General features: G+C 39.4%; 1 protein-coding gene across 1 annotated transcript; it reads right to left on the reverse strand.

The window, feature by feature from the left end:
- Positions 1-27,530: 27,530 nt before the first annotated feature.
- LOC110881127 (peroxidase P7) lies at positions 27,531-29,174 on the reverse strand. The gene is made up of 3 exons (XM_022129488.2): positions 28,962-29,174; positions 28,412-28,606; positions 27,531-28,189 (listed from the first exon to the last, which is right to left on the reverse strand). The coding sequence occupies exons 1-3, from the start codon at positions 29,172-29,174 to the stop codon at positions 27,632-27,634; spliced, it is 966 nt and encodes a 321-aa protein (XP_021985180.1). The 3' UTR covers positions 27,531-27,631.
- Between the last annotated feature and the right edge of the window lie 42,915 nt (positions 29,175-72,089).

The following is a 72,089-nucleotide window of genomic DNA, read 5'->3' on the forward strand; positions in this document are numbered from 1 at the left end:
TCAAGCTTCAACGTTCCACGACTCATATCCTCAACTGCAGTTGATGTTACAGGAGCAACTAATCCTGTGTGTTTTCTTCATAATGCGAGAAATGGTAAGGGTTTATAGTTAGCATAGTACGTTTATAGGGACCACCGAATCGGCTTATCAAGCGTTGTAGGGGTGAGTGTAGCAAGCGGTGCGGCCTGGAGCATCTCTACGAGGCGCGGGTATATCCTGACAGGAAATGTTAGGCATGGCGCAACGGGCGTCGATCTTCACAAGGGGAAACGAACCTCTTCACAAATGAGGGGGGGCTGCCTGATGCAGGTAGTTATAAGGGGTGCAATGTCTGGTAGTCTAAAAAGAAACAGGATCGTGATCACGTAAAGGTGTAGGTTCAGCGGGCGCAACATCAAACTGACCCAAAGGGTGTAGTAGCTGGCTTGGGTGCAGGCTCCGGGCCATGTGACGGTGTGGCGAGCATCAGTGGTGAGTGTGGGAACAAAAAGTGCATCCATAGGAACTGAAACAGGGGCTGAAACCGGAGTCACATGAAACTCGAAAGGTGGGTACCCATTGTCATCGACTATCCACCCACTTCGGGTGTGCGCGTATCGAGGATCAACTTGGGTCGTAAGAGGCGCATGATTGAACTGTACAGGCACAGGGTCGGGAAAAGGGGCAATAATAGGATCAGCAGGAATGTCAGCAATGTGAGGGGCATCAACATGGGCATCAACAGCATGCTCATCCTCCAACAGTGGAGCAACAATAGGATGATCATCGATAGTTACATCATTAATCGAGGATCAGCAGCGGGTACGTCAACATGAATAGGGTCATGCTCAAATACGGGGTCTGGAGCAACCACTGGCTTGGGGGCTACGGCAGGCTCGGGGTCATCAAACGCCATTTTAAATCAAATGCATGGTCAATGGAACCAACTGGACCGACTGGGCCAACCGGGTCCTCCATAGGCTGATCTAGTGGTATAAACTCGATCTCCTGGTCGAATTCTGGGGAAAAGACAGGATCGGAATCCTCCTCAACATCGTGGTCGAAAGCAAAGCTAGGAACAGGGGCAATAGAGGATGCTTTATCTGGGTCTGAACCGTGAGAAAAGTGCTGCGCACTCTGAGTGTGTGAAGGTGCGGAGGCCACAGACTCGAAAGAGTCTGGGACCGGTGAGTGAGCAGGTGACTCCTCAGCGGGAGCATCTGCGAGCAACAAAAGATCACCAGCAGCTAGAAGGGCCTCTCCCTGAACATCATCCTTTAGGGCTCGTCATCAAACAGATCGACGTCGTCATCAGCGTCGGCGTCGAGAAGTATATCGTAAGCAGGATAAACGGCCAAAGGTATGGGGGCAGGGATCTCTACGAGTGGTATGTCCACGGCCAAAGGTCCATCAGCGGCTCGGCGGCAGCACCGGGTAGCGAGAAGAGCTGGAAATCATCCTCATCCGTGCTGGTGGTATCCGAAGTGTGCACCTCACTTTCTGTCATAATCTCATCGTCCGACATGATTGCTAAAGGGTCCAAGGTGTCCGTCACTTCAGTATCTGAAGAGGAGGCCATGCCGTCTTGTAACACAAACACACATCCATGCACAAATAATCATTCACATAGTCAAATAAACACATTAGTCACCTATTAATCAAATAATTCTCCTAGTCCCACTAGCCTCCCAGTCTCCTAGACCGATATTCCTAGTCCCACTAGCCAAATTTTCCCAGCCTCTCAGACTGCTCTTCCTAGTCTCACTAGCCATCTACCTCGATCTCGTAGACCGAGCCTCGGCCTCTCAGACCGAGCCTCAGCCTCCCAGACTGAGCCTATAAATAATAAATAAAATGTGCTCAACATTTGTTTGTAAAAATGTTTTGGATCTAGATTTAAGTGGTATGCAGTAAAAATGTTTTCGTGAGAGCCCTAGTGATCATAGTCCAGACTCGAGAAGGAATCCTAGTTTGCTATGATCAGAGCTCTGATACCAAGCTGTCACACCCTGGCTTTGCGGAAGCGTGGTTAATTTGGTGTGACTTCTTAATACCATAGCTTAATCATAACAAGGCTATATGATAATAAAACCATGCAAGATCATCCATTGATTTAAGTTTCAAAATAAAAGTACCACAACATTGTTTTTAAAGTACCGACACATGCAACGGAAATTACAACCTAATAACATAAAAACATTGTTCAGAACTCAGAACCACAAACATAAGCAAACGTAGTTTAAGAGCGGTGGCTCGTCCAGGCAAGAACCACGATCCCTAAACTTGGATGACCTTATTTCTATTATGCAGCGTGAAAACGTATCATACCATGCCACGTCCTTAATTACCTGAAATACATGTAAGTTGGAAAAATCAACAAAATTGTTGAGCAAGTTCATGTGTAGTGAGTAAGTAAAACCTTTGTCAGTATAAAATCCTGGTATGTAGCAAATAAGGAAAAAGAGATCACCAATGGTTTGCAAGGCCATTGATATGTGTGAAGTGCAAGTAGTAAGACTCAAACCTAGCAGATTTCGCGATGGGTACACAGTCACCACCTGGTCCATTAGGCGGGCTCAGGGGTTGGGCTCGCTACACCCAGATAGATCTACCGCTACTGTCCCTCGGTCCTACCCTGAGGATTAATGGCCTCAAGTTTTCGCCTACCCACTCACATGATCTAAGTAGTAAACCTCCTTACGCTAACCATACCATGTATAAAGTACTTGTAATCATAGTAACATGTATTTCACCCCCGCAGTTTAGAAAACTGAAAACAGTTATGAGAAAAGGGGGACATGAACTCACAGTGGTGCGTCTCTACCAAGTATATCTTCTGATCAAGCAGCTGTGCGACGGCCTACACGTACTAACTCTATTAGACGGACGGCCGTGCCTTAGCTTCATGGTTTAAGTTTTTGGGAAATAGTTAGACAACTATTTCGTGTTTACATTTAGTAAATACTTGGTAATTATTTTCCTTCCCAAGGATGGGGGATTTAATACATGTGCGTTTGTGAAATTCGAAATATATTACTAAGTCTCACTTAAAATATATTTTATTCCTAACTCCAAAATATAAGTATTTTTCTCAAAAATATTATATTTTTATTTCACAAAATTTTCCCAAAATAATACCTTGATAAAAATACGCTTTCATAAATATTTTCTTAAAATGCGTAAGTTACGTTTTAACGATCGAGTGGTAATAATAATGACCGGTGTAACTTATATATTTATCGTAGAAGCGTTCGTATTATTTTGGAGTCGTTAACACGGTAGTATTATTTTTACCCTAAAAATAATATTAGTATCTTCACAAAATAATCATAAACACATAACAAGTGTCGTTATGAAAAACATATACTAAATATATATATTTACCAAGTTTTATTTTTGTGAAATCCCACCTCCGATATTTTGTAAATAAAGACGTGGCGAAACTTATATGTGAAAACAAGTTAAAAACGCATTTCTAACACTTGTAGTGAAAATATTTCTAGGTGTTAGGTTTTTGGAAAAATTTCGCCAGAGTTTCCCCTGTAACTGGAGGTGGCCACGCTTTCAAGCGTATCATTTTCTTTTATAATTCAAATCAACAACTTTCTCATTTAACCAAAACAATATCCAAAGCATCAAACTAGCAAATAAATATGTAAATCGTATAAATTTCATGAACTTGCGTTTTATCCAAGAATATAAAGTAAATCCCATTACTTTTAGTGGATCCTTATATAAATCAATCCGGTTTCATAAAAGCCTCGCTTTTAAAGAAATTCCATCTTTACAACTTCTTGTCAACTTTTACAAAAATAGTTATTTTGTCGAAACTTTGTGTTACACAAGTGTTTACACCCTTGTGTGTTTAAAAATCATCCTTGTTAGTGTAAGATCCGGTTTTAGAAAATAAGATTTCTTTGACACCCGGTCCTTTGAAAATACCGCTTGTAGATCTGTAGATCTACCAGTTTTAAACACTCTTTCATAAGTAAAATCGTTTTTACACAAGTTCAAGTTTCTTGCGTGGTAGAGTTTCATCACTTAACCCTTGTACACTTAGACAAGCTCTATGTCATGATCCATGATCATGACCAATCCGGGTTAAACAATGATCCGAGCTACCACAACATAGATCGGCCTCAAATAACTACACAAAACCAATACTACAAGATTTACACATCATTCAAGCTTTTAACCATCATTACTTGCATTTTTAGTAGACTTTTATACTTCATCTTGTAAGATTACGAGTTTTAACCGTTACATATCATTTTAACCATCTTAAAATAGTTCGAGAAGGTGATTCAAGCAACTTACTACTAGCTCGAGGCTAGGGAAGAATATAGACGCAAAATGAGTGGATAAAAGCAATAAGGTGAGGTCCTTCGCCTTCCGAATGCACCAAGCCTCCTCGTATACGATCCTTAACACTTGAATGATCTTGGGATGGCTTGAACAAAACTCGAAAATTTGATGGGTGGTGAAGGGGGGTTCGGCCGAGAGTTATTTAGAGAGAGAGAGAGAGTTGTTTTGTTGAGTTTGAGAGTGGAAAGAATGATAGTCCAAGTCTTGATCTTCTAGGCTAATCATATGTTTATTATCCAAGGGTTTAAGTGCTAGCTTGATATAGAACATGGAGATTAAAATAATCAAGTGAAGGACAATGTGTGTCCCCCCTCTTGGGGACGGTTTGGTTGGGGGGGGGGGGGTAGCTAGTTCAAATCCAACCATTAGTTAGATATTAGTTAGGTTAAGTTAAGTTAGTTTAGGGATTAACCCGGTTACTAGTGCGTTGTGCATTACAGTGGGTGTTAGGGTATTCAGGGACCCTAACTGGCTCAGAAAAAAAGAATAATGTTAATGGCAATATTTTTGTGTTCCGGGTAAAGTCCGGTTGTTCGGTTGGATAGTAATCCGTTAAAGCGCTTAACAAAGCTTTAAAGTGTCGTTATTATCAATTTTATTGACACAACTTATTCCTGACGCTTTGGAAAGTGTCTAGTAATATCTTTCTCATGTTTTGGCACTTTATTAGTTAGCCAAAAGCTGAATTGTTAATTAAAGTGCTGAATTTTGTACTTAGAGTTCGTTTTAGGCACATCCTGTCACTGTAACTTATTCCTATAGACGCAGTTCTACAACCCTTGTATCTCTCCACTCTCTACTAGTGTAGTAAAATATTTCTTGCTCATACAGGCCTTAGAGGCAGTATCTGCCTGGTGCTAGTTATGACAACACGTTCAATAGGTTATCCGTTCACAGTGCTACTGTGCTTTTGGTGCATCAAGGTTGTCACTAAGGTGCTGTAAGCAAAACATGGAGTGACAGCAAGTAAAGTATGATGTAAATAAGTACATGTATCAGCATTCAAGTAGCAGTTTATCCATAACTTCAAGCAAGCACAGTAATTAAGCAATAATCAATTATTAATTAAGTCGTACGGAAACCTGGTTTAGTGAGGGTTGTCACATATTGCAGGATTTGGATGATGCAAGGAATCTAGTAGGGTTGCCTAGAAACGCGATTAAACTCTAATACTTGTTGTTCTGTATTTTATTTTCAAACATGTTGTAATTTTGTTTCCAATCTTTGTATGAGACTAGCAATCATTGAAATGAAACCTAATTACTTGAATACTTGTTGTATTTTATTTATTTCAAACTTTTGGTATTTATAGTTCAAGCAATGTAAAAAGTAACTATTAAATATTTGTCACAATTAGCGTTATGAAGTCTCTTACAATCTATTTCGTCTCATCGCGATGTTTCCGCCATCGGTTGGGGTGTTGCAGATTGGTATCAGAGCTATAGAGAATTAGGTAGAATTGCCATGTTCGACCTAGTCTATAGTCTAAGTACCAAAACTTGACCATTCCTTATTCTTGCTTAATATGTAATTTTTTCTATTTGCTTCTACCTCTTCTTTTGTCTAAATATACAGTGTGTCTTTTCTAAAACATTTCACACAATACATACTTGAAGATACTCATATCCAACAATCGAAATGACTCACCAGAATAGGGGTGATTCCCGCCTTTGGTGACGAATTTCAATCCACCTTACATGTTATTTTGCATGAAATTACACCATCAAGTCAGGAGTGATATCCGTATCTTGATAGGAATTTCCATTTCATACTCTAGTGGTTCCTTATTGACGAGACGAGATTTTATCTTGTTTCGTTCAATAAACCACATTTATGGGACGAAATTGTCAAGCTAGGATTGATATCCACACCTTGATGACTGGTTCCGCCCTACGATTTTCACTCTCGCCAAAGTTTCGTATTTTCAATCAAATTAGGGACATGTACTAACTAGAAGGGTAAAATACTGTTAATCGCCTGGCGACGAGAGTATTATACCTATTAGGCAAAAGCATGTCTCCCTAATTCGGAAGGACTTGTGATTCACTTTGGATTAGTCGAAGTTTCTAAACCCGAAGCACTCCAATACTTAACTTTTATTCAATTTAATACTTGTTACCTAATCATCGTTTTACACAATAAATTAATACACGCATACTAATACGTTATACTTGATTCGGGATTACTGGACATTCTTTATGTGATGAATTGGTCATTAGCTTCGTAAGAAGCCACACCTTAACGTATATAGTGCTTGTGAAGCACTATAGGAGTAGCGCACCGCCACATGGATTTGTGGTTACGTTAAGTTAAACTTTTACGGTCTTTATAGCAACGAAATGATGACATGTGCTATAGAGATGATACTAGCGGACACGTTGGTTCGATTTGTTCGAGCCTCACCTTAACATATATAGTGCTTGTGAAGCACTATAGGAGTAGCGCACCGCCTCATGGACTTGGGGTCATGTTAAGTTAAACTTTTACGGATCTTTTCATAGCAACGAAATGATGACATGTGCTATGATTAGATGACGCTTGCGTTAAACGTTGGGTTGACATTTTGTCATTAACTTCGGATGAAGCCTCACCTTAACATATATAGCGCTTGTGTAGCGCTATAGGAGTAACGCCCGCTGCATGGACTTGAGGTCATGTTAAGACATTCATACATACTTGCGGACACGATGGTTTGACCAGTGAGATCACATGCCAGTAATGTGTTAATTTAGTTAACTAAATATCTCGTGTGGCTATACAAAGACTTTAATCATACTCATACTCTATACTCTCTCATACTTAAATACAATCATGCTTGCATACTTAAATTCATATGCGCTATCATTCATACTCGTAATACGATAATGTACCCTGACCCATACACTACTAGTACAAACTCTGCGGATCATGCACAAACCAAAATAATCACGGATGCATACATGATTATATTGGTAGGCACATGAAAACCATAGTAAGTTCTACTGTGTATCATAACACGGAACGTAACATGACATCGAATAGCGAAACGGACGTAATATGGTATGAACATGGTGGATACGCCGCTGGTACTTCCTATATATAAGTGTTCTTACCACATTACCAAACTTTCATGAATACGTGCCATGAGAAGTTCGGTGTTTCCCCTATTATATTGAATACAAGCTTTGATCACCCACAACCTATTTCTTGGTTATACCCAAACACACTTCAAGAATGCCATCTTTCCCAAGGTCTTCCTCTTGAATAAATTTCGGGACGAAATTTTCTAAAGTAGGGGAGACTGTAACGCCTCGTATTTCCGAATTTCCATGTTTTTAGAAAATTCGTATTCACTTTCTATTTTAATATCTGCAGTCGAAATCGAAAAAACGGATTTAAAACGACGAATACCGACACCACTTTTACATATTTATAAATCTAAGATTTTATTTTACGTCACATTACGAAGTTCGGGTTTGAAAGCGGGTTCGTAGAAGTTAGTGGGCCACTTAAAACACGAGATTGGGCTTGTGGGCCTTGGGCCCAAGCCCAAGCCCACTTGAAATAAACCCTATGTATATAAAGAAGTGAAACCCTAGTAGTGTCACTTTAATCGGCCGCTCACAATTGTCATCCCTCCCAAATCCATTTCACTGCAATTTCAAGAGTATACACATGAACCCCAACATCTCTAAATCAAACCTACACACACATGAAGACCCTTTCAACTCTCAAAATCTATACCATAGGAACAATAACCACTTCTCCTCCCTTTCAATTCAAACCGGCAAACCACAAGGTAGCCCTGATGACCGACGGCCGGACAACCAGCGACACCGACGTCGACACCTGCCGACGTTCTACCCGCAACTCCCCTCTTCTCTGATTCCTCTAAACCGGCGACCGAATGAAGGAGGCGCCGCTGCGCACGGCGGCAGCGGTGGTGACTCGGAACGATAACAACACCCCCCCTGTACTCTCGTTTTTCTGGCATATGACAGCAGCGAAGGCTTTTGCGGCGGCGATAGGAATGCTCGACGACAAAAGTGGTTGCCGGAGCCATGGCAGCTCCGTTTCGGGTTGGTTCAAGCTTCATTTCAAGTCTCGAAGTTCAGTCGCATATCAGGTTCAGGTCCAGGTTAAGCGGCTCAGTTAGAGGGCGAACCAGGTTCAGTGGCGGCGCCGGTGGCCGTCTTGTTTTAGTTCAGGTTCGAGTTTATGTTCGGATAACCGTTTTGTTCGTTCTCTTGGATTTTCTCCACCTTTACTCATGCATAATTTCAAGGAATTCTTATACGCAACCAATGTGAGCATACTTGATCCCTTTTTACGCTTTATTACCTTTGGGATGCAATACATGTACTTTGAATCAAATGCACAAACATACTAGAATTTTTGTACAAATAATCTTTATATATGCTCATACGTGTTATACTTGCAATCATACGTGTTGTACTTACATTCATACGTGTTTAAATTCATATGTTCATACTTAGTTATTGCCATGAAAAATCTATTTAAAACATTTTTATACTTATACTCAAACTTGTATGCTCGCCAATAACATTTGTATTGATCTATGCTTTAACATGTATTGCAGGATTTGGATGATGCAAGGAATCTAGTAGGGTTGCCTAGAAACGCGACTAAACTCTAATACTTGTTATTCTGTATTTTATTTTCAAACATGTTGTAATTTTGTTTCCAATCTTTCTATGAGACTATGTAGGATCGTTTTACCGACCAAACGAGTCGTTCAGAAGAGTTTTTGCTCAATACGAAAGGCGGAAACAGTCGTATCGAGTTCAATTCAGCTAGATATTAACTTTAAACTGTCTCTTGATTGATTTGACAATGACTTACAGCGAGTCGACACTTCAGCAGCAGTTTGGCACTGAAACCGGAAAGTTACAAATGACTTAGACACTTGAGTATTTATAGGCTGCCTAATTTCGTGTGGAATTACTCACGCGAAATCACATTCAAGCGAAATTAGATTTCCTTTGGAATTACCACCTAATTTCGTACGGAATTACCAATTGGTAATTTCGTGCGAAATTACCTCTCAACCTATATTTGACATATTTCTCGTACTACGTGCCCTGATCTATCTGTTCTAATACAAGACTTGATATAAGACGAAGTCGACAGACGTATGCACCAACAGACTCCCCCTCGGATGTTGACGAGTCTCCATTGTCGAGTCTTCAATCTTCAGTCTTTATCAGTCCTCTCGAACTCTTTTTGAAATATCTAACAATGTAAAGCATCCACAGTCTCTCTCTTCTCTTCATCTCTAGAATCTCGATCTAGCTCTTTCTTCACTATCAACCCAAGATTCGTAGCTGGCTCTTACATTCTCTTGTTCAGATCTTTTGATTCCTTAAGTTCATCAGCATCATCAGCTTGCATGATATTTTAACTTCAAGATCAGAACCTGGCTCTTTTCATCTACAGACTCCCCATATCAACAAGTTGGGATCAGGATCATGACCTGACTCTCATCTTTCTCAGGATCAGAAACCTGGCTAATTGTCATCCTTCAAACCTGCACACATCTCTACCTCACAATAAATTTCACAAATTTAAAATTTGACAAATTTATACATCACTTGCAGGTATTAAACAATCATGCAATCATTTTACAATGTTACTCTCTGATGAATCACTTGTAGAAATAGAATGATTTAACATTTATAAATTTCTGATGACCACTTGCAGGTAAACCATTCAAAATTTTTCTCATTATACACAAACTCACCCTCAAATTAATGTTCATCATGTTTAGCAATTGGAATTTTGAAAATCAGCTTTTCAATTATCAGTTGTCGAAAATCTTTTTGAATTTTCAAAATTTTATGCTAAAACACACTAATACCTTTTTGAAATTTTGATTTTAAAGAAATGCAGTAAAGAAATATTTACAGACACTATTTTGTGAGTTTGTGTAAGAGGATCATATCAGTTTATGAGACAAATCACTAACACCGTTAAGCTTTAGACATTTTAAGTTCTAAACAATTCACTTAGATTGTCAGTATACTGATCCACTTAAATTTTCACACAAAGTTCAAATGTTTTGAGATACGAGATTAGTGTTTTAAGTACTTAAACTTATTTGCGTGTCCCACCTCAGAATATACTCCCGTATCCATATTTCTATATTCAGTCTTACAGGTGAATGTACACTAATGATATCTTTAAACGGGTGAATGCGAGACCGTGAGAGCTCAGGCTATTGCTTCCGCAAAATCAGAGAGATGACGGTTCGACTTTTGGATTGTCCCGTTTGGGGATCTTATCTTCAACTGCCATTGATACATATCTTTCGATATTTTTCAATTTTTTAGCAGAGGTCTGGCTTTAAAGTTTAAAGCTTTTGCAAAGTATTATACGAGGACTAGGCTATTGCTCCCGCAAAATCAGAAGTCCTGGTATAATACCCCAGATATCACCACGCACAAAGACCTGGTATGTCAGAAATAGAAAATCTTTCAAACAAGATTTCGGGGGTTACCCATATATCCGAGAGATGTTCCCCACGAGATATGTAAGTAATTGATATTTATGTTTATATCTCGAAAACAATCTACTAAATGAGTAAAAACCTACTGACACATCCTCAGTGAGATCGTTTATCACATTAAACATTCCATATCTTTAGCGTGTTGTGATAGTCCACTGATGTACTATCATTTCCTCTTCTTACAACATAACTCATTTTTGAATTTTTCAAATGTTTTCGACTTTTTCTGGTTTTATCATGTTTTTGGAATTTTCAAATTTTCTAATGTTTTTGGATTTTCTGAAATTTCTTACTCCCCCTAAAATTTAAAAACATTTTAAAGAAAACTTTGAAAATAAACTGTACAAATAAATTGACAACTGAGTTTCAAGCTTCAATTCGCCATTCACTTGGCATAAACAATCAGAACTTCCCCTGACAACAAACTATTTTCCCATTATGATTTCAAAACACTTAAGTTCGTTTTAATCAAAATGGTTTTTCCGAAAAATAAGTTTTGTTGATTTTATCACTTGTAGGTTGGGGTTCAATTCATCACATTGTTTTCAACCACTTGTAGGAAATCAAGCACAACTTAATGTCCCTGATTAACCACTTAAAGATCGAAATATCACAGTTACCAACCTGTGAATTTCTCAAGAAAGATGCCGATTCCTACTCCCCAATTACCAACCTGGGAGTTCCGGCAAGTCAGGTTTTTTCAGTTAAAGAGATCCTCCCAAGCCTGACAGACCTTGGGAGATTCCGAGTTACCAACACTCGGTTTCTTTCCTTTCATCTTCTTTTCATAAAATTCCTTTACCCCTTTTGACTTTTTGTGACAACTCGAGTTTCCAAGATTCCAATTTCGCATTTATTGCACGTTCATTGTTTGTTTAATTGTTTATTTGCACAATTGGTTTGCTTTGTAATTGTATACGTTTTGATACAATAAAGTGTATTGCAATTGTGCATGGTTATGTGTTACTTGTGAAAGACTTGACAAATACTTGAATGTGGTGATGAAACTATAATAGATAATACTCAAGGGTGTTAAGTGCTAATAGTGAAACTCTAATCATTCTTAACCCTAATCCCTTTCACTAATCATCACCAAAGAAACAAAGCACGCACTTTCATACTCTCTGATCCTCTCTGGCAATCATCACCTTCATCATTGGCACAAGCTCTACATCACTCTTGATTTCCTCTCTTTGTCTAGAATCAATCTAAGGTAATTGTTTGATGATTGTTTGTTACTATCAATTCTTGATTTTGTGTTTCATGTAAACCCTAGTTCTTCATATGATAGTCTGTGTTTAATTGATTCTGATTTATTGTGAAATGGGTATGGTTGTTGTGGAATCATTTGCTTGATGATTAAGATACAAGATATGTTAGAATGATCGATTGATAATTGATTATTGCACTGTGAAAATGTATGAAATTAGGGTTTTGGACCGAAGAACGTAACTGTGATTGTAGAGAATGTAACTGTTACAATTGTTACAATGGAATTGAAAATTTCATGAATTATGTTTGTCCGACCTTTGAATGTTATGCTTAATGTCCGAACTTTTGATGTTTGTAATAGTTCGATCTTTGTAAATTATCATATGGTCCAACCTTTGTGGTTAGATGATAGTCCGAATTTTGATTATGAAGCCTTGGCCCGAATTTTAACAAGTAAACATGGGTCCGACTTTTTGGCCAAGATGGTTGTCCGAGTTTTAAAGGCTCAAAGCCTTGTCCGAGTTTTAAAAGAGTGCTTTGGTCCGAGTTTTGTTGTATCAACCCTTGTCCGACTTTTGGAGAGGAAATGGAAAGTCAGAGTTTTTGCAAGCCTTGTCCGAGTTTTAAGGGGCATGGCCCTGTCCGAATTTTTAAGGGGGGACACCCCTGGTCCGACTTTCACACTAGGTTAGGGAATGTCAGGGTTTTTTCAATGTTGTCCGACCTTGTGAAGGCCCCCACCCCCTGTCCGAGTTTTTAGGTAAGGAAGCCCCCCCCCCCCCCCAATGCTTCCTTGTCCGAGTTTTGAAGGGAGAAAACCCTAGAGTCCGAATTTCTGGTCCTGGAATGTTGTCTGATCTTTTGCTTGTGTTGTTGTGTCCAACCTCTGTGATTTAAACATGATGTTACCCTGATTGTATGACTAAAAGTCCTAATTTCACTATATGATGTATGATGTCTGACTTTTGATGATACAAGACTTTCAATTGAGATGCATAGACTGAAGTTCATATGAGGTGTATGTTCTGTATATGACTGTATGCTATTGAATGAAATTACATGATCTTGTATGTGTGAATAATCTCATCATATCATTCTGTACACAACTATCACACGGATCACAACTGATATCAAAGACTCGTAAACCCTAATTGAATGTAAACACTTATCTCGGATTTATGTGCAATGTACCTTAGGTTGTGAGTAACGGACTTAAACATTAATTAACCCTAGAAGCAATAACATACCGAGCAAACCAAGGTGAGTTCACACTCTTACTAAGGCATGGGATTCCCAGGGCTTGGGAATGGGATTGAAAGATGAGATTGAATAGATTCGTACTTACACGGTTACTAGACTACCTACCATCGTCCTCGGTTGTGCAGGACACATACGTAAAACCTACGTATACTTGTACTACTCACTGTCCTCAGGTTGCGAAGGACACTCACGTAAAACCTACGTGAACTTATACTCACTACTGCCTCGGTTGTGTCAGGAACTTACGTAAAACCTACGTAAACCCCCGCGTACCCCTGTCCTTGGTTTGTGAAGGACACTTACGTAAATCCTACGTAAACCTTGTACGTACTACTGTTCTCAGGATAAGAAGAACACTCATGGTTACAAATAGTCTAGTGGATATACAACATGGGAAGCCCCCACCAATAGAACATACTATCGGCCCAGTAGAGCCACATGTTACAAACGAACTTACTATTACGCATTTACTTTCTGTGAACTCGCTCAACTAGTTGTTGATCCTCTGTTACATGCCTTGCAGGTCGTTAGGTATATGGAGCTTGCACAGGGAGGAGCTGGTCGTTGTGGGCACGGATCGTGAATGTTTCATTAAACACTTTATGACATTTAATACTTTATTATGTTGGGTTTTATTTATACGCTTCCGCTAAACAGTGATAACATACTTGTGTTTTGAACACCTTTCATATTGGTGGTTGAATGGCATTTACTTTTACTTATTAATTACATGTTCAATATGATTGGTGGCTTGATCCTGGTCAGTCACGCTCCCAAGCGGTGATACTCCGCAGGTGGATTTTGGGGGTGTGACAGATTGGTATCAGAGCCATTGGTTATAGAGAACTTGGTTTTAATATGGGGAAAACGTTTTTATTAAAACCAGACTATAACCAGTACAGTGCTCAACGATCCACAACGACGCCTCGCTCCACGTGCAAGACTCAACATCCTAGGTAATAAGGTTTATGTTTATTGCCTACATGCTAGAATTGCATAGAACTTTGCTCGTAGTATGCTTAGATTACATTACTCACTGTTTGTTATTGCTTGAGAACACTTGTGTGTTTACACTCTTCTGTCATCGCACTATTCGCGAACCTTTCTCACTTATGTTTCCTTTGATGTGAAGATCAATGGCCGGACGTATTAACTTGACACAAGCCCAGTTGACGGCTCTTATCAATGAACAAGTTGCTACGACACTTGCAGCTGCAAACGCAGGAGGTATACCCTGTAGTCGTAACTCATCCTAGGATCTTTAGATCCTACATTCCTAAACCAACTCTTATGTTTAACCATATACTGTTTTTACACATTAGGTCAACCCGTTCAGCAACCTGTGTGTACTTTCAAGAACTTCATGGATTGTCGTCCTAGCACGTTCAGTGGCACAGAGGGGGCGGTTGGACTCCTCCACTGGTTCGAAAAACTTGAGTCTGTGTTCGAAATGTGTGAATGCCATGAGGCCCGCAGGGTGAAGTACGCCACTGGCACACTTGAAGGAATTGCGCTAACTTGGTAGAACGCGCAAGTTCAGATTTTAGGGTTGGCAGCTCCTAACGCCACCCCTTGGAATGATTTCAAGGAACTGATCAAAAGGGAATACTGCACACGGGAAGACATCCACAAGCTGGAAGATGAGTTTTACCATTTGAAAATGACTGGGTTAGAAATTGAAGCTTATACTAAAAGGTCAAACGAGCTGGCCGTGCTGTGTCCAACTATGGTGGACCCTCCAATTAAGCGTATTGAGTTGTATCTCAAGGGGTTAGCGCCAGAGATTCAGAGCCATGTGACATCGGCTAATCTTGACAATATCTAGGCTATTCAACGCCTCGCTCATCGCATCACAGATCAGGCAGTGGAACAGAACAAGCTGCCCAAACGTATCAGCGCTACTGCCACCGCTACCACTACTGCTACACTTGCTACTCCCAGTGACAACAAGAGAAAATGGGATGGGGATTCCAGCAAGGGATCAGCTTCAGTTCAGTCACAGGTTCAGCAGCGAAAGACTGACAGTTATCAGAGTCCCAGTCAGCACTCCTCAGGCAGCCACAGGCAGGGTGGATATCGAGGGAACCTTCCAAAGTGCAACAACTGTAACAGACACCACAGTGGCCAATGTAACAAGGGTCGCTGTCAAAGATGCCTCAAGATGGGTCATGAGGCCAAGGATTGTAGGAGCCCTCGGCCTGCGAATCAGAATCAGCAGCAGCCACAAGCACAACAGAATCAGCAACAGGGCAACAAGGGATGTTTCCATTGTGGTGCAGAAGGTCACTTCAAAAGGCACTGTCCCCAGCTAAACAGGAACCAGAACAACAACAACAACAATAACAACAATCAGGGAAATGGCAACAACAACAACGGTGGGAACAACAACGGCAATGAAGCAAGGGGTCGTGCATTTGTGTTAGGGTAGGGTGATGCCAGAAATGATCCCAACGTAGTTATGGGTAAGTTTCTTCTTGACGACTTTTATGTTACTGTATTGTTCGATTCGGGTGCGGATACAAGTTATGTGTCTTTGAAAGTTAGCCAAATGTTAAAACGTGCACCAACTCCCCTAAACACCAAACATGTTGTAGAGTTAGCTAATGGTAAAAGTCTAGAGGCCACACATATAGTTCAGGATTGTAATCTTATCCTCGCTGGTCAGACTTTCTCCATCGACCTCATTCCTATAGTACTGGGTAGTTTTGACATCGTCATTGGCATGGATTGGTTGTCCAAGCAGCAAGAAGAGATCCTATGTAAGGAGAAGATCATTCGTATTCCCCGCACTGGTAAAGAACCTCTCGAAGTTCAAGGCGACAAGAGTGGTGCTGTGGTTGGCATCATCTCTTTCCTGAAGGCTCAGAAATGTTTACGAAAGGGTCACACTGCCATTTTGGCACTTGTTACTGATGCATCGACGAAAGAGAAAAGAATAGAGGATATCCCAGTGGTACACGATTTTCCTCAAGTGTTTCCTGAAGATTTACCTGGTCTACCGCCTCATCGCCAGGTCGAGTTTCAAATCGAGCTAGCTCCAGGAGCAGCACCTATAGCTCGCGCACCGTATCGTCTAGCTCCAACTGAACTGGAAGAACTGTCTAAGCAACTACAAGAGCTCTTGGATAAGGGCTTCATTCGTCCAAGCTCTTCGCCTTGGGGAGCTCCAGTACTATTTGTGAAAAAGAAGGATGGCACTTTCAGAATGTGCATAGACTACCGCGAACTGAACAAGGTCACAGTGAAGAACCGTTATCCTCTTCCTCGTATTGACGACTTATTCGACCAGTTGCAAGGGTCGAGCTACTAATCCAAGATCGACCTGAGGTCAGGTTACCATCAGCTGAGAGTCCGGGATGAGGACGTCTCTAAGACAGCATTCAGAACTCGCTACGGCCATTACGAGTTTCTAGTCATGCCATTTGGGCTTACGAACGCGCCTGCAGTCTTCATGGATCTTATGAACAGGGTGTGCAAACCCTATCTAGACAAGTTCGTCATCGTCTTCATCGACGACATTCTGATCTACTCCAAGAGTCAGGAGGAACACGAGCAGCACTTACGTCTTATCTTGGAACTACTTCGAAAAGAACAACTGTACGCCAAGTTTTCAAAATGCGACTTCAGGCTTCGTGAAGTCCACTTCTTAGGCCATGTGGTGAACAGGGATGGGATTCATGTCGATCCATCCAAGGTAGATTCGATCAGGAACTGGCCTGCACCGCGTACACCAACGGAAATACGCCAATTCTTGGGTTTGGCGGGTTATTACAGACGATTCATCAAAGACATCTCAAAGATCGCACAGTCGCTTACAATGCTGACACAGAAAGGTGTTACCTATCGTTGGGGTAATACACAAGAAACGGCTTTTCAGTACCTGAAGGATAGACTATGCAGCGCTCCAATTCTCTCATTGCCAGAGGGCACGGAAGATTTTGTGGTCTATTGTGACGCATCGATACAGGGGCTTGGTTGTGTATTGATGCAGCGGGACAAAGTTATTGCCTACGCTTCGCGGCAACTCAAAGTTCATGAACAGAACTACACGACGCACGATTTAGAGCTGGGAGCTGTTGTTTTCGCGCTTAAGATATGGCGACACTACCTGTACGGTACCAAGTGCACCATTTACACCGATCACAGGAGTCTCGAGCATATCTTCAAGCAGAAGGAGTTGAACATGCGTCAACGACGATGGGTCGAGCTGCTTAATGACTACGAATGCGCCATCAAGTACCATCCAGGCAAAGCCAATGTTGTGGCTGACGCTCTCAGTCGAAAAGATACTCTACCTAGGCGCGTACGAGCCTTACAGCTCACGATTCAATCTGATCTTCCTGCACAGATACGAAATGCTCAGGTAGAAGCATTGAAACCAGAAAACGTCAGGGCTGAAGCCTTGCGTGGCTCAAGGCAATGATTAGAACAGAAGGAAGACGGCGCCTACTATGTAACAGGACGTATCTGGGTTCCACTATATGGCGGTCTACGGGAACTTGTGATGGATGAAGCTCACAAGTCTCGCTACTCGGTACATCCAGGTGCGGATAAAATGTATCACGACATCAGAACTACATATTGGTGGCCTAGCATGAAGGCCCACATAGCAACTTACGTCGGCAAGTGTTTAACTTGTGCGAGAGTCAAGACAGAGTATCAGAAACCCTCAGGCCTACTTCAGCAACCCAGGATACCACAGTGGAAATCGGAAGAAATTTCCATGGATTTTGTTACTGGTCTGCCTAGATCCCAGCGCGGGAATGATACCATTTGGGTGATCGTTGATCGACTCACAAAGTCTGCTCATTTCTTGGCTATCAAAGAAACAGATAAGTTCTCTACTTTAGCAGACATCTACTTGAAAGAAGTTGTTTCGAGACACGGAGTGCCAACCTCTATTATTTCGGATCGGGATGCACGATTCACTTCAGAACTATGGCAAGTGATGCACAAATCTTTTGGCTCTCGATTAGACATGAGCACAGCTTATCACCCTCAGACGGATGGGCAGTCTGAGCGCACGATTCAAACCCTAGAAGACATGCTTCGGGCATGTGTTATTGATTTCGGCAACAGCTGGGAAAAGCATCTCCCGTTAGTGGAATTTTCATACAATAACAGTTACCACACCAGCATACAAGCCGCTCCATTCGAGGCATTGTACGGACGTAAATGCCGGTCACCTCTCTGTTGGGCAGAGGTGGGGGATAGTCAGATCACAGGTCCAGAAATGGTAGTTGACGCTACTGAACGAATTGCACAGATACGACAAAGCATGGCGGCAGCTCGTGAACTCCAGAAAAGCTATGCTGATAAACGTAGAAAACCGCTCGAATTCCAAGTTGGGGATCGAGTGCTACTCAAAGTCTTACCCTGGAAGGGTGTGGTTCGTTTTGGTAAACGAGGCAAGCTCAATCCATGGTATGTTGGACCGTTCGAAATCACTGAAAGAATAGGCAAAGTAGCCTACAGACTAAACCTACCAGCTGAACTCGGTGCAGTTCACAACGTATTCCACGTGTCGAATCTGAAGAAGTGCCTGTCAGATGAGACCCTCATAGTTCCTTTTAAGGAACTCACTATCGACGAGCGGTTGCAGTTCGTTGAGGAACCAGTTGAAATCACGGACCGGGATGTCAAGGTCCTCAAGAACACTAGAATACCTCTTGTACGAGTTTGTTGGAACACCCGTCGTGGCCCAGAGTACACCTGGGAACGAGAAGATCAAATGGAACTCAAGTATCCCTAGTTATTTGGAAACTGTGCAACCACTACTGAGGCTGAAGCTACTACTACAGAATTTCGGGACGAAATTCCAAATCAACGGGGGGATGATGTGACACCACAGGAAAACCAGTAAACGATACAACTTACCTAGCTTCCTCAGTAACCGCATGCTAAATTTCGGGACGAAATTTCTTTCAAGTTGGGGATAATGTGACAACTCGAGTTTCCAAGATTCCAATTTCGCATTTATTGCACGTTCATTGTTTGTTTAGTTACTTATTTGCACAATTGGTTTGCTTTGTAATTGTATACGTTTTGATACAATAAAGTGTATTGCAATTGTGCATGGTTATGTGTTACTTGTGAAAGACTTGACAAATACTTGAATGTGGTGATGAAACTATAATAGATAATACTCAAGGGTGTTAAGTGCTAATAGTGAAACTCTAATCATTTTTAACCCTAATCCCTTTCACTAATCATCACCAAAGAAACAAAGCACGTACTTTCATACTCTCTGATCCTCTCTGGCAATCATCACCTTCATCATTGGCACAAGCTCTTCATCACTCTTGATTTCCTCTCTTTGTCTATAATCAATCTAAGGTAATTGTTTGATGATTGTTTGTTACTATCAATTCTTGATTTTGTGTTTCATGTAAACCCTTGTTCTTCATATGATATTCTGTGTTTAATTGATTCTGATTTATTGTGAAATGGGTATGGTTGTTGTGGAATCATTTGCTTGATGATTAAGATACAAGATATGTTAGAATGATCGATTGATAATTGATTATTGCACTGTGAAAATGTATGAAATTAGGGTTTTTGACCGAAGAACGTAACTGTTACAATTGTTACAATGGAATTGAAAATTTCATGAATTATGTTTGTCCGACCTTTGAATGTTATGCTTAATGTCCGAACTTTTGATGTTTGTAATAGTCCGATCTTTGTAAATTATCATATGGTCCGACCTTTGTGGTTAGATGGTAGTCCGAATTTTGATTATGAAGCCTTGGTCCGAATTTTAACAAGTAAACATGGGTCCGACTTTTTGGCCAAGATGGTTGTCCGAGTTTTAAAGGCTCAAAGCCTTGTCCGAGTTTTAAAAGAGTGCTTAGGTCCGAGTTTTGTTGTATCAACCCTTGTCCAACTTTTGGAGAGGAAATGGAAAGTCAGAGTTTTTGCAAGCCTTGTCCGAGTTTTAAGGGGCATGGCCCTGTCCGAATTTTTAAGGGGGGACACCCCTGGTCCGACTTTCACACTAGGGAAGGGAATGTCAGGGTTTTTGCAATGTTGTCCGACCTTGTGAAGGCCCCCACCCCCTGTCCGAGTTTTTAGGTAAGGAAGCCCCCCCCCCCAATGCTTCCTTGTCCGAGTTTTGAAGGGAGAAAACCCTAGAGTCCGAATTTCTGGTCCTGGAATGTTGTCTGATCTTTTGCTTGTGTTGTTGTGTCCAACCTCTATGATTTAAACATGATGTTACCCTGATTGTATGACTAAAAGTCCTAATTTCACTATATGATGTATGATGTCTGACTTTTGATGATACAAGACTTTCAATTGAGATGCATAGACTAAAGTTCATATGAGGTGTATGTTCTATATATGACTGTATGCTATTGAATGAAATTACATGATCTTGTATGTGTGAATAATCTCATCATATCATTCTGTACACAACTATCACACGGATCACAACTGATGTCAAAGACTCGTAAACCCTAATTGAATATAAACACTTATCTCAGATTTATGTGCAATGTACCTTAGGTCGTGAGTAACGGACTTAAACATTAATTAACCCTAGAAGCAATAACATACCGAGCAAACCAAGGTGAGTTCACACTCTTACTAAGGCATGGGATTCCCAGGGCTTGGGAATGGGATTGAAAGATGAGATTGAATAGATCGTACTTACACGGTTACTAGACTACCTACCATCGTCCTCGGTTGTGCAGGACACATACGTAAAACCTACGTATACTTGTACTACTCACTGTCCTCAGGTTGCGAAGGACACTCACGTAAAACCTACGTGAACTTATACTCACTACTGCCTCGGTTGTGTCAGGAACTTACGTAAAACCTACGTAAACCCCCGCGTACCCCTGTCCTCGGTTTGTGAAGGACACTTACGTAAATCCTACGTAAACCTTGTACGTACTACTGTTCTCAGGATAAGAAGAACACTCATGGTTACAAATAGTCTAGTGGATATACAACATGGGAAGCCCCCACCAATAGAACATACTATCGGCCCAGTAGAGCCACATGTAACAAACGAACTTACTATTACGCATTTACTTTCTGTGAACTTGCTCAACTAGTTGTTGATCCTCTGTTACATGCCTTGCAGGTCGTTAGGTATATGGAGCTTGCACAGGGAGGAGCTGGTCGTTGTGGGCACGGATCGTGAATGTTTCATTAAACACTTTATGACATTTAATACTTTATTATGTTGGGTTTTATTTATACGCTTCCGCTAAACAGTGATAACATACTTGTGCTTTGAACACCTTTCATATTGGTGGTTGAATGGCATTTACTTTTACTTATTAATTACATGTTCAATATGATTGGTGGCTTGATCCTGGTCAGTCACGCTCCCAAGCGGTGATACTCCGCAGGTGGATTTTGGGGGTGTGACACTTTTCATCAATCATTTTTTCAAAAATATGTTTCACTCTGGGGTTAAAGGCTTTTTCAACATCAAATTCTTCCTTTTCAGAAAATAATTGATTTGAAATCTCAACTTTTCCAACTTTTTGTTTAAAATTTTCAGCCCTCAATGGTGGAAAATTTTCATCATCCTTTGTAGGAACTGATTTTTCACCATTTGATTCAACATGTGGCTCCTCTGACTTTGTGGAATCAGATTCATCACCAGAAGATAGCTCCTCTGATTTTAATGAATCAGAATCATTGCTAGAACTTTCATCAGACTTCTTAACAACCCATTTTTTGTTGTCACGATTTTCTTTTCTCTTGTAAAATCCTTTTGAACATTCACCAACTTCAAACTTTGAATTTTTGAAAACTATAAAAGGTTTGGTTGGTGGTTCAATTTCAACCATCTTTTCTTTCAGTTTACGAGACACTCCCTGTTTTGAATGAATTGCCTTAGAACAATCTTTGGCAATATGACCAACTGTTTTGCATTGAAAACAGGTTCTCGTTTCTTTCTTCTGAATAGCTTCATTCTTTATTTCATCTTGCTTCTTTGCAAAGAAATCTCTGTTTGTCTGCTTCCAGAATGAACTCTTCTCTTCTTCTTCCGAACTTGCTCTTGAAACAAATACTGTATTTGTTTTAGAAATTTTCTCATTTTTATAATTTTCAGGTGGAATAAATCCAAGACCTTTCTTTTTGAAATTACCGTTATGGTTTGGTTTCTTTCGATAACCAGAACCAGAACTGTAACCCTTTTTCTTGTTTTCTCTTTGTTGAACTCTTGAGGTGTATTTTTTAGGTTTATCAGTAAGATTTACATCTTTTATTTCAGAAATATTAATTTCTGTTAGTTTGAAAACCTTTTTTATCATTTCAGTTTTGACACCTCTTATTGGAAATTCCTCATCAGAATACAATTTGTCAGAATCATTCAAAGTATACACTACTTTGAATGTTTCGTCATTCAAATTAGATTTTGATAACAGAAATTCTTTATTGTATACTCTTTTGCCCTGTTTGACTTTTGAACTTGACATATCGGATTCAGACTTTGACTCTGATTTTGACTCCGACTTTGACTCCTCGGTTTCATCGTTATCTAACACATGATCCACCACTTTCTTCATCAATTGAGATTGTTGATCAGTGTCAGACGATGAAAAAACTACATCAATGTTTTTTGGCAAGTTAACCGAAGGCTCAGACTCCCACTGTAAGTTGGTTGCCTTTTCGACTCTTTCTGAATTTGGATTTCGTGGAGAATATCCATTTTCAAGCGGGGGTGGACACTTGTTGTAACGGACACCTTGTTTCTTACCAGAAATCTTCTCAACAATATCCTTTTTCTTTTCCGATGTCTTTTCTTCAGATACTTCTTCTTCAAAAGCCTTCATGTTTTCCACAGTTGGATAAATCATGTCAATAACATAAGAAGTACATGAGTAACTTTTTAACAACCTATTAACTCTTTCTGTTTCAATCCTTTGTGTTTCCAGTTTTTGTTCCAGAATAGCACACTTTTCAATATAATTGTTGACCACTTTCTGCTTTGTCATGAAAGCTCCTTGAAGTGTCTTCATTGCTGTTGCTTGTTCACTGCTTGTTTGATAGTACAGATTCATTGACTTGTTTAGAACATCATAAGATTCCTTCAATCTGTTCATGTTGTGAATCAAAGTACTGTTTTGCTTCTTCACTGTTTCACAGTTCTCACATTTCACTGGAATCTTTCGTGCATCAGCTTCTTCTTCGACCTTGAAAGCTGGAACTTCTATCACTTTTCTCATGACCACTGGAACTTCTTCATCGTCACTGCTGATTGGTTTTTTAGCTTTCTTCTTTTTCTTTTTAACTTTTCCATCATCACTATCACTTTCTTCCATCAATCTCAAGTGCTCATCCATTTTTCTTGCATAACAATCATCATCATTATCACTATCCTCAGCAACTCGAGCAACAAAAGCTTTGTGATTTGAAGTTTTGTTAGGATCATAGTCATCCCAACTGAAATTTGCCCAGCTAAACCCTTCTGGTAATTTTTCATCATCTTGATCTATCAGAAGTGCTTTGCTGTCAGCTGAAATATATTTATCCCAACTGGATCCTTTTGTTCACCTTTGATCATCTTGATTTACCATACAGGCTCTCTTTTATGATTCTTCAATTTCCTTTCTGGCATGAGCAGTTTGTGGTTGTTGTTGATGTGATTGTTGAGCAACTTGATGATAAATCGCTTTCTGATAGTAGTCATTGTTATTGTTGAACGGATTTTGAGCTCCACTTGCTTCACGATTCTTGCACTCTCTCTTGAAGTGTCCTTTTTCCCTGCAACGAAAACAAGTAACTTTAGACTTATCAAAACCTAAAGTAGAAACATTTGCATCACCGAAATCATCTCTTCCCGTAATTTGTTTAAACTTTTCGGCTCTCCTCAACACACTTGCCAAACACCACTTTATGTCCATTAATTCCATCTCCTCAGCATCAATCTGATCGTAATCCTCTTTTGTCAACATTGGATTCCCGATCCGACCTGCCACTAAACTTCCATATGACTCCAACACAGTCCCCAACAATGACATGTGACTTTTTGCAACTTCTTCAGAATAATCCTGATCATTCTCAAGATTTAGTACAATGTTGCATTGTAACTTCTTGCCATTCTTGGTTGCAGAAATGTTTGGATCAAATGATGGATATGAAGAAAAACTTGTTTTGCTGTTTGAACCTTTAGATGATCCTCCAGATGAACTCTTAGCATTGAACGTCGTCTCAACTTTTGGTGACATGTTGGTGGTTTTATCACTGATTCCACCTTTGTAAAAAAGACCAATATCTTGTTCACCATCAAAGTCCTTCATTCTTGAGATCTTCCTTTGTTCCATTTCTTGGGCTTCAAGTTTTTCAATGAACTTGCTTAGTGTGAGATTTCCAAAATCTTTCTTGTTTCTCAACATCATGAGATATGTACCCCAAGTTTCATGTGGCAACACATCAGCTAACTTTTCAATCAACTCATCATTATCTTTTGTGATACTTACCCTCTTCATGCTGACTAACAGATTGCAATATCTTTCGATGATCTGCTTAGTGCTCTCAGTTCTCAACCCACAGAATAAATCAAACTCTTTTTTCAGAAGTGATTTCTTGTTTTTGATCATTTCTTTGCTTCCAACAAACTTTGATTTTAAAGCTTTCCAGATAGAGTATGCATTTCCATTGTGTTGCAATAAAACCAAGATATCTTCTTTCACAGTTTGATGTAACAAACTTGTCATCATTTTCTCGTCTTTGTATTTCTTTTTCTCTTCAGCACTAAGATCTTTGATTGCAATAATCTCTTCATCATCTGTCATTGGTCTAACATATTTCGTCTCAACACATTCCCAAGCATCCAAATAATTTTGTTGTACCCAATTCGCAAATCGTTCTTCCCATCCTTTATACTCCTCAATATTCATGAGCTTAGGCGGTTTTTGCTTAGTGCCCGTTTCGTTTTCCAACATTGTGTGTTGTGCAATAGTAATCGGAGTAGCAAAGGCGTTATAAAATTCCTCTTCCATATTTCGGTTTTCAAAATTTTCACAAACAGTCAGTTCAAACGAAATTATCTTTCAAACGAAATCCCTTGGTGCGAAATTCCCTTTCAAACGAAATCACCAATTTGGTGCGAAATCACTGATTCCGTACGAAATACCACACTTTCAAAATAGTTAATTCCGTGCGAAATACTCAAACGAAATTACAGCTTGAAGCGAAATCACTAATTTCGTGTGAAATTACCAAACGAAATTACAATTTGGAACGAAATTAAACCATTTCATGCGAAATTAAACCCTAATTTCGTGCGAAATTATGCTGATGTCATCATCTCGAGCTGAATTTTGTCAAATTGATCAAGTTTTAAGCCGATTTTAAGTCTGAAACTTTCTAGGGTTTGTTAAAACACTATTGCGCACATAATGTGTGAAATTCAAAGCATTTTGTCCGTGAAAACATGTTAATTGTGAAAATGAAAGTGTAGAAATCAGAATTTGCAGCTGAATTTGTATGAACTCTTCCTCCTGAGCTCTGATACCACTTGTAGGATCGTTTTACCGACCAAACGAGTCGTTCAGAAGAGTTTTTACTCAATACGAAAGGCGGAAACAGTCGTATCGAGTTCAATTCATCTAGATATTGACTTTAAACTGTCTCTTGATTGATTTGACAATGATTTACAGCGATTCGACACTTCGGCAGCAGTTCGGCACTGAAACCGGAAAGTTACAAATGACTTGGACACTTGAGTATTTATAGGCTGCCTAATTTCGTGTGGAATTACTCACACGAAATCACATTTAAGCGAAATTAGATTTCGTGTGGAATTACCACCTAATTTCGTACGGAATTACCAATTGATAATTTCGTGCGAAATTACCTCTCAACCTATATTTGACATATTTATCGTACTACGTACCCTGATCTATCTGTTCTAATACAAGACTCGATATAAGACGAAGTCGACAGGCGTATGCACTAATAGACTAGTAATCAATGAAATGAAACCTAATTACTTGAATACTTGTTGTATTTTATTTATTTCAAACTTTTGGTATTTCTAGTTCAAGAAATGTAAAAAGTAACTATTAAATACTTGTCACAATTAGCGTTATGAAGTCTCTTGCAATCTATTTCGTCTCATTCCGATTTTTCCGCCATCGGTTGGGGTGTGACAGGAGTTCATCTGTTTCCATAGTTTTAGGGTAGCAGCAATGGTACTATTCCGGTGGTTAGCACAGTGGTTTCAAGTGTATTCTGTAGTTGCAATGGATTCAGTAATAAAAAAACGTCAAACCCCACTTTCAAACCCGAGATCTGAACTTTAAGAGGCGTGTCGAACCAGGTTAGCTCTACCGATTATATTCCACTGGCACCATGTCTAGGCTTCGTAACCCCCAAATAATGAATCTCATGGGTGAAGGGAGAGTAGAGGTTTTCATGACCGGCAGTTGTAGGTTAAAATGTTATATAGTATAATTAGTTAAAAATTCAAGTAATATAAACCATGACTGTAAAAGTCGCTAGGCGCTCCCTAGTCGGATTTGAGAGGACTTGGGAGTACTTGGCCTAGACCGAGATTACTCGAAGAGTTATCGACCTAGGCGATCAATTCTCGGGCATCGGCAGCCTAACTTGTAGCGAGTACTCGAGGAGTACTCGAAGCCTAGGTTGGACTTTTACATATATAAACCTATAGCATTTCATTTTAATGTTAAATCTAGTAGACATTAAAACTGATCATTCATCAATGATTAAGAAACGTGAATAACCTCAACAAAATGGTGGAAACTTTAAAAGCCCAGAAGTGAAGCTTTGAGATTCATGAAGCCCAATATGGCCTACTCAATTTTAGAAGGTGAAAGTGTAAGAATTTTATGAGTAACAGGTCAAAAAGAGTTCTAACCTAAACGAACTCAGGTTATTCAGTTTATAATCACCTTTCACTTCTCATTATGAGATCTCTTTTGAGTTTTGAACTAAAATTTAACTTGTATATAGATGATAGCTGATATAGTTTACCGCTTATGTAATTGTCTTATTGAAAAAGTCAATCTCGTACTTTTTGGAATAATTTAAATAAATGTAAAATGACTTGTTTTTCCATATAACGGAAAACTGATTAAAAATAAAATAAAATAAAAATGTAAAGCACCTGGCAAGAGACTCGGAGTAAAAGCTGTGTGGATATAAGTAGTGCTTGAAATATTAAGGAATGACTATGATTCAACGTACATAATTAACTTACATACATACCATTTACATTCAAAATTAAAAGAATACAACACTAAAATTTTCAAGAAATTAACATTAGAAAACAATGCCTAAAAACTCACAAAACAACTTACCCCAATCCATAAACTCTTAATATTGTGAATTAACTTTCCTGCAGTTGTTGCGAATTTCACCTCTATTCCCCGCTAGTGGCTTTATATCACCCATTTTGATCATAGATTTTGCAAAATCTTCTAAGAACTCTTCGTGGTTCATACTATATTTCGAAACAAGCTCAGCAGTTTCGCCACCATTAAACAGTGCTTGATCAGAATTTAAAAGCCCCTTTTTACTCACCAAATCTGTGAAGTATTTTACATCAAACGAGGTTGGTGTCGGGTCAAGTGGTGCGAGAGTTGAGTCGCCCCCGACTTGTGGACAAATAGTCCGAAGATGGCTCGCAAACGCTGGATCTATGTTGGTATCACTGTAAATACGAGGCCTAAAGGTTCGACACCGTGCAAACCCTAGGGTGTGTGCACCCGAAAGCACAACTAAGTCCTCCTCATCGAGCCCTTGGTCCTCAAAGTTTTTTATTAGGGCGGGTAAGTCAATGGACGGTGCCGGGATGTTAGCATCAGCTGCGGTCCGGCTAGCCGTGGTTGAGTCTCTTCTTCCGAGCTTGACTTTCCATGATGGGCCACCAAGCTACATCCATACAAATTAACATTTAGCGTCATAAAATGCATCATCATTCATGTTTTTAGTTTTTATTTTCATCATAAACATGCATGCCAACGGTACCCCAATGGTCTACCCCAAGTTGAAACTATTAGAAACACCAAACACCTTTACATAAGTACACTATACCATAGGTACATATGTTAGACAAGTTTAAATTCTAGGTTTTGATTAACATGTTTTACTTACCGCAACTACAGAATCACGAGCAGCAACAGTTAAGATATCAGCACAAGACACCACAGGGCGACCACAAACTTTGTCGACCTCATCCTTGATTTTGTCGATAACCTCGAATCCTCGAGCTGAATTTGCATTGGGGCCTGCATTTTTCTCACTATCTATTGTTGATGTTTGGTCCAAAAGAATGGAAGCATCGCATCCCTACATGAAATAGAAAATAAACTTAAAAAACACATTCCTTGTAATAGAAATTAAACTCAAAACGACAACACCAACCCTTTCCACTTGATTAAATGCTACATTGATACAAGATAACACTTCATTTTGCAACGTCACGTGCGAAAGTTTCTAATGGATCATAATTATAGAAAGACTTGTTGGTATAGTTCTTAAAGATCATAAATTTAAAATTCTAAATTCGTTTTCTAGGTTTTGTTTATTAGCTCATAACTGAGGCGTTTCCATGGCAAAAGTATAACTTTGCAATCAACTGCCAAGCAACATCAATAACAAATGTGGAATCTCAAGTATAAATTGGTATGAATAAGTTACTTACCTTAACAAAACAATCATGAAAATGAAGACGTAAAATAGAAGCACCCATGCGACGTTCTTGTGCCAATGCATCCTCCACCACACGTTTGATGGTTGGGAGAGCTTCAGGGCACACTCGATCGTAATAACTTGGTGACAAACCCGAGTCTGAAGATGCGGTAGCAATAGAAAAAAGAACAAAAGCAAAAATAGATATGTAGTTTCTGGTGTTCATCTTCTTCGTAATTGGCAAGAAAAAGTGTTTTTAGTACAAATTCTTTGAATTGTATTATGTTGTTAAGTTCATATGTTAGTATTTATAAGGAAGACAAATGTAAAGGATGGTTAGTTTTAGAAATGTACAAAGAAAAAAACTATATATGTTTAGTATTGGTTTACTTGCACTAAACAATGTAGCAGACTTGGTTCATGATTCTAGAACGCGTACCATAAGATTTGAGTTCTTCAATTTTCAAATTATATTATAATATTATATGTTATGGTAACTCAAAAGATGTCATAATCATTAGATACATGATATGAAAAGTATATATAGTTTGACTTGGCTAGAAATCCAAACATCATAGAGTTAGTCAATCTCATAAACAACACATAAAATGTGTATTTTGGTTATTGATTTCAAAATGATATTAAAAAAGTAAAGAAATCGAGAATCGGTAAATATATGCTTTGGTTAATCATTTTAAAAAGTAATATAATTAGGATATTTAAGACTTGTATTTCAAGCCAACGATTATAAAAAGTATTATAATTAGGATATTTAAGACTTGTATTTCAAGCCAACGAAATTGCAAGACTTGGTTGATAACCCAAAACTTAATTATACTGTTTGGTCATGATATTACATATTATATACTATCAATTTGAAACAATATAGTGCATAATGGGTTTGTACATATTACTTAGTAAGTTTTTTTGTGCATAGTTGTGTTGTACATGATGCTTAGTGTGTATAAATTTGTAAAATAAATTATATACTATCAATTTGAAACATGTTAGTGCATATGTGGTTTGTACCACATGTTTATTAGTTTGTTTATGTTGTATTGAGTTGGATCATGTGCTTAATTTGTAATATTTTTTTAGGTATTAACTTTGGGTTTTGTTTTGTTTGGCTTCAAAACTATCAATTTAAAGCATGTTGATTCAGGTCAAATATAATATTTTAGCCTGCTTATTTTATGTATGTTTCGTAAAAAAACTTTCGAACCAAGTGTAGTCAAATTATGGTTTCTTTTTTTCCCTTTTTTTCGCAAGCTCTAATTGATCTCTTTTGATTACACGTGTCAGTTTTTCCTTCATACCTGTTACGTTTTCTATGTATGAATACGTTATGAATTTAATTTACTTTACATTTTGATCCAATCACAATGCTTATACATGTTACATTCGGTTCAATTGGATACGCCGAAACGTGTGTTTTCATATGGTTAATGCATCACATAATGTTTGGACTAGTCCATACAATGTTTATAGTACCCGCTGCGCAACGCACGCGGGTCTAAATGCTAGTTAAAATGATTTTATATACTTCTAGGTTTTATTAAACACTAAAAATTATTATATATAGTGTTATGTGAGGCAGGGGCGCAGGATAGTGTATCTCCGGGGGTCGCCCGTCCCCCAAACTTTTCGATGCGTAGTGTTATGAATAGTACTTTCGTATAGGTATATACGTTGTCGCCCCATCGGTTTCGGGAAAATTGAGGGGGGGGGGGGAGCGTGGCTTCGCCAATGATTGAGGCACATTTAACACATATATATAACCTTAATATTGAAATTACAAGACTTAGTTTACATTTTGGTTTTATTTATAGACTTTTAATTTTATTAACTTTTTCTTTAAATTTAATTTGTTAACATTTCATTTTAATACAAAATCTAGTAGTCATTAAAACTTGTCATTAGATCAACGATCACACAAGTTTGATTAAGAAGCGTGAATACCTTAACAACTTGTAGACTTAAATGTACACTTTACATGACAAAACTTCACTTATCAATTGCCAAATGAATGGGTTTTAAAAGCCCAGAAGTTAAAAGTTAAGTTTGAGATCTTTAAGCAGTTCATAAAGCCCAATATGGCCAATGAGTCAGTAGAGGTAGCGGTGCACAAAAAACCCGGATCAGGACCCCAAAAAAAACCGGAACCGGGTATTATAAAACCCGGGTTTTTATATCCGAACCCGAACCTGACCCTACCCATATGGTAGGGGTTGGGTATGCATTTCTGTTATAAAACCCGAACCCGGAACCGAGTTTTTTATACCGGTTTTCAACCCGGGTTTTACGAGTACCCGGTTTCAACCCGAACCCGGAACCGGGTTTTTTCAATACCCGGTCCGGGTTTCCCAATACCCTGTTCAGGTTTTTGGTTTTTTTTTTTTTTTTGTGTTTTTTCGAGTTTTGTACCTTGGTAACGGCTATATAGCCGTTAGAAAATGTATTATGATCATTTGTTTGGTTTACATTGTATCTCTATACCCTATAAAAGGGGTCTTTGGTGACGAACAATAAACGAAGACGATCAAGTTATTCGAAGCTATCTATGTTTATCATCTTCTTCGATCCGGTTCAATGATTAGTTAGGTGTCATGTATTTCTATGTTTTATGAAATAAAAAGGTTTTGCATTTTATATTTCTATGATTTATCCAAAAAAATGAATACCCGAGTCATACCCGAACCATACCCGATCCATACCCGACCCTACCCGCACCCGAAAATAGGGTATTATAATACCCGGGTATTAGAAAACCCGACCCGAACCCTACCCGAACCCGGGTATATAGGGTATACATTTTTTATATAAAACCCGGACCCGGACCCGACCCGGATATTGTCAATAACTGATTTTGTAGAACCCGATCGTAACCGAACCCGGTTCCATACACGGAACCGGGTATTCAGAAAACCCGATTTGTGCACCACTAAGTAGAGGTGCGCAAAAAAAAAACGTACCCGGAATCGGATCTGAGAAAAAAACCTGGAAGTCTGGAACAAGTTATTTTTGTACCTGGGTATTTTATACCTGAAACCGAACCCCACTCTTTACGTAAGGTATGGATAGGGTATACATTTTGAGCTCAATACTAGCACCTGGAACCATACCCGATTTATATCCGAAAATACCCGGAATCGGTTGTCCTCTATATCTAATACCGGTTTTTTAACACTTGATAGAATACCCGAACTTTTAAAGTATATTTTTTGCTTACTTTACAGCTGTTAGGATCTGAGTTTGGATTGATTGTGTTTTACGTTTGCATTAAGATGAAAGATGACCAAGTATTGCAGCGGAATATAAATGGAAATAAACTTTGCACACAATCAAACAGGAGAATTGTTTTTAACACGCATTTTCATAAAGAACCAAATGATTGAATTTATTTCAACTACGATTACAATGCATGCATGTAACAAACTCCCCCTCAGTCTGAGCTCACAGTGATTGTTCGTACAGGAAGAAAAGTGGTGAAGAGCTAATAGAACAGTACAGGGTACTGTTCTATTTATAAGCACGCCCAAACCACTGAAGCATCTTGGTTGACGTCACCATGAAAGTGACATCTAACCTCCTTACAAACTCTAACAACTGATCTAATAAAACACTGCTATGCAATCTACTGTTTACAATACATTACATAATGAAAACTAAAACTACTGCTTTATCCTTCCACTGTTGTGACTCCAGCAGTACTTTATACCTTCAGCAGTGCTTGACCCATAGCAGTAGATTGATCAACAGGGCTTCAGTCTCATTAGCCTTTAACTTAGACAGCAGTTGTAATCAGCAGATGTTGTAAAGGATCAGTGGATGGAGGTCATCAGATGTTGAAACCACTTTCAATGGAAGAGACTTGTATACATAACTTCTGCTTATTTTGGATCCACTACTCTGATCTAGTTTTGGCTTTAATTATCTATTCCTCTGATAGGGTTCAATCCCAACAATCTCCCCCTGGAACAGATAATGCCAAAACCCTTCATTATTGTGGAACTTTATTGCCTCATCAACAGTTCCCTTATTTGCCCTTTGAGTTGTAACTCAAAGTCTAAGGCATTTGTATCATCTTCATCCATGCAAAGTGGAAGATCAAGGAGATTCTGCAGATCTTCAACACTCAAGCCAAGTGCTTGTTCTCTTGATATTTTCTTCACTTCTCCACTAGACTTGATCACAGTCAGTACATGGGTCTGTTTGTCAGTTTTCCACTTTAGTACTTTTGAGTCTGGTGAGTTTCTTGGGAGATTTTTATTAGATGAGGAGTTTGGAGATGTTGGCCTTGTGATGACTGACTGAGCAGTGCTTTGAGCTTGAGCAAGTTCAGGAATATCAGCCATCATCTGTTTGTAAACCATTTTTATAATTTCATTCATGATTGCAAAAGTCGCTAGGCGTTCCCTAGTCGGATTCGGGGGTACTCGGGAAGTACTCGGCTTAGGCGGAGACTACTCGGGGAGTAATTGGCCTGGGAGACCAGTACTCGTGCCTCGGCAGCCTACCTTGTAGCGAGTACTCGGGGAGTACTCGGAGCCTAGGGGGACTTTTACAACCATGATTTCATTACTGATGTGCACAAAATGCAACATATAAATTACATCAATTGTGGCATAAAACTAACCCTTTTTAGTACTATTGTTAGAAAAAGTATGTTTTTGTTTTCCTTTTGTATTTTCAGGATTAAATGAGCTCAAATAAATAAAAGAAGCAAAACGGCAGCTAAATCTAACATAAATACAAGAAAAGGGACAAACGTGACATGCCCGACCTCCCGACAGCATCTTCCCAAGCAAAACAAGAGAACAGAAGGCTGAACACGCCCCGTGCTCAGTGAGCATGGGGGCGTGCCCAAGTGTCAGCAGAAAAGACAAAGTTGTAGAAGCTTCTATCGCCCACCACGGGGTCGTGCTCAGCGGGCACGGGGCCGTGGTCAACTCTAAGATTCGCAGGATCTAGGGAAATCTTGATAGTACAGATACGCTTCTGCACACGGGGTCGTGCCCAGCGGACACGGGGGCGTGGTCAACTAGTGCAGACAAACTGCATTTAATGAAGAAAGAGAGGAGGATGGACATGGGATCGTGCCCAATGGACACGGGGCCGTGCCCGAGCTTCTGTTCAGCCTATAAATAGGAGTGCTTAGATCACTTGCAACTCATCCCTTGGCACACCACCTCTCTCACACTTCACCTACCACCATCACAACACCATCATCCACCACCCTCATCCATTGTCCATCATAGAGTGTGTGAGTCGTCTCGGGATCCAAGATTGATCGTAAGAGTTCTTGACAATCAAAGGCCATGTTTGCCTAAGTCTCTTACATCACTTGGTGAAGACAAGTGTTTAGTGTAATACTTTTTATTTTTTTTTTTATCTTTTCCCACTTTTTATTTGGTTATGTATTAATGACTTTAATAACTAGTTTTCTTGTGTTGAAGGTGATCCTTCCTTATCGTTTGTCCGTGGTGTCTTGGCATTATTTTACTGTCTATATAAAATAAAAGATTTTCACCATTCATATCTCCACGGTCTATATGGAGATATGTTGGCTACCTGGTCGGGGGTTAAGGGAACGGTTTGGTAAGAGTCTTGCCATTGTTCAGTGTATAGATCCTGCAAAAGACCTGGGTCAAATTTAGTAGGACCTCTTTCAATACCCACCGGTATTGGATGGCGGGGGTCCAAACTCTTTGATCCCCTCATAAGTTAAACTACTATTAAAACTTTAACCCGGCTACTTAGGACTGTATCCCTGCTGACTCGGACTACTTAGCCAAGGGTAACGTCACCTTCAAAAGAGGGGCCTACCACATTATGCATTAATAACTTAATTAATTATCTTTCAATAATCCGACCCTTTAGGATTGTATCCTTCCTGACTTAAACTACTGGGTTGAGGGTAACGTCACCTTCAAAAGAGGGGCCTAATACAATAACTAAGATAATCTCTTAAAAAGTGCAAAAATGCGGAAATAAGGTTACACTACACACGAGTCGGATCCAAGTGATTCATCTTGTCTATCTGTTTTTACTTTTCTTTTTATTTTCAGCATTTTAGTTAGTTTTATTTTTCTAGTTTAAAAACCTTTTTCTAACTTTTTATTTGATTAGACGTTGAGGATAAGCCGGTACTAAAAGCTCTTGTGTCCTTGGACTACCTCGGTATCTTACCAACACCATACTACGTCCACGATGGGTGCATTTGCCCATATGTGTTTTTAGTGTTAGTAAATATCGTGTTTTATAAATTTAAAACTTGGCTAAAAAGTGTAAAAGGGCTTAAAATATATATAAAAAATATATAACACCACACACACATCAAGTTTTTGGCGCCGCTGCCGGGGACACAAGGATTTTAAGAAAGCATAAAATCGACAGCCTAATCAGTTTTTCAAACCTTTTCAAAACGCGCGCACATTTTTCTGCATTTTAGTTTAGTTTGCATTTACAGTAGGTTGAACACGAGCCGTGCTCACTGAACACGGGGCCGTGCTGCATAATTTTCATAAAACACCCAGATACAGAGTCTGAACCCGGGGTCGTGCTCACTGAACACGCCCCCGTGCTGCACAAAACCAGTAACTTTAATTCAAACGCCCAGATACAGACCCTGAACACGGGCCGTGTCCACGGAACACGGGGCCGTGTCCAGCCTCTGTTTCCTTTTTTATTTTTGTTTTCTGGTCCCCAGGCTCTGTTGTGGTCTGTTGAGTGATTCTCATGGATCAATACTCAGGAGGCTACAACTACACTTATGATGGGGATGATTATAGGGAAGACTATTGCACTAATTGTGGTAACCCGCACTCGGTACAATATTGTAACTTATTTCAACCATCCACTTCATACACTTACTATGAGGAGCCCAGGTACGAGCCATCGACTTCATAGACATCCTATGAAGACTAAAGGTATGAACCTTCTTCCTCATACTCATATTTTGATGAACCAAGGTATGAGCCTTCATACTCATACTTTGATGGACCAAGATATGAGCCACCACCTTCATATTCTTATTATGAGGAACCATGGCGTGAACAACCCACCTCATATGAGTATTATGAAGAACAAAATTACGACCCTTATCCATCACATACTTACAATGAGGAACAATGGTATGAACCATCTACTTCATATGAGTACTATGAGGAACCAAGGATCGAACAACCGGATTCAAGCTTTGAAAATCCCGATCCTTACTCTATTACCGAAGTGACCGATAGGATATTAGAACACCTTAAAACTATCAAGCGATACATAAAAGAATCTCGCGCAAGGGAAGAGGAGTCCCGCGTAAGAGAAGAATTAAATAAAAAAGAGATAGTTGAAGAGGAAAAAATGGGAGAACAAATAAGTGAAAAACCAACACATGAGTTAAACAATGAAACAGGTGAGTCCGTTAACGTTAAAATTCAAGAAGAGTCTAATTTTGAAAAGATTAATCTCTTGGCACCTTCTTTCGAAAATCCCACTCATGCTAAGTTTTTAAACACTAACACTAAAATTGACGAAACGGTAAGCGTTAAGTTAACTAACGATCAAACTTCGCTAATAAAAGAAGACCCATTTGAAATCAACATTACACCGGTTCCATGTTTTTTTCAAAATTCCTTTATTAGTAATGTCACGATTGATAAAGATCTTTGTGTTAACATAATGCCTAATTACATTTTCGAAAAATTAAGTATTAGTAATTTTTCTCCACTTCAAATACCCATTTTTCCATCCAATCGGAAATTAATAAAATCAATCGGTGTAGTTGAGGATGTTTTGGTTCAAACAAATCAAATGGTAATCCCAACCGACTTTGTCATCCTCGATGACGCTCCACTTGTGTCGGGACGACCTTTTGTAAAAACCCACGAAGCTTTGAAAAATTGGAAGTACAACAACCTACATATTCAATTAGGGGCATTTAAAAAATGTGTCGATCTTGAACGATCAATGAAATATTCAATCGGCAATGACGACCCCCTAATTGAAGATGAGCCAGAACCACCCGATAAGGTGGGTTTAGCCAAGGACCCTTATAAACGTGGCGCACAACGGAGGCATTCCGCGGAACTATCCTTGGTTTTAGTTTAGATTAACTTTTATGTTTTCTAGTTTAGTGTTACTTTTCAGGAATAAAACACACTCGAAATGGTGGAGGTTACTAAGGGAAACTTGAACCCACACCCAATGCACAAAAACAGAGCCTGCCAACAATTTTTCTTCATTATAGCAAGTTCAGCACGGGGCCATGCTCACCCCAACACGCCCCGTGCCCGAGGTTCTGCAGAAAATGCCCAGTTTAGGTAACTGGACACGAGGCCGTGCTCACTGAACACGCCCCCGTGCCCAGCCTTCTGTTTAAATTTGATACTGGCAGTCTGACCACGGGGCCGTGCTCAGCCCAGCACACCCCGTGTTCAGCTACCCAGTAACATAAAATCTTGTTTTTAACCCACTTTTACACATTTTAATCAACCGAAAAACTTATTTTTGGGACACATTGAGGACAATGTGTAATTTAAGTGTGGGGGGATGCTAAAACCTTGAATTTTGCAAGTCCTAATAACAAGCCTTACACAAAACTCTATTGGAATAGCTAATCACCCCAAATTTTTTCAAAAACTTTTCATTTTTTTTACTTGTCTTGGTTTAATTTGGGAAATTCAAGTTCTAAAAGGTTATATTTTTATAAATTTACAACCGATAGCGTCGTGATAAAAAGAACCAACATAAGAAAATTATGAAACGACATGACAAGTTTAGTTAAAATTTGATTATATATACTTGATCACATAAAAACCCATTCCCACAAAAAGTGAGTTTTGAGCCTTTATTGAGCATACAAATACATATCTTTAAACTAAATGCTCATTTTTCATTTCTTGTGTGAATAGCCGCTTGGTTCATACGACTCTAGAACTTGCCACGACAATACATTCCCGGTCCTTACCAACTTAAATCCATGTAAGTAAATGATGGAGGCATTAGGACTAACCCTTTTTATTTCTACACCATTATTTTTCTTTTTCTTTTACCACCTACCCAAAATCCCCCTAGTTAACCCCTTTAAGCCTAAACTTTTTCATTTCTTAACCCAAACCAAAAACCCTTTTACCCACCTAAACACTTTTTCATTTTAAACCCGTTATTTTAGTAACAAAGCTCGGTTTTTCTTATGACTTGGTGAAAAAAAAATGACGATGAAGCCTCAAGAAATAAACAAACAAGTTTATCAAAAACAACTTTGTTTGAAAGAAATGCTTCATCAAAATAAAAAGTTATGAAAAATGAAAAGTCTTCCGAAAACCGAAGCTTTTTACCCTTTTCGCCCTTTTACTAACCACTAACCCATCCACCCACCTTTAGCCCAAGCCTAACCCTTCACCCCAAAAGTCCTCTTGATATTTACAAAGGTGTATAGTTAAAAAGGAGGAGGATTGATTGCTTGGCAAACCTATGGTAGGAGTAAGTTCCATGCCGCTCTCGAGTTATTCACTAAAAATACATCTTCGGCCGAGTGTTGAGTGATCCCCGTGAGGTATGTGAACTTGTATATAAATGGAATTTTAAAAAGGCATGTTATGCCCTAATAAGTAATTTATCTTATGTAACGTTTTTAATAAATCATGACGAATAGGATTGTAAATAAATAAAAATAAAACTTAAAAAAAATCTTGGAAATCCCGACACTCTATGACAAGCCAAAAAACCGTCTCTTCTACCTATTCAATTTGGGAGTGTAAAGCCACATTATAAAGAGTTTTGCTTGAGGACAAGCATAGATTCAAGTGTGGGGGTATTTGATATGCACAAAATGTAACATATAAATTATATCAATTGTGGCATAAAACTAACCCTTTTTTAGTACTAATGTTGGAAAAAGTATGTTTTTGTCTTCCTTTTGTATTTTCAGGATTAAATGAGCTCAAATAAACAAAAGAAGCAAAAAGGCAGCTAAATCTAAGATAAATACAAGACAAGGGATAAACGTGACATGCCCGACCTCCCGACAACATCTTCCCAAGCAAAACAAGAGAACAGAAGGCTGAACATGCCCCGTGCTCAGTGAGCACGGGGGCGTGCCTAAGTGTCAGCAGAAAAGACAAAGTTGTAGAAGCTTCTATCGCCCACCACGGGGTCGTGCTCAGCGGGCACGGGGCCGTGGTCAACTCTAAGATTCGCAGGATCTAGGGAAATCTTGATAGTACAGATACGCTTCTACACACGGGGTCGTGCCTAGCAGACACGGGGGCGTGGTCAACTAATGCAGACAAACTGCATTTAATGAAGAAAGAGAGGAGGATGGACACGGGGTCGTGCCCAATGGACACGGGGCCGTGCCCGAGCTTCTGTTCAGCCTATAAATAGGAGTGCTTGGATCACTTGCAACTCATCCCTTGGCACACCACCTTTCTCACACTTCACCTACCACCATCACAACACCATCATCCACCACCCTCATCCATTGTCCATCATAGAGTGTGTGAGTCATCTCGGGATCCAAGACTGATCGTAAGAGTTCTTGACAATCAAAGGCCATGTTTGCCTAAGTCTCTTACATCACTTGGTGAAGACAAGTGTTTAGTGTAATACTTTTTATTTTTTTATCTTTTCCCACTTTTTATTTGGTTATGTATTAATGACTTTAATAACTAGTTTCTTATGTTGAAGGTGATTCTTCCTTATCGTTTGTCCTTGGTGTCTTGGCATTATTTTACTGTCTATATAAAATAAAAGATTTTCACCATTCATATCTCCACGGTCTATATGGAGATATGTTGGCTACCTGGTCGGGGGTTAAGGGAACGGTTTTGATGTGTGTTGGTGTATATATAATTTATATGTATAATTAAGCCCTTTTTACACCTTTAGCCAAGTTTTAAATTTATAAAAACACGATATTCACTAACACTAAACACACATATGGGCAAGTGCACCCATCGTGGACGTAGTATTGTGTTGGTAAGATACCGAGGTCGTCCAAGGACACAAGAGCTTTTAATACCGGTTTATCCTCAACGTCTAATCAAATCAAAAAGTGAGAAAAATGTTTTTAAACTAAGAAAATAAAAACTAACTAAATGCTGAAAAATAAAATAAAATAAAAACAGATAGACAAGATGAATCACTTGGATCCGACTCGTGTATTAGTATAACCTTTGATTATTTCGCACTTTTGCACTTGTTTAAGAGATTATCTTAGTTATTGTAGTAGGCACCTCTTTTGAAGGCGACGTTACCCTCAACCCAGTAGTTTGAGTCAGCAAGGATACAATCCTAAAGGGTCGGATTATTGGAAGATAATCAATTAAGTTATTAATGCAAATTATGGTAGGCCCCGCTTTTGGCTGTGACGTTACCCTCGACTAAGTAGTCTGAGTCAGCAGGGATACAGTCCTAAATAGCCGGGTTATAGTATTAATAGTAGTTAACTAATGAAGGGGTCAAAGAGTTTGGATCCCCGCCATCCAATACCTATGGGCATTGAAGGAGATCCTACTAAATTTGACCCATGTCCCTTGCAGGACCTCTAAACGCTGAACAAGGGCAAGACCCTTACCAAACCGTTCCCTTAACCCCTGACCAGGTAGCCAACATACCTCCATATAGACTGTGGAGATATAAATGGTGAAAATCTTTTATTTTATATAGACAGTAAAATAATGCCAAGACACCACGGACAAACGATAAGGAAAGATCACCTTCAACATAAGCAACTAGTTATTAAAGTCATTAATACAAAACCAAATAAAAAGTGCAAAAGATTAAAAATAAAAAGTATTATACTAAACACTTGTCTTCACCAAGTGATGTAAGACACTTAGGCAAACATGGCCTTGATTGTCAAGAACTCTTACGATCAATCTTGGATCTCGAGACGACTCACACACACTCTACGATGGACAATGGATGATGGTGGTGGATGATGGTGTTATGGTGGTGGTGGGTGGTGGATGAAGTGTGAGAGAGGTGGTGTGCCAAGGGATGAGATGGAATGAAACCAAGTACCCCTATTTATAGGCTGAACAGAAGGCTGGGCACGGCCCCGTGTCCGCTGGACACGCCCCCGTGCCCGTCTGACAGTCTCTCTCCTCATTAATTGTAATTCGCAATTACAATTAATGCGCCTGATGTACTTTCACCATGCCCCCGTGTTCACTGGACACGGCCCCGTGGTGGGCAATGGAAGCGTCTACAAGTTTGTCTTTTATGCTGCTTCTTGGGCACGGCCCCGTGCTGGCTGAGCACGGGGCGTGTTCAGGCTTCTGTTTTCTCTTCTTTGCTTTGGAGGATGCCGTTGAGGGTCCGGGCAGTCTTCTTTTATTCCTCTCCTTGTATTTATGCTAGAATTAGTTGTCTTTTTGCTTCTTTTGTGAATTTGAGCTCATTTCATCCTGAAAATACAAAAGGAAGATAAAAACACTCTTTTTCCAACATTAGTACTTAAAAAGGGTTAGTTTTATGCCTTAATTGATGTGATTTATATGTTGCATTTTACACACATCAAATACCCCCACACTTGAATTTTTGCTTGTCCTCAAGCAAAACTCTTTAAAATGTGGCTTACACTCCCAAATGGAATAGGTAGAAGAGAAAGTTTTTTGTCTTGTCATAGAGTGTCGGGAATCCAAGATCTTTTTAGGTTTTATTTTTATTTATTCACAATTTTATTCGTTATGATTTATTGAGAACGTCTCATAGGATAAATTACTTATTTGGGCATAACATGCCTTTTTTAAAATTCTATTTATATACAAGTTCACATACCTCACGGGATAAATCACTCAACACTCAGTCGTAGGTGTATTTTTAGTGAATCACTCGAGAGCAGCATGGAACTCACACCTTCCATAGGCTTGCCAAGCAATCAATCCTCCTTTTTAACTTTTTACCTTTGTAAATATCAAGAGGACTTTTTGGGTGAAGAGTTAGGCTTGGGCTAAAGGTGGGTGGTTGGGTTAGTGGTTAGTAAAAGGGCGAAAAGCGTAAAAAGCGTCGGTTTTCGAAAAAAAAAATTTAGTGACTTTTTATTTTGAAGTATTCCTCCAAACAAGCTTTTTGTTTGTATAGCTTTGTTTGTTTTTAACTTCATCATCACATATATATATATATATATATATATATATATATATATATATATATATATATATATATATATATATATATATATATATATATATATATATATTTTAGTCACATAAAAGAACGAGCTTGCGAAAAACCGAGCTTTGTTACTAAAATAAGGGGTGAAAAATAAAAAAGTTTTTGGTGGGTAAAAAGGGTTTTAGGGTAATGAAATGAAAGGTTTAGGCTCAAAGGGGTTAACTAGGGGGATTTTTGGGTAGGTGGTAAAAAAAAATTGAAAAATAATGGTGTAGAAAGAAAAATGGTTAGTCCTAATGCCTCCATCATTTACTTACTTGGGTTTAAGTTGGTAAGGACCGGGAATGAATCGTCGTGGCAAGTTCTAGAATTGTAAGAACCAAGCGGCTATTCACACAAGAAACGAAAAATGAGCATTTAGTCTAAAGATGTAAATTTGTATGCTCAATAAAGGCTCAAAACTCACTTTTGTGGGAATGGGTTTTTAATGTGATCAAGTATATATAATTAAATTTTAACTAGACTTGTTATGCCGTTTCGTAATTTTCTTATGTTGGTTCTTGTATCACGACGCTTTCGGTTGTAAATTTTATAAAAATATAACCTTATTGATCTTGTGATTCCTAACTTAAACTTTAGACAAGTAAAAATGAAAGGATTTTTGAAAAAAAATTTGGGTGTTTAGCGGTTCCAATAGAGTTTTGTGTAAGGCTTGTTGTTAGGACTTGCAAAATTTCAAAGTGTTAGCTTCCCCCCCACACTTAAATTACACATTGTCCTCAATGTGTCCCAAAAATAAATTTTTAGGTTGATTGGATGTGTGGTGTGGTGTTAAAATGCAAAGATTTATGTTACTGGCAGCCTGGACACGGCCCCGTGGTGACCGGGCACGGCCCCGTGGTCAGGTGCCAGTAACAGAAATTAAAGAAATGAGACAGAAGCCTGGACACGGGGGCGTGTATGGTGAACACGGCCCGTGTCCAGTTACCTGAACTGGGCGTTTTTCTGCAGGTGGCTCAGCACGGGGCCGTGTTGGTTGGGCACGGCCCGTGTTGAGCCTTCTGTGATCGAGATTCGTGTCGGGTTGCTCTGTTCTTTGTGCATGGGGCCATTTTTCTCATTCCCTTTTTCATCCATTACCACCATAAGTGTGTTTTATTCATCAATAACCATCAATCTTAGAAACCATCATATCATTGCAAACATAGAGAATTACATATAGTTAACTAAATAACTAGGGGGATACATGAGGTTATCATAAAGGTTCTACTTATTTAGGAAAATTTCGGGAATAGCTTCCCGATGTAGTAAGACCCTTTAGCCGATGGCTCCTCGGTTATTGTTCAAAGCGACTCTTCTATCTCCCTTGGGAGGAAGAAAGCAGCTTCATTCTCTTCAGTGGCTTGAGGAAGAACATTCACCGGGACTCCTTGCACCACCCTTTGCTGAGGCCCTTGGTGCATGGCATGCCATTCGGCCGGAATGATGACCTCGGGCACTACATTCCACGCTCTTTGGGTTATTACGGGAACCAAAGGCGGGGAGGCGAGAAGGTTTAACCTTTGGTGCAGGAGGTTCACTTCTCGAAGACAGCCTTCCAATCCTACCGTCAGATGATTAATACGGTCCACTAACGCTTCTTCTACTCCCGTCATCTCGTCTATGGCTTCCCTTAAGGCGTAAACGTAGTTTACTAGGGAGTCTTCTGCTGTGGACGACCTTCTCCCATTTCGGTTATTTCGTGAAGATGATCCGCTAGTCCTGCTGGCCATTTTCTGTGAAAGAAACCAAAGATAACTAAATTTTTGCAAAACAGCACCTCGAGCACGGCCCCGTGCTCACTGAGCACGGCCCCGTGTTAAGTTGTCTGCAGGATTTTTGGCTAAGGATTCTTGGGTTTTAAATTATTTTCACATCTTTTAACTGTGGTTTAAGCTTAGATAATTTAAAACAAAGTTATTGAATCAACTTTATACAAGAATCCGCAGCAAATAATCTTACAAACTTTACATAGAAGGTTGGAACCATGGGGTTTCCAAGCTTCCATGGAGGAGATGTTTGAAAAATTTTGAAAGAAGGAGAAATGAACAAAAGTGGAAAGGACAAGATGGTCCTTGGGAACCTTCTTTTAGCACTTACCTAGGATGGTATATGTGAAGATCCCAGGAATCTCTATCTAGTGAAGTGGTCAAAAATGAGCAGGAATCAGGCTGCATTTAAAGAAAATGACAGCACGCTGGACACGGCCCCGTGTCCGCTGGGCACGGCCCCGTGTGCAGAGAAAATCCTGACACATTTTGTCCGTATTCTGACAAAATCAGCAGAGAATCTTCTGGGTGGGCATGGGGTCGTGTTGACCGGACACGGCCCCGTGTTGGGAGGCTGTTTTATGGAGTTTTGTTGCTCCTAAGGATTTTATTTATATCGGGTGGTTCTTGATTGGTTGGGACAACCCCAAAGTGCCTAAGATACCTTAATTGTCCTATACTAAGGCGAGAACGCAAGAGGTTATCGGTGAGGGTAATTCCTATTTTCATTGTAGGTGGACAAGTCCAACCCTTTTCCGGGCTCTCGTTAAAGAAGGTGTATGCCGAATCGCTCAGGTCTATGTATGCACCGAACGAAGTCGATGGAGAGTCCTTCACGGCACAATCGGCACAGGGACGACTACCGTCCAAGTCTTTTCTAGGTATGAAGGTATTTTCGGGAGCAACGAGGTTGTCAGAATGCGGTTCCAACATTTCCTCATGGTCATCGTCTTGGGGTGGATCAATAAAATCCTTCCTAAGTTCCTTTGACCAATTTAGAATTAGTTCTTCTAGCTGAAATAACTCGTCAAGGAGCATTTCCCCTAGAATATCTGGCTGGGTGCATTCGAGGGAGAGATAGTGCTTATTTTTACTTTCGCCCCTCTTAAGGTTATAAGGAATCGGTGGGTCTATATAGCGGGGCCTATAATTTAGAAAATAACATTTTAGTTCTTCATGTTCGCCTCCACATAATCGACACCACGTACCATAAGAGTTCCGAACGTAAAAAGAATTACTATCACTCATGTTTGTGTCTGAAATTACCAACCGCCGGGATCTAACGGTTCTGTTTTCAGTAAGAGAATCTTGGGCACGGGGGCGTGTTGTGTGGACACGGCCCCGTGTTCAGCTTACTGTCTGACTTAAAACAGGATTGCAGTTCCAATGATTGAGCACGGGGGCGTGTTCAGCGGGCACGGCCCGTGCTAAGCTCTGCAGAAGCTGAAAAACTAAGAAAAATCCTAAAAATTAAAAAGAAAAATAAAAATATGATTAGGCCGTTGATTCCTAGCTTTCTTAAAATCCTTGTGTCCCCGGCAACGGCGCCAAAAACTTGATGTGTGTTGGTGTATATATAATTTATATGTATAATTAAGCCCTTTTTACACCTTTAGCCAAGTTTTAAATTTATAAAAACACGATATTAACTAACACTAAACACACATATGGGCAAGTGCACCCATCGTGGACGTAGTATAGTGTTGGTAAGATACCGAGGTCGTCCAAGGACACAAGAGCTTTTAATACCGGTTTATCTTCAACGTCTAATCAAATCAAAAAGTGAAAAAAATGTTTTTAAACTAAGAAAATAAAAACTAACTAAATGCTAAAAAATAAAATAAAATAAAAACAGATAGACAAGATGAATCACTTGGATCCGACTCGTGTATTAGTATAACCTTTGATTATTTTCGCACTTTTGCACTTGTTTAAGAGATTATCTTAGTTATTGTAGTAGGCCCCTCTTTTGAAGGCGACGTTACCCTCAACCCAGTAGTTTGAGTCAGCAAGGATACAATCCTAAGGGGTCGGATTATTGGAAGATAATGAATTAAGTTATTAATGCAAATTATGGTAGGTCCCGCTTTTGGCAGTGATGTTACCCTCGACTAAGTAGTCTGAGTCAGCAGGGATACAGTCCTAAATAGCCGGGTTATAGTATTAATAGTAGTTAACTTATGAGGGGGTCAAAGAGTTTGGATCCCCGCCATCCAATACCTATGGGCATTGAAGGAGATCCTACTAAATTTGACCCAGGTCCCTTGCAGGACCTCTAAACGCTGAACAAGGGCAAGACCCTTACCAAACCATTCCCTTAACCCCCGACCAGGTAGCCAACATACCTCCATATAGACCATGGAGATATGAATGGTGAAAATCTTTTATTTTATATAGATAGTAAAATAATGCCAAGACACCATGGACAAACGATAAGGAAAGATCACCTTCAACATAAGCAACTAGTTATTAAAGTCATTAATACAAAACCAAATAAAAAGTGCGAAAGATTAAAAATAAAAAGTATTATACTAAACACTTGTCTTCACCAAGTGATGTAAGAGACTTAGGCAAACATGGCCTTGATTGTCAAGAACTCTTACGATCAATCTTGGATCCCGAGACGACTCACACACACTCTACGATGGACAATGGATGATGGTGGTGGATGATGGTGTTATGGTGGTGGTGGGTGGTGGATGAAGTGTGAGAGAGGTGGTGTGCCAAGGGATGAGATGGAATGAAACCAAGCACCCCTATTTATAGGCTGAACAGAAGGCTGGGCACGGCCCCGTGTCCGCTGGACACGCCCCCGTGCCCGTCTGACAGTCTCTCTCCTCATTAATTGTAATTCGCAATTACAATTAATGCGCCTGCTGTACTTTCACCACGCCCCCGTGTTCACTGGACACGGCCCCGTGGTGGGCAATGGAAGCTTCTACAAGTTTGTCTTTTATGCTGCTTCTTGGGCACGACCCCGTGCTGGCTGAGCACGGGGCGTGTTCAGGCTTCTGTTTTCTCTTCTTTGCTTTGGAGGATGCCGTTGAGGGTCCGGGCAGTCTTCTTTTATTCCTCTCCTTGTATTTATGCTAGAATTAGTTGTCTTTTTGCTTCTTTTGTGAATTTGAGCTCATTTCATCCTGAAAATACAAAAGGAAGACAAAAACACTCTTTTTCCAACATTAGTACTTAAAAAGGGTTAGTTTTATGCCTTAATTGATGTGATTTATATGTTGCATTTTACACACATCAGGTTTGGTAAGAGTCTTGCCATTGTTCAGTGTATAGATCCTGCAAATGACCTGGGTCAAATTTAGTAGGACCTCCTTCAATACCCACCGGTATTGGATGGCGGGGGTCCAAACTCTTTGATCCCCTCATAAGTTAAACTACTATTAAAACTTTAACCCGGCTACTTAGGACTGTATCCCTGCTGACTCAGACTACTTAGCCGAGGGTAATGTCACCTTCAAAAGAGGGGCCTACCACATTATGCATTAATAACTTAATTAATTATCTTTCAATAATCCGACCCTTTAGGATTGTATCCTTGCTGACTCAAACTACTGGGTTGAGGGTAACGTCACCTTCAAAAGAGGGGCCTATTACAATAACTAAGATAATCTCTTAAAAAGTGCAAAAGTGCGGAAATAATCAAAGGTTACACTACACACGAGTCGGATCCAAGTGATTCATCTTGTCTATCTGTTTTTACTTTTATTTTTATTTTCAGCATTTTAGTTAGTTTTATTTTTCTAGTTTAAAAACCTTTTTCTAACTTTTGATTTGATTAGACGTTGAGGATAAGCCGGTACTAAAAGCTCTTGTGTCCTTGGATGACCTCGGTATCTTACCAACACTATACTACGTCCACGATGGGTGCACTTGCCCATATGTGTGTTTAGTGTTAGTAAATATCGTGTTTTATAAATTTAAAACTTGGCTAAAAAGTGTAAAAGGGCTTAAAATATATATAAAAAAATATATAACACCACACACACATCAATTACCAGCAGCTATTTCCTCTGCTGTTTCTGCATACATCTATTTTTGCCTTCTTCTTTGATAAAGAATGGCACCAGGTGGAGCAGTGGCTCTCCTGATTTGCAGCTTTGGTGGTCTTGTTGAAACCTCTGATTCAGGATAGTCAGGTTTTTGAGGAATTTTTGGATTTTTCTTTCTTAATTCCTCCAACTTTTTGTAAGTGGCCCTGACTTTGTCTTCTTTCCACCTCATCACTTGGTTCTTTAACCCAAAGTCAGCAGTGATCAATTCCTCTTTCATTCTCCTCAGCTCCAATGCCTTATCAGGTACATTCTTCTTGTATTTTGCCCAATCAGGAGGAGTATGTTTAACCTTTTTTTTAATCATTTCTTAAATCCCGGCTGCTTCATTTTCAAGCTCAGGAATGGTCCATTCTTTGTACATGTGTTTTTCTCCCTTATATTTCTTATAAGCCATGATATTTTCAGTGTAGTCTTTTCTCAGGGATTCATCTGCTCTTTCTGATATTTGCTGACAAACATTCTTTGCAAACTGCTCCAAAATCTGACTTGTGTGAGCAGAAATTGATAATGCCTTTGAATTTCTTTATCAGACTTTCCTTGTTATTTTTTCTTGGAGATATCCTCTGCCTGTTGAGCCTTAACACTCAAGTATTCTTCAATGTTGTTAGGCCTGGGATATCCTTCAACAGATGGTAAACTCCTTTTAGCAGGGTCATCCTCAAAGTAGAAAGATTTGATTTCTTCTCTGACAGCCATAAGCTCTAGGGAATATTGGACACCTGCAGGGGTAATGTCAGTGATTGGCTTTTGTACATGGGCTGAAGAGATAGGAATAGGGTTAGGTATGGTAACAAGTGATAAAGGTTGTGAAGATGTTGGTGGTGGTGAAGAATCATCATCTTTTAGAATTAACCTTCTCCTTTTAGGTTGAGGAGAGGCTGATGATGTTTTGGGTGGTTCAGTGGTGGTGATTTGAGTGGTGGTTATTGTAGTGGAAGTGATTAGAGTGGGAGGTTGCTAACTAACAGTTGTTGAAACAACTGGTGTTTCAACCACTGTTGCCATTACAACTGATGATGTGTCATCAGCTGTTTTCTGCTTTTTGGTAGGAGGTGATGGTGGTGATGGTAGTTTTGGTGGTGATGGAATATTTGGTGGGGCAGTGGTTGAAATGGGAGCAGTTGTTGTGGTTGAAGTGGTGGTTTTTGGTTTAACAACTGCTGAAACCACTGAAGTACCAACAGTTGTTGATACAGCAGGTGTTACAACAGCTGTTTGGGTGGAAGATTGATGTGTGAGGTTTATGGTAGGTTTAGGAGTTTGCTTTGTGGGTCTGGATGGTGTGTGTTTGGGTTCCCTCACTTTTCTAGTGGGATTCTTTCTTTTTGACTCAACATTTTTATCATCCTTAGATCCAAAAATACCCTATTCATTCAGTTCCATAAATGCTCTTTTCTCCTGTTCCCACCTGGATTTATCCTTAGCCTCTCTATCCCTTTTTACACTTGCTTTTGCTTCAGCAAGTGCATTTGTGGTCACATCAATCTTCTTGGTTCCATCTGGCAAGGGAATGTCTTTAAGCATGCAATCTTTTTGTGGCTCAATGTACAGACCATCTTCATATCCCTTCTTCTTCCACTGCTTGATTTTCTCCCCCTTTTTGGCATTATCTGGTGGTGGTTTATCCACAAAGATAACAGTGGGAGGAGCAGTGCCAGTGGTGTTTAGTATGTGGGCCTTTATAGCCTTGATATCAGCTTGGGTATCTTTAAACCTTGACTCCATGAGATTTCTGAACTTTTGGATTTGAATCTCATGCTGCTGATCAGCTAATTCTCTTTGTTGTTAGAGAAGTGGTTGAAACAAACTCCACAACTCATTTGAAGTGGCAGCAGATGGTGGAGCAGCTGTTGGAGTTGTTGCAGCAGTGGGTGGTACCTTTTGAACTTTCAAACCTGTTGCAGCATGTCTTTGATTTCTGCAACAGATGTATCTAGTTTGTCAATTCTATCCGTCAATTCTTGGTACATTAAACCATCACCCAACTTAATGGGATCATCTAATTTCCCACTTACAGTGGTTGTAACAGTGGTTGACTCAGGGAGTATACTCCAGAAATCATCCACTGATGCCCCTTTGTCTTGGAACTGGGGACTTCTTCCTTCAAATTGAGAGACACTTTTTAGTGAACCAGTGAAGACTAGATACACAAGTGTTCCCAGAGAAGAAATTGCCTTCAAGGAAGTCTTATTGATGTAACCACTGCCTAAATGCAAACCAGTGGGTTCAGCACTTGTAGTGGCTGCTTCACTTGAACTCCCACCAAGAGTTACTTGTAACTCAAGGGGTGTAACCTCCTCAGGTGTTGTTGGTTGGTTAGCAATGATTGATACATCAGACTCAGTCACTTGTTGAGGTATGTTCTCATTGACAGGTGAGTGAGAAGGACTAGTTTGTACCTGGTTCAAATCAAGAGCATCCAACAACATTTTTGTTTGTGGAGGAATTGTGGAGGTGAGGTTAGGTGTAGAGAGCGAATTGGCCCCGGGCTGTGGGCTGTGGATGATGGAAGCAAGTGATTCCAGAGCATCATATTGTGGTGTCCCTATTGATACAACCTGTTCTTTTTGAGAAGAAGCAGGAGGATTTTCACGCATGGGTTGAGATCTTTCTACCATCTGCTGTGAGGAAGTAGCAACAGTGGTTTCTTGTGACTTTTGTGTTGTCACTGGTAGTTGCTCTGGGATCTCATCTTCCAGAGTTGCCTTTTGTGTAGGTTTTGGGGGTTTTTGAGTTTTCTTTTGTCTTGTCTTTTTGGTGATTTTAGGTGTCGGTTTCACAACAGTTGTTTTGCTGCTGTGATCACCTAGAGCAGTGGGCTCAGCAGCAGATACCTGAGGAGCAGTGGTAGCTACTAAATTCTGCTCAGGCACCTCTGCTTTTGTTTTGCAAGGTGTTGAAAGTCTTGTAAAAGTTTCAGCTGTTAAGCTGTTTATTTGAAAAGAGTCACCTTGTTGGATCACATGAGCATCATCCTTACCAGATTTCTTTTGAAAATAATAACTTGAAAATCTTGGAAATAGTAAGAATGGTTTTTTATCAACATTTTTAACTAGATCATTAAAGATCTCCTGGGAGTAGTTAAAGTTTTCATTTTGTAAAATAGCATATCCCAGGTATTGAATCTTTAATGGTATCTCATTAAAAGCAGTTGTTTTGTTTGAAACACACATCAACAGGGTATGGAATAAAAATCTTGTTGCAGGAGGGAAGCTACCTTTTTGTAAGGTATCCCTCTTCATTTGTTCTGCATACCCCCTTTCAAGAAAATCAGTTTGATATTCGTTTTTAGGGGAAAAAATATTTACCTTGCTGATCATCAAGTTCGAATACCTCTGAAATGGATTGTGGTGTGATTTTGACTGTTTTACCCATTAGAGAGGAATTAATGGCTATGATGTCTTCACCTTGTGTTTCAAGAGTAGCATTTTTCCAAAATTCTCTCTGGGTTTTCAGGTAAATCGGAGCATCTGCTGTCAACAAAGTTTTGTACTTTGAAGATGACATAGTGTCAATGATGGAATCGTAGATATCAATGGTACCGGGTTTTATGAGGAGACCCAGATAGTTGTGAGGAGCTTTGTATGGAATTTCAATGGGTGTGGTAGCCATTTGAGTGGCCTTTTTGGAAGTTGATTTTGCAGATCAAGACGACTTTGATTTTGTCATGTTGAAGAAGAAGAACGATAAATGATTTGGGAGAAATGGATGATAACTGCTTTGAGAAAGGAATTTTTGTGAATTTGATTCGATAGTAAAACCCTGTTTGGCGATTTTGAGAAGGGTTTTATAAAGGAAAAAAGTGAATGCTGATGTGGCAGCGGTTACAAAAAGATCTGACCGCTATGTACTGTCCACGTGCCAACCCCTGATGAGTAGTGGAAGACAGTTGTTTTAGGAAAACCACTGATGGAACAAGACTAGTGGTTGTAACTATCAGTGGATAGAAACACTGATTTTAACCAACAGTGATTACCAAGGAAATGAGAGAACGGGGTTGACATTCAGCAGTGGATAGCATTTAGAACAGATGTTTGAACAAAACAATGGTTATGGTAGACTTTTAAGGATTGAATGAAAAATTCATTTTTAGCTATTTTTAAGGATGGATTTTTGATTTTCTGAAAACATTATAATGCTTTTATTCATAGAAAAACAGGATTTTGCCTGTTATTCCATGTTCAGCATGCCAATCCTAGAGATCAAGCTTTCAAAGGTGGATGTGTCTAATGCTTTGGTTAGCACATCTGCCAGTTGATCTTTAGTTGGAACATGGTGTAGAGAAATCAAACCTTTTTTCCTAGCAATCCTTCACAAAGTGATGTCTGATGTCAATGTGCTTGGTGGTTGAATGGGAAACTGGATTTTTGATGATATTTTCTGCTGCCTGGCTATCCAACATGAGTGGTGTTTTCAAGGCAGTGATACCAAAATCCAGCAACTGATTTTGAAGCCAAAGTAGTTGGGCTGTACAGCTTGCAGCAGCTATGTATTCTGCCTCAGCAGTGGATGTGGAAACAACTGCTTGTTTTTTGCTTTGCCAAGACACTAAGCAATTGCCTAGTAATTGGCACCCTCCTAAAGTGGACTTCCTTGTCTTGTCACATCCAGCAAAGTCACTATCTGAGTAACCTGAAAGCTTAATTTTACCATCAGCTGGATACCAGATACCAAGTATGGGAGCACCTTTTAGGTATCTGAATATCCTTTTTACGGCAATAAGGTTTGACTTTCTAGGGGCTGATTGGGATCTTGCACAAACACATGTTGCAAACATGATGTCTGGCCTAGATGCAGTTAGGTACAATAAAGATCCAATCATGATTCTATACAGAGTTTGATCAACCAAATCATCCTTTTCATCAGACATGACTTTTGTTGTGGAATGATGATTTCATATCCATAGTCTGATGATGAGTTTTCTGATGGACCTGCATTGTTAGTCTTGACAACAGTATTTTTAAAAGTGAATTTATCAAGGTCAAACAATTCTGCAGGATTTGCAGGGATTTTCATTGAAGTGAGTTCATTGAACTTCACATTCAAAGTCTCTTCCACTGGTTTGGTCCTTGTGGTAAACACCTTATAGGCCTTAGCAGTGGTTGAGTATCCCAAATGATATCCACTGTCTACTTTGGCTGCAAATTTTGAAATGGAATCTTTTAAGTTCAAAATGAAGCATGGGCAGCCAAACACTTTAAAGTATGAGATCAGTGGTTTGATTTTATACAGAAGTTCATAAGCAGTCTTTTGATGCCTGGGGTTGATTAAAACTCTGTTTTGGACATAGCAAGCAGTGTTTACTGCTTTTGCCCAAAAAGTTAATGGCAAACCTGAATCTGCAAGCATGGTTCTGGCAGCCTCAATCAAAGTCATGTTCTTTCTTTCAACAACCCCATTTTGCTCTGGTGTTCTTGGAATGATGTACTGCCTTACAATTCCTTTTGACACACAGAAATCATCTAACTCCTTATTTCTGAACTCTGTGCCATTATCACTCCTAAAGATTTTTACTGGAAGATCAAACTACTTTTCAACCTGTTTCACAAAGTCTTGCAGAATGCCTGAAGTCTCATCTTTTGAGTGTAAAAAGTAAGTCCATGTAAACCTAGAAAAGTCATCAACAATAACCAAACAATATCTCTTTTTCTTAAGACTCATGACTTTAACTGGGCCAAACAAATCCATATGAAGCATTTGCAAACATTTGGTTGTTTTGAACTCTTCAATTGATTTGTATGAGCTTTTATGTTGTTTTCATTTTAGGCAAGAAACACAATGCTCAGGACAGGTGTCACACTCCAACCGATGGCGGAAACATCGGGGCGCGGCAATGAGCGAAACATATTGTCCAGAAGTTTCCATAACAATTACATTTACCAAATATTTTAAGTAACACGTCCCATACCATGTCATATAAGATAATATAATTATTACAGTACAAATCTAGGCAAATTGTTCTGTTCCGACAACTCAGGTTTCATTAGTACAGATAACTATTTGTTGGTCTCTAAGACTCTTTCCTAGCCTTGATTTCCATGCAAATAGACACCTTAAGCACCTATCACATACGTTAAAATAAAGTCAATACACATAGTGTGAAGGCGAGCATACAAGTTTGATAATAGCATATAGAGTTTGAAATAGTTTACGCATAACCAGCACGTACACTGAGTAAAACGAAGCATGTTAGTTATCAACATGAACCTATCGATACCAATGACTGCGGGTTGACTGCCCAAGGCAGTTCGTAATACATGATCACCACTGTAATCCATGCAAATAATTGTCCTTAACAACCCCCGTGTGAACGGGTGCTGAGTCCAAACTATAGTACTATCGTTGCTAAGGCAGGTAGAAAGCATTCCATGTCTAAACATAACAAACAAGCATTCATTAAGTCACGTATAACATGCGGTATCGGTTAGCGTTAAAAGTATTGCGTAGTGTGTTCGATCTGATTTCGCATAAGTAACGTATGTAACACCCAAAAGTGCGTAAAGCAAAAAGGGATCGAGTATACTCACAGCGGTTGATGGATTGAAGGGAGCGCTTGAGAGTAAGGTTAGCCTGAATAGTTCGATAGCATAAAGATAAGTGACGCGTAAAACGAAAACAAGTTCTGGTGGGTCGATCGGATGGTAGCCCGATCGAACAGCTGATCGTGCGAGTGACAGTTCGTTCGGACGGTGGTCCGTTCGGATGGCCGTTCGAGTGGATTGTTTCTTTCTTTAGGAAGAATGTGTTGTGTATGATGGTTTGACTTTTGAAGTTTTTGTTGTAGCATATTAAAACATTGAAGTATCTCTACCTTTCAGGTCGGTCGATCGGGCGGTCGTTTGGTCGGACAGCAACCCGTTTGGTTGGGTACTTCAGTGAGAGCAAGTTCGTAGTAGGTTGTCACTTGATCGGACAACAGTTCGATCGGGTGGCATTCCTAGTGCATTGAACATGTTGAAAATTGTTTAAGTGTTGAAGTTTAATTGTCACATGTTCGAGCGGTTAACCCGATCGGATGGTAGTTCGATCGGACAACAACTCGTTCAACGATCAGACTTCAAATGTTGGTGAGTAGTTCAAGTGTGGGACCCAAGATGTAAGTCGTTCGGTTTGGCCAGTCAATCGGATTGGCTGTTCGATCGGACAGCAGTCCGATCGGACGACACTTCGTTCTGGTCGACCTGTTCGTCTTACACTTGGTTGTTTTTTATTGTTTGTCGTTTTTATCGAGACGTTTTGATAACGTGTTAAGCAACAGAAACCTTGTCAATACTTGGTATCCCTGATCGGACAGGAATCACCCAACCCGGTTAGTTAACGGTTCGAGACGGTGTTCCATGTTTAACCCGGAATCGGTGGTCTCTAGGATAGAATCCAGATCTCGAACCAACATAACCACAAGAATGAGTAGTGAGTCGGCACAAGCTCTGATTCTATCGGTTTTTAGTGCATTTAGTGTAAGAGAGTTGAAAGAAAGTTTGAAAACCATCTTTCAATCCTTTTTATTGTGAATATGTTTAGATCTATGAAAGATCTTTATTAGTTTATGTGGAACTCGGTTAGATCTAAGTTGTTCTTGGTGGATTGAGGTCAAAACATGAAGTTCTTCAAGAACACATGATGAGGTCATCCTAGAACACCTTGAATCTTGGTGAGTTCACGGTTAAAAGTTAAGATTTAAAAGATATAAAGGTGTAGGAGTGCGTGTAGATCAAGAAAGTACAAGATTTAGGACGAGATCTTACCGGAATCGAGAGAAATCTGAAGAAAAGTGAGGAGTATGCGCTGGTCGGACGTCACTTTGCCAAAAGTGGAAAGAATGAAAGTGACAGGAGGTATTTATAGAGTTCCCAAAGAGGAAAGGACTGGTCGATCGGCCAGGCAGCTCGATCGGCCAGTCAGCTCGATCGGACAGCCTGTCCGATCAGACGGCAGTCCGAGCGGACGACTGGTCGATTGGCTGGTTACCTGATCGATTGGTCGCCTGATTCGAGTGTTCGGTGCGACGAGTTTTGCAGTTTCGATTTCGATTGCGAGCATTTCGATGCGATAGAGTTTCCTAGTCAAATTACTTTAAAGGTCAACTATTCATATATCGTGCTATCTCTTCTCCACCAATTATCATACTATATCTACATATAAGCATCCTTATTTCGTATTCGTTTAGCGTTTGCGATTCGATTGCAATTGAGTTCGATTGCGTTTCGATTGATTACCACACATAACATAAGTTAAACATGCACAAGTAACACATAAGGCACACACACACGTATAACAATAACCCAAAATGCGAAATTCGAGTTTGCGAGTGCGATGTTGATTAGATTAGTTCGATTAGCGTTTAGTTGACTTTATCGCATTGTTACTTCCTATTGTTCACAGTCGTAAGGCGATTCATAGCGATAAATATACATCGATTACTGCGATTATTAACAATTACTCCACATAATACAACTAACGTAAAACATAAAATAGACTAACTATAAGTTAAAGAAGTCAAGACAAGAATTGAGTGAGGAGAGATAGATTGCAATTAGCAATCTTTTCTTCCTTTGACTTTAATCTTGACTTTGACTTTCGAAACACGGGGTGTTACAACAGGTGAACAGTTTTTGAGGTAAACCTCTTACTAACCCCTGTTTTGAGATGGCAGTGATTGTCTTGAGATTTGTGTGCCCCAATCTCCTGTGCCATAATTCTGTCTCTTTGTTTGAAGCAGCTGAGAACAGACAGGCATCAGTCTTGGGGCTTTCTTTTGACAAATCAACAACATAAACATTGCCACTTCTTTGAGCAAAAGTTGAGTTTTTCCATTTTTTATTATTGCTTCAATCTTTTCAACCATTTCTGGTCCAACAATCCTACAACAGTCCTTTGTGAAGAATGAGCCATAGCCCTTATCACTCATTTGAGAGACACTCAGGAGGTTGAATTTTAGATTGTCTATTAGATTGACATTTTCAAATTTTACATTACCAGACTGCACTGTACCAGACCCCAGAACTTTCCCTTTACTATTATTACCAAAGGATATATCACCCCCTCCATGGATTTTGAAATCTTTGAGTAGTGCTTTACATCCTGTCATCTGCCTGGAACCTCCACTATCTACATACCAAAGGCTATCTAAGCATGCAGAAGCTCCCTGCACATGAAGTAAAAAAGGATTAGTTCATTAAGGTCTCCAAAGCCAATAAGGGTTTGGATGGGGTCTCAACAGTGTATGGGATGAGTTCAGGTGCATGTACAATGGTTAGCTCAGGGGTTTGAACATTTTTGGGAATGTTTTTCTCTAACCACTGTTGTGGATCTTGACCAATCACCTATTGATAGCCAAAAGGATACCTGTTCACTCTTGGTTTAGAAGGCTTTTTGTAAACCTCATAAACATGTGGGTTCCTTTGGTATGATGGTTCTCCCTTACCTCTTCTGTATTGATTGGCAGGGGGTGCATCAGTCACCTGAACATCTCTTTTCACAGATGTTTGGTTCAGCTGTTTTGTAACAGTTGTTTGGACTGGCACAAACAGTGGTTGATTCTTGGTGAATTTGACAGATGATGTTGATGAACTTAAGGATGTTTTGCAGTGTACTCATTCTTTTTTACATCAAAGTTTTTGAGATACACACATTCTTGAGTTTTGTGGTTTGTTTTACCACAGATGGTGCAGCTCTCAGCAGGTGCAATGACACTTGTTTTGTTGATATCCTATGCTTTTTGATGAAAACAGTCTTTTGTGAGATGATTCTTCTTTTCACAGAAATCACAAAACAGGTTTTTGATTTTTTTCCCTTTTCTTCCACTTTTCAGATTCCTTAGCAACAGAGTTTTGAACCACTATTGGGATATCTTTGAGAGGAATGACCATAACTTTAGGAGCTTTTACACCATCAGTGGTTGTGAAATCCATTGGTTTGAAATTTTCAAGGATGTCACACTCATTAGACCATGTGGGTTTAAATTGGTATTTCTCAATTTCCTCAAAAGTTGAGGATCCCACAGATCTTTCCAGAGTGATTTTGTTACCAAGTTTGTCAGTAATTTTAACTTCTTGGCCATCCTTGTTTGTGGGAATGATTTCAACAGTGGATTGAACAGAATATTTTAAAGCATTGTTTTCAATTTCATCATGTTTTCTAAACCCAACACCAAATTTCACATTGCTGTTGATCTGTTTTTCAAGCATGACCTCATAACCTTTGCAAGACTCCACCCATTTCTCACAAGTGATTTGGGTGGATTCCAACTCCTTTTTGAAAACTTGATATTTTTCTACCATAGTTTGGAGTTGATTCTTGGTTATGCTCTGCTCTTCTTTGAGACTGCAGATTTCTTTATCCTTTTCAGCTAATTTGTTTTTAAGTTCTTTTAAAGACTTTTCAAATTTGACTTCATCATTCAACACTCTATCCCTAAGGTTTTCATTCACCTCTTTAATGTTAGCAAATGCTATGATGCATTTGTCTGAACATAGATTTTCAAGAACCTGAGATGATACCATAGCTGCAGCCATCATGGCACAATCACAAACATGCTCTTCTTCATCAATCACCTTCTCTACCTTTTCACCATGCTTTTCTTCTTCTTTATCTTCAGGCCAGGGGTCATTCAGTGGTTCAATCTGGGGTTCTGAACTTTCTTTCAGCAGTAGTTCACCAGCAACAGCAGTAACCACTTCTTCAGCAACTTCATCCACTGTTTCAGCACTTGTTTGCCCTTTTTCAGCATCCAGCTCTTCTGGTATTGACTGTAATGCCATAAGACAAAATTCATCATTAGAAGCATCATTAGTAGCATAGAGTGCAAAATTTTCATCACCTAGCTCATCAGGTAAGCTGCTCCAGTCAACAAAGCCTTGGGTGAAAAAGCTTTGCTGATCTGGTTGAACCACTGCTGGTGGTGCAGCTTGTTGTGGTGCAACTGGTTGCACTTGTACCTGAGGTACAGGAGCCTGGACATACTGAATTTGAGGGACAGTGGTTTGAACATAATGCACAGGAACAGGGTTTGCATAATGAGCAGTGTTTACATGGGCAGCAGGGGTATAATGGTAATAGTGCATAGTGCTTTGGTTTTGTGGTCTAGGGTTTGAGCTAGGATGAGTAGCTATTGGACCAGTGGTTTGACTCCTACATTCCCTAGCAAAGTGCCTTAGCCTATTGCACTTATAGCACTTGATCTTTGACTTATCCAACCCCACTTTTAAATTCCCATGTAACCCTGGGAATTTTCTCCCTGTTCTTTTATAAAATTTTCTTGTTCTTACATTAAGCAGAGCCAATTGGTGCAAAATGTCCATATCTTCAAGATCAGTTGGATCAAAGTGCTGTAAGTCATTAAGTTCAAAGCTCAAGTTATCTGGCATCTGGTTTTCATAATTAGCAGTAAAAGCATAATTTGCAGAGTGAGAATCAGAGTTGTTAAAGTTTCCACCAGCAGTTATGTCAATGTAATGATCATAACTCTGATCCTTACTAATGGTACCAGATTCTTCCTGACCAAAAACAGTTGTGCTTCCAAATGAATAATCATCAGTAACTTTACCAGACTCTTGCAACTTCTTTTTCTGGTTTAACTCCCTTTCATAGGTCAGGAGTCTACCATGAAGTTCGGTCAGGGTCAGATCTTTGAACTCAGCAGAGTTTCTAGTAACAAAGGCAATTGTATCCCATTTTTCAGGTAGTGATCTAAGGAACCTGCTATTTTGTGTAGAATTAGCAAATACAACCTTAACAAGCCTTAGCTCACTAATGAGACAACTGAATCGCTCAAACTGTTGAGTCAATGATTCACCCTTAATATGACAAAAGGTTTCATACTGCTGATTCAGAATTTCCCTGTTATTTTCAATTACTTCTTCAGTTCCCCCAAATTGTTCCTTAAGTGCATCCCATAATTCCTTGGCACTATTACAGTGTAACAGCCTAGCATAAATTTCATTGGGTAATGCAGATGCAATGATGCTAAATGCCTTGGCATCGAGTTCGAACTTTTGAAAATTAGTTTCAGTATAGTTTTCAGGTTTTTTTGGTTCGAACTTCTTTGTATCCTCAGCACTTGGCACCATGGGAACATGTGGTCCAAAAACAACAGATCTCCAACATCCAGTATTCCGTTGAGCAAGTGTAGGATCAATATTGACAATCTAGTGAGTCAATTAGAGTCAAAATACCATTGTTTGACTGGCGGAAACAAACAAACAGTTTGAATCAGAGAGAAATGAGTAGAAAACAGAAGAATATCACTTTTAACACTTGTTTCTCATTAACTTTCACTTGAAAATCCAGCAGCAGTTCGGTTACAACTTCGTGATTCCGTGCCAAATGAGAAACAACTACACATATATATACTGATCTAATTCCGCTTGAAATGACATGCTGTCATTTCGAGCGGAATCACTAGCATCTGATTTCGCTTGAAATGACAACACGTCATTTCAAGCGGAATCACTACCTTAAAGCATAAAATTTACATTTTGACCCCTGCACTATACAAAACTGACATATTAGACCCCTAGACCCTATACAAGTATGACTAAGACTAAGACGTAGGCTTTAGACATCATGCACTAACAAACTCCCCCTTAGATACAGCCGGAGTCTTTAGTCTTGGTCTTCGGGAATTCAGTTCTTCACATCGACTTAAAACTTTCTTCTCTTGGCTTTGGCTTTTTTCTCAGCAAGTTCCTCAGCCTTTCATTTTCTTTCTTCGCTTTCTTAGCTTCTTCAGCTTGCTTCTTCATCCACTTTCCTCTATTTTCATCAAGTTTCTTTCTTTCCTTTTCAGCCTTCTTCTTTTCTTTTTCCTCAAGCGACCACCATTTTGAATTCCATTTACTTTCAGAATTTATGCCTTTCTGAAAACAAATAGTTACGACTTTCTGGAACTGCATCGCTTGCTCTCTATCTTCAGATTGGAAGCAGATTTTGTTCACAAACAAGCACTCTATATCTTTCCTTGAACAATTTACCAACCACATCGGGTCGTAAACAAAAATCTCTCTGATCTCCTTCCCAGCTCGATAAGTGATCACAGCCTCAGTAGAGATACAACTGTACACCCAGCCCATGAAACCTTTGTAAAACTCCTGTTCCATCTTGGGCACTGGTATGTTTTTCATCGCTTTCGGCTTCTTCACATTCAAGATAATCTCTACATTACCAGTTTCAGGATTCACTCTTCTAACTTTCTTAGGGTAATGCGGCTTCCAATGCTTGAAGTCTTTCAGAGCTTCAAACTTTATCAAGCCCCACATAGCTGAATCATTTTTCCTCACTGGATACCCTAAGGTTCTTACCTTCGATAATTCCTCTACATCCCACCATGGAAGGGACATAATATCATATAAATGTTCGAAATACTGCACGCCGCATTCTCTTCTAATTGCATATGCATTAACATGAGGTAGAAAAGCCCAGCTAATGATATCACCAAGTGAAATGCTTCTATCTCTTTGATAATACTTCAGCGGGCGCTTGAATTTCCTTTCATGACTATCTTTGAACCACTTTTTACGTTCTACTTTCTGAAGATCTTTTGGAGTACCATCGAAATTCTTATCTTTCAGTATCTCAGCAACTTTTCTTCTAAGTTCATCCCTGTTTTCTTCATTAAAGAATTCCATCAGTGTTGGAAATTCAAAAGTGTCTTCATTCAGATTCTCTTCATCAGAACAGTCTTCAATATTAACCCTGTCATAAACATCTGCATCCTCAACATACTTGTATTCATACTCCGGTTGATGATTGATATCGAATGCGTTCAGCTCTTCTTCAAAATCAAATGAAAATTCATCTTCATTTACATTAAACATCTTCAGGACTTCATCCAACGTGTAAGTATGCCTGACTTCACCCTCTTCAACATGAGGCTCTATTCGAAGAATTAACTTTTCAACTTGATCATCTACATGCCCCCCCTCTCCATCAGCTCCCTCTGAAACTTCATTAGCATCATCATTCATGTAGTCATCAACAATCTTTTAGTTTGAAGCTTCATTCACAGTAACACCTGTACCTCCCTGATTATCATCGTCATCATTGTCATCATCAGAACCATGACTACTCGCAGAAAACACTTTTTCATCATCATCATCCTCTCCGTCATCACCTCCTTCATCATCATCCCCTTCATCTTCATCCTCTTCATCATTATCCTCCTCATCATCTTCTTCATTGTCGTTCCCAGCAATATCTTCGAGTGATACATTTTCTTCAAAAATAGCTGACACAGAAGATATAGGAACAAGATTTTCAACAACCAGTGATGGAACAATTGATCTTTCAGCTACTATAACACTGCCTGCAGCAATCTTGCCTTTATCGCTCATTTGAGCTTCAAGTTCAGCTTGGCATTTAGCCCTTACTTCCTCTACTTGAATTTCCTCAAATCTTTGCTCTATCGACTTTCCGAGCATACTCTCTATCACCTTGTTCATCATATAAAATTCATGTTCCTTCAACGCCTTTGCAGCTTCAAGTTCTTTGTTCTTCAGTTCAAAGTACTTGTTCTGTTCATCTCGGTGAGTCTTTTCTTCTTCTAATTCTGCCACTCTCACCTTCAAGACATCAATTTCAAACTGATCTGTATCTATCTTCTTCAATAAAGACTTGTTTTCAGATTCTAATTTCTTTACACGCATTTCGAGAATCTTTTCATGATCAGCCACTCTGTTGCTTTCAGCTACAACAGCATCAACTTTACTTTCCATATTCTTCACTTGAACATTACTCGCAAAATCAAAGTCTCCAATCTCATCAAGACCCATACTCAAGTTCAGAGGAACGGGTGGAAAACCTTTGTATCCCGAAGAACCAGGTGTGGTTTGAATGGGTGGTTGTGCAAGTGGTGGAGTTTGAAAGATTTGTTGAGATGTAAGTAAGGTTGTTTCTTGTGGTGGTGTAATGGTATGAATTTGTTGTGGTGAATGATGTGGTGTGAGATGGAATGGTGATGGTTTTCTTGGTGGTGATTGATGAGGTGGTGAGTGTATAGGTGATTGAAGTGATATAGGTTCAGGTGGTGGTGATGGTGGTTTACTTGGTTCTTGGGAAGGTTTCTTCTTTAGTACAATCTTTGTTGGTTTCTTGATCTTTGGAGTAACCTTTTTTATCTTTGGAGAAACAATCCTTTTTCTAGCACCAGCTTTCTTCCTTCCACCTGAAGGAGTTGATTGAGATTCAGATACATGTTCAGGAGATGGAATATATGCATCATCATCCTTCTCCTGTCTTTTTCTCTTTCTTAACTGCCTTTCTTTGGCAATCTCTTCTTGAATTCTCTTTTCACGCTCTACCTCATCAATTTCATCTTCAGAAGAACTAGAAGAACTTGTTGTACTTTTGTTCACGTCATCACCTTCTATATCATCAGCTACTTTTTCTTTCTGAGCATCAACAACGGCTTTATCTTTCTTAGCATTAAATGCCTTAAGTTTCTTCAGCAAACTCTGAGAATTAGGCGATAAACGAACATCAACTTCAATATTTGCTTCAGCTTCAGTTTCAGCTTCAGCTTCAACATCAAGTTCTGTTTCAACCTCAGCTTCTGGTACTGGTTCTTCCACATCAGGTTCATCAATAAGTAAAGTCTTTGCAACTTTCTTTTGATGTTTCTTAGGCTGTGAAGACGAACCCTCTCCCTTTTGTGCTTTGGGAGTAGCTTTCTTGCCTCTCTTCCTTGGTTCTTTCACAAACCAATCGTTGCGAGTGCTTTTAAATTCTACAAGAGCTTTTAACTCATCAGCATAAGTAGCTTCTTTCATCTCCTCTTCATTCCTCCAGTTTTGGTGATTTACTGGATCTGGATCAACATAGTTTACATCCTTGATGAATCCGAAAAATTCAGCTATCTTCTTCGGCTCAGGATGATTCGGATGATATCTGGCTAGCTACTTCAGAGAATCATTGCTCATGTGAGATAATACCAACAAATCATTGTTTACATCTCTTTCAATATCAGAATAAGCGTGATCTATCAACATTTGCACAAATCTTGGATAAAGCCAAGTCCTACTCTTCGTTGTAATGTTCTCAGCCATGTAATGAAACACGATGTGAGAAAAATTGTACTTCTTGTTCAGAACCAATGCTGTAACCATATTCATCTGATAATCCCTCATGGCGTCATAACCTCCTTTGCAATGGCTTAGAGCCTGCAGTACTGAATGAACAATAAACTTGTAAGGCTTTTGAAACTTTGACTTCAAATAATTAGCATTGTTCAATGCACCATCATATCCCATCCTCAGCATACAACCCTTGACCATTCTTTCAGGGAATTTAGTTGGTGAATCTGCATCATCTGGAAAATTCAACACTTCACGAATAAGCGCCTCTGTAACAATAATTGACTTCTTCTCATTATATTGCTTCACAACTGAATGGATAACTTTGTTTGCTTCGTCATAAGTTGCATGCTTCCAAAAACGTTTCACATGTGATCTATACACTAGATGTTGATCTTTTAGTGCTTTCTGAATTGGTACTCTCCTCATAAACTCCAGAATGCTACTGAACTCCGACAATTTTGTATTCTTATCCTCATCAAAGTCACAGCAACTATTATGCAATGGATCAAAGATCACATTCGAAGCCTGCAAATCAACACAGTGCACACAAATCAATAACTTTGAAAAATTTCATAATCAAACACCTTCAAGCGAAATCTCTTGAAGTAACAAGACATTTCAAGCGAAATCACATGAGGTAGTTTGAAGCGAAATCACTAAGTCAGTTTTGAAGCGGAATCAGTTATTGAATTTTTGAAGTGGAATTAACTTAGTTCAATTGAAGCAGAATAACACACTACACTTTGAAGCGGAATCATGAAACATCACTGAACATCATCTGAAGCGGAATCACATGATACCTTTTGAAGCGGAATCTCATGATTCAAGCGGAATCATGTTTAAACATTCAAAACATTTCAGATGATGAAATTGAACACGATGGTTTGTTTGTCTGTGAATTCCGATCACAATGATGTGTTTATTATCCATTTTTACCAACTAAATCTTCCTAGATCTAAGTTTTATCAAACTGATTATCGACAAACATACACAAATCCTAGATCTGATTCAATCAAACTCAAACGCATGATTTACAACACAATCCGACAACACTGTGATGATTTTTGTTTGTTTTAGATATCATTTAAACCCTAAATCTATGTTATCAAACAAGACCAGCGCCGACAGTTAAAGATAACCATGATTTGGGTCAAGTATGGTCTCAATCCTACCTTTCCCATGTTCGTAGTTGTGTTAACCAACTAAGAACACAAAATCAAACAACAATCGGGCAGCAATTCGACTGGAAATCGAGGTAGATAGGGTTTCGCTTGAAATCACCCGGAGCAAAGACACTTAGAAGCGGAATAGGATAAATGATGTTCAAGCGGAATCAGATAGCTATTTATAGGCTATCTGATTTCGCTTGAAATGGTCATCGAAGCTATTCAAGCGGAATCTCATGAAGCATTCAAGCGGAATCTCTTAAGAAGTAGCTTCAAGCGGAATTACCATTTAAAACTCAAATTTTTGATTTTTTAAACATTTTCTGATTTTTTAACGACACACCCAGTTAACCAAGTCCAAGTTAAGGACCTTGGTCAACTGTTCAGTCTACCAAGTCCAAATTAATGACCTTGGTTGACCAGATTATGAAGTATGCTGACTTTTTGATCTTTGAAAATCAGTTCAAATTAATGAACTTTTGAACTTTTCAAACTTTCAAACATGTACTGGTCACTTTTCAGAATCTCCTGCTTACCCAAACCTCATGAATCAGACATGTTCTGCACAAGACTTTGATCATCTGATCCCCAACATCTGTACACACAATATTTTTGTGAGCGTGTTAGGGATCATATCAGCTGCCGACATAACACAAGTATCGTTAAGCTTATATTTCATACTCAACTTTAAACAGTTTGCTTAGATTGTCGATATACTGATCCTCTTAAATTTTTACAGAACTTTCAATCTGTTCGGGATACGAATTTAGTGTTTTAGGACTTAAACTTTTACATGTGTCCCACCTCAGTATATACTCCTGTATCCAGATCCCAATATTCAGTCTTACAGGTGAGTATACCTAGATGATATCTGTAATGGGGTGAATTGCGAGGCCGTGAGAGCTCAGGTCAGAACTTCCGTTCAGCAGAGAGATGACAACTTGACTTTCGGTGGGTTCCCTTTAGAGAATCTTTTTTACAACAGCACATGATTAACATTTTGCAATGTATTATCATTTTTTATGCTGAGGGGAGGCTTTACGAGTAAAGCATTTCGTAAAGTATTATACGGGGACTAGGTCAGAATTTCCATTCAGCAGAAGTCCCGGGATAATACCCCAGATATCACTAAGCATACAGACCTAGTATCTCAGAAAGAGGGACCTTTCAAACAAGATTTCGGAGGTTACCCATATATCCTGGATATGTTCCCCACGTAAACGCAAGTAATTTTTATGTTTATATCCCAAACAAATCTACTAATTTGTAAAAACCTATCGGCACATCATCAGTGAGACTGCTTAACGCATATTAAACATTACATTTCTTTAGCGTACTGTGTCTGTCTAGCTGATGTACAATCATTTCCCCTATTATACACAAACTCTTTTTCAATTTTTTTTAATGTTTTTGGATTTTTCAAATTTATCATGTTTTTGTATTTTTCTACAAACTTTCTCCCGCTAAAAATAAAACATATTTTTGAGTTTTTGTTTTTATCGATGTTAGTGCATATTTGTGACAACAGCTTAGATTTGGTCTTTGGATATCTTGTAATTAGTTAAATGATAAACGGTTAGCGGGTTTAGCTTTGTATTAGTGAAATAATAAAGTTTGGGCTAAACTAAACCCAATTGGATGTAGGGGGGACGAATTGGGCCTTGCCCATGTAGGAAACCCTAGTCCAATTAGTAAACCTTGTGTTATATAAACAAGGTTAGACTTTAGGGTTTAGGTTAATCAGTTGATCAGCCTAAACAGTATGAGATTGAGAATATCGTGAGAGCATACTAGGCTTGGACGAATTTGGTAGTTGTTAGGGTTTTGGATTGATTGTAATTCCTTGTGATTGATAATCAATAGAAAACCCGGTTTGATTGAATTGTTGTTTCTATTCATCTACTTGTTTCTGTTATATTCTGATCAAGAGGATTCCGCACTCTTGATTGGAAAGACAATTCTGTGAAGATCCATACACATCAAGGGGACCTACAATCGAAAAGCAGAAAATAAACTGTACAAACAAAGTTGACAACACGACGTAGTTCACATCTGATCGCCGCCCTCCTCGGCTTCACATTCATTGACCCTTCCAGAACGCAGATTTTTCATCCCATTCAATTTTAACAGATAATAAAATCTCTTTTTATCAAACGGTTTTGTATAGAAATCACCCTTCGGATCATCGGTGTGTATATGTTCAATCCGTATCAACTTCTTCTCGTGACAATCACGGATGAAGTGATGACAAATCTCTATATGTTTCATTTTAGAATGTTGAACCGGGTTTTTAGTTATATTGATTGCTGCTTCATTGTCCACGAATATCGGTGTATCCAAGAATTGCAAACCAAAGTCGCGCATTTGCTGTTGGATCCAAAGGATCTGAGAGCAACAACTGGAGGCTGAAACGTATTCAGCCTCACAAGTAGAAAGCGCCATAGAGGTTTGTTTCTTGCACTGCCAGGTAACAAGTCGAGTTCCGAAGAACTGACACCCAGCAGTGGTGGACTTAGCGTTCTGCTTGCAGCTTCCAAAGTCAGAATCAGCGAAACCTGTTAGAGAGAAGTCACCCGATCGAGGATACCACAAGCCAATGCTTGGGCAATGGCATCCTTTCAAATACCATAATATCCTTTTGACAACCGTCAGGTGCGACTGCTTCGGGCTCGATTGATATCTGGCGTAAAGACATGTTGGGTACATGATGTCTGGTCGGGAAGCAGTGAGATACATTAAGGATCCGATGATAGACTGGTACAATGTCTCCTCCACCTTCACTCCACTCTCGTCAGGACAAATACCATGATTCTGTGCTAGGGGGGTTGCTGCTGGACTGCATTGAGCCATATCAAACTTTTCAAGCACGTCCTTCACATATTTTGTTTGGTGAATGAAGATTCCATCGGGCATCTGCTCCACCTGTAGCCCAAGGAAGAACTTCATCTCCCCCATCGAACTCATTTCGAACTTCTTTTTCATAACCTTCTCAAACTCTTTACACAACACGTCGTTGGTCGAACCGAAAATGATGTCATCAACGTAGATCTGCACGATTAGGAGATGGCCTGTAACTTCCTTTGTGAACAATGTGCTATCGACTGTCCCTCTGGTGAACCCGTTGGCCAGCAGATGTTTGGAAAGCGTCTCATACCAGGCTCTCGGGGCCTGGTGAAGTCTGTAGAGCGCCTTATCGGTGGTTGTCCCACATACACTTCTTCTTTAATCTTTCCGTACAGGAAGGCAGATTTAACATCAAGCTGGTACACTTTGAAGTCTTTCCATGACGCAAACGCCAGGAAGATCCGAATAGCCTCAAGCCTAGCAACAGGCGCATAAACCTCATCATAGTCGATGCCTTCTTGCTGACTAAAGCCTTGTACCACTAATCGTGCTTTGTTCCGAACCACGACTCCTCTATCGTCTCTTTTACACTTGAATACCCACTTCGTTTTGATCAACTTTTGATTCTCCGGCAGATCAACTAATCTCCAAACACCCAGTTTCTCGAATTTCTGCAGCTCTTCCTGCATAGCATTCACCCAGCTATCTTTAGTCAAAGCTTCTTTATATATTCTGGGTTCGATCTGCGAGATATAACATTTCAGTGAGAATTCTTCCTGTAAATGTGCAACAGACGAATAAAAACATGTAAGAGCTCTATTGATTTGATCTCTTGTTTAACACCACTTTGTAGGTCACCGATAATCTGCTCTGAAGGATGACAAGACAAGGTTCGAGGCATAACGGTGCCAGGCACGTCAACTTCCGATTGCAAGCTCGTTATGTCAAGATCACCGGTGTGATCCTCAGCTTCCGTCGTAGTAACGTTTGGTTCCTCGTCAAAAGTTGGAGCAGATTCCTCTTCTGAGTCATCAGAGTTGTCAAACGTTGGAGCTGGTTCCTCTGGTGGTTCGTGAGCTGTTCCACTTGGACCGGCTTCATGATCGTTTGTGCCACCTGTAGGATTGCTTGTATCCACCTCAGGTTGTGAAACTACCAAAGGTCTTGGCACTTGATCTTGTGAGCTGGATTGTTGCTGTTGATATAGCAGAACAAGTTCTTCAATATATGGCTCGGTCGGAAGTTCAAACGACTCCCAGAGTTTTTCATAATCGAACAGGAATCTTTGTCCGGGAAGTTTTGGTGAAGCAGCGTGCTTCTGACAATCCACATGCTGAACTTGTATTACTTTTCCCATGCAAGGCACAAACACCCTCTTCAACGGGCTCGCGTAACCTATAAAGAAACCATCATTAGACTTAGCACCGAATTTACCATTTTCATCAATAAAAGTACATGGAGACCCAAACGGCTCCAAAAACTCTAGATTTGGCTTATAATGGTGTAGCAACTCAAAACTTATTTTCTTGTACTTCTTGACGGTGAGCACACAGTTCAATGTGTAACAAGCTGCAGCCACTGCTTCGCTCCAGAAGAAAATTGGTAACTTGGAATCGGCTAACATTGTTCGAGCAGTTTCTATTAGGGTCCGATTCTTTCTTTCAGCAACGCCGTTCTGTTGTGGTGTGTATGGCGCACTGAATTCATGAAGAATCCCCTTTTCATTGCAGTACTCGAGCATCTTGTTATTCTTGAATTCCGTTCCATTGTCACTTCGAATTCTTCGGATAGGCAGCTTATACAGCGTCTCCATCTTTTTTAACAGAACCATCAACGACTCAAACGTCTGATCCTTTCTTTCCAAGCACACTACCCATGAAAACCTTGTAAAGTCATTAGTGACAACCAGGCAGTACAAATCTCCACTGATGCTCTTCACATTGACCGGCCCAAAGAGATCCATGTGGAGTCTCTCAAGCGGTACTCTAATCAAATTTAGTAACTTCTGTGGGTGTGACTTCCTAGTTTGGTTTTCCTTCTTAAAAGCTACACAATCATCAGACAAATGAAAATTCTTTAAATTTACACCTTCTACTAAATCGTTATGCACCAGAAAATTCATTTTTCTAATATGAATGTGACCCATCTTTCGATGCCACCCTTTTCAGTAGCTTTCGTTTTCGACACAAAACATTGTTTTTGATGATTTGTTGGTGTTGCAACACTCATATCAAGAATATACAAGTCATTTTCCCGTGGAGCGCGCAACAGTACCATATCATCAGGGATTTTAAACCCAGGTTTTAAAACCAGACATTCGTTTTTCGTGAAATGTACTGTAAATGATTTATCACAGATTTGAGAAATACTAAGCAAGTTGTTTTCCAACTCTATGATGTAGTTCACTTTCTCAAACGAAATGACCCCATTCGTCAGGGTTCCTTGGCCCAGAATCCTGCCACCCTGGTTTCCGGCAAATCCCACGTAACCTCCGTTGATTGATTTTACGTCGTAAAGCAGTGCAAGCATCCCCGTCATATGTCTTGAGGCCCCGCTGTCCATGATCCATTTTGAAATGATCGACCTGGGCAGCCCCTGCAAAACATTACAGCAACTCATTCAAACAATGATACCCAAGACTTTTTAACGGTTGACACACTTCCAAACACTAAATCACACGGTACATCAATCTTTGGAAAGTTAAAGGTGACATTCGGAACATCAGTTTTTACTTTTGGTTTTACTTCATTTGTGATCGGGGGAAATTCTGCAAGAAACTTATCAAACTCAGACTCAAACTCAACTACATCGTTTTCCAAACCTTTTGTTTCATTTTTCAAAATCTTTTCCAACTTTTTCTCCTCGACCGATGGTTTTGATTTCACAATCCATGATTGGTTTTCAAAAACTTTCGTTTTCGGATAAATCTTTGAAGTCTTTTGAGTCTTTGAAGATTCGCCAACCTCAAAGGTCGATTTCGGCTTATCTTCCGACTTCAAAGATTCACCTCTTTTCAAGATGCGAAATGGTGAAACCATTGGTTTTTTACCCTTTTTGTCAATTGGTGACTTAGGTCGAGGTTTTTGAACAACAGGTTTTACGACGGGTTTTTCAAAAACTTTCTTGCATTGTTTAGCCATGTGTTCAATCTCATTGCAGCGATAGCAAACTCTTTTGTCATACTCGACAAAAGTTGATTTGAATGATTCCTCTTTTAGTTTCTTCGCCGCTTTGAAATCGTCAACGGCTTTCTGACTAAAAATGTACTCTTTCTCCTCATCAACACTTGGTCCAACAACAAAGATATCATTCATTTTATCTTTTGGCTTTACTACCTTCTTATCCATCTTTTTCTCAAAACCAATTCCTTTGTTTTTAAAGTTGTTACCATTTTTCTTGTTGTTCCCATTCCCTTCACACTCTTTCTTACCCGATTTGTTAGAACGTGACGTAACAAACGACTTTTTCGGTTTAGAAAAGAATTCTTTGTTGTTTACTTCAGCAATGTCAATTTCAACCAATTTGAAAACTTTCTTAACATTTTCAATCTTAGCATTCTGAAGCGGATACTCAAAATCAGAGTAAAGCTTGTCAGTTCCAATCATAGTGTAAACCACCATGATCTGATCATCATTCGCACCTTTGTCTGATTTCGGTATGAAATGATCCAAAAAGTTACCCTCGTCTTCAGAATCAGACACAGACTTCTCAGAATTAGATTTCATGACTTCAACCTCAGAGTTATCACTCTCTTCATCTAACACCTGGTCGACAACAGTCTTGATGACCTGTGACTCATTGTCTGTGTCGGATGCAGAGAATGTAACGTCAATGCTCTCTGGCAACTCATCCTCAATTGTCCTCAGCTTGAGGTTCAATGCAGCTTCCACCCCATCTGGATACTTTTGAGTATAATGATTCCACAATGGGGGTGGAACGCTGTTAAAGACCGGTGTTGCATTCGGCTGTTGTGGAACAATCTGCTCAAGGACATAGGACGATGTAACATAGCTCATCAATTTCTAATCAATTCGCTCATTTTCAATTTTAGTTAATTCTAACTCTTTCTT

The sequence above is a fragment of the Helianthus annuus genome, chromosome 10, assembly GCF_002127325.2.
Source record: "Helianthus annuus cultivar XRQ/B chromosome 10, HanXRQr2.0-SUNRISE, whole genome shotgun sequence".
Classification (NCBI taxonomy): Eukaryota; Viridiplantae; Streptophyta; class Magnoliopsida; order Asterales; family Asteraceae; genus Helianthus; species Helianthus annuus.

What these genes read in the sequence shown, in the direction of transcription:
- LOC110881127 (XM_022129488.2), bottom strand. Translation starts at nt 29,174, where the DNA reads ATGAACACCAGAAACTACATATCTATTTTTGCTTTTGTTCTTTTTTCT. An exon ending in TTCATGATTGTTTTGTTAAG is followed by an intron (nt 28,607 to 28,961) that starts GTAAGTAACTTA and finishes TATTTCATGTAG; the next exon opens with GGATGCGATGCTTCCATTCT. An exon ending in CTCGTGATTCTGTAGTTGCG is followed by an intron (nt 28,190 to 28,411) that starts GTAAGTAAAACA and finishes GTATGGATGTAG; the next exon opens with CTTGGTGGCCCATCATGGAA.